Source organism: Cherax quadricarinatus, chromosome 27, assembly GCF_038502225.1.
Source record: "Cherax quadricarinatus isolate ZL_2023a chromosome 27, ASM3850222v1, whole genome shotgun sequence".
NCBI classification, from domain to species: domain Eukaryota; kingdom Metazoa; phylum Arthropoda; class Malacostraca; order Decapoda; family Parastacidae; genus Cherax; species Cherax quadricarinatus.
In genome coordinates, this window is record NC_091318.1 from 17,980,478 (window position 1) to 18,052,566 (window position 72,089).

The 72,089-nt window shown below is 40.4% G+C and overlaps 2 protein-coding genes across 2 annotated transcripts in view; one reads left to right on the top strand and one right to left on the bottom strand.

The window, feature by feature from the left end:
* The window catches only part of LOC128691206 (splicing factor C9orf78 homolog), a 76,160-nt gene extending 74,280 nt beyond the window's left edge, over nt 1-1,880 (top strand). Inside the window, exon 6 of the mRNA XM_053780066.2 lies at nt 1,592-1,880. Within this exon, the coding sequence (XP_053636041.1) occupies nt 1,592-1,770 (179 nt within the window). The 3' untranslated portion in view covers nt 1,771-1,880. The remainder of the gene's footprint in view (nt 1-1,591) is intronic.
* A 21,625-nt stretch (nt 1,881-23,505) lies between these two features.
* Nucleotides 23,506-60,043, bottom strand: p47 (NSFL1 cofactor p47). The gene is made up of 8 exons (XM_070089053.1): nt 59,884-60,043; nt 51,662-51,792; nt 51,153-51,308; nt 48,680-48,786; nt 48,418-48,562; nt 47,364-47,501; nt 35,685-35,850; nt 23,506-24,169 (listed from the first exon to the last, which is right to left on the bottom strand). Exons 1-8 carry the CDS (start codon nt 59,983-59,985, stop codon nt 23,954-23,956), a joined length of 1,161 nt encoding a protein of 386 aa, XP_069945154.1. The 5' UTR covers nt 59,986-60,043; the 3' UTR covers nt 23,506-23,953.
* Nucleotides 60,044-72,089: the final 12,046 nt, after the last annotated feature.

Genomic DNA, 72,089 nt, shown 5'->3' on the forward strand with positions numbered 1-72,089 from the left:
TTTACAACCCAAGCTTCACACCTATATAAGAGTGTTGGTACTACTATACTTTCATACATTCCCTTCTTTGCCTCCATAGAAAACATTTTTTGCCTCCACATATACCTCAATGCACCACTCACCTTTTTTCCTTCATCAATTCTATGATTAACCTCATCCTTCATATATCCATCTGCGGACATGCCAACTCCCAAATATCTGAAAACATTCACTTCTTCCATACTCCTCCTCCCCAATTTGATATCCAATTTTTCTTTATCTAAATCATTTGATACCCTCATCACCTTATAATTTTTCTATGTTCACTTTCAACTTTCTACCTTTACACACACTCCCAAATTCGTCCACTAACCTTTGCAGTTTTTCTTTAGAATCTCCCATAAGCACAGTATCATCAGCAAAAAGTAACTGTCAATTCCCATTTTGTATTTAATTCCCCATAATTTAATCCCACCCCTCTCCTGAACACCCTAGCATTTACTTCTTTTACAACCCCATCTATAAATATATTAACCATGGTGACATTACACATACCTGTCTAAGACCTACTTTTACCGGGAAGTAGTCTCCCTCTCTTCTACACACCCTAACCTGAGCCTCACTATCCTCATAAAAACTCTTTACAGCATTTAGTAACTTACCACTTATTTCATATACTTGGAACATCTGCCACATTGCTCCCCTACCCACTCTATCATATGCCTTTTCTAAATCCATAAATGCAATAAATACTTCCCTACCTTTATCTAAATACTGTTCACATATATGCTTCATTGTAAACACTTGATCTACACATCCCCCACCCACTTTAAAACCTCCTTGCTCATCTGCAATTCTGCATTCTGTCTTACCTCTAATTCTTTCAATAATAACCCTGCTGTACACTTTTCCTGGTATACTCAGTAAAATGAATAATAGTATAGGTTAATAATGTGAGTTATAAATCTAAGGTGAGTGGAAGGTGATATAGAAGGCACCTGTCAAAGGAAAGATTGAAAGGTATTTAGAGGTAAGGCATGAACATTCACCAGACATATGTGAGCTTGTTAGGTCAAATGAATGGTTCATAAGCTTTGATATTTTATTGGACTGTGAGCATGGTAATATCTCTTGAGTTCATTAAAACTGCCCAGCCAATCTTTAGTTTTAAAATGTTAAGAAATACTATGCATGTACATTGATAGCTGGATAGGGAAGTTGAGAGTCAACAATGTACTGTAGTATTAGTGTTCATCTGGAAAGGCAAATACAGAGCAAGTTATGGTGAATGTATTTTCTTCTTTGGATCACCTTGCCTTAGTGATAAATGACATTAAGTTAAAATCTATTGTTCTATATGAAAATAGTGAAGTGGTACCCCGAGTTTTGAACTTATTTCATGCCAGAATGGTGTTCGAGTGCCAATACTGAACGAATTTGTTCCCATAAGGAATAATGTAAATTAGATTAGTCTGTTTCAGACCCCCAAAAATACACTTACAAATGCACTTACACAAATACACTTACATAATTGTTCGAGTTGGGAGCAATTCAAAACTTGGCGTACCACTGTATTTAGTTTTCAGTAATAATGATATTAATTTGTGTCTAGTTAACTTGGAGGAAGCTGGGCCTGCAAAAAAGAAGGAGAAGAAAGTCCAAAAGATTGTGGAGCCTGTGGTGGGAGGTGGTGTTAAAATCTCCACTATTGCCCCCAAGAGACCTCATGGAGAAAAAGCTACAGATGACTTTCATTATGAGAAATTTAAAAAACAATTTAGAAGGCACTAGGTGCAGTTTACACTTTGTTCTATTAGTTATGTTTAATTGTAAAAGTATCTAATAATGTTGAAGTAGGTGCTTTAACGGCACAGCTTTTAAATAAAAGTTTCAGAACAGAAGTTGAATTACTTTTACTTGGCAGACCAATAAAATAGTGTAAACAGAAGTATATCATGTTTGAAGTTATCTTAGAGATGTCACTTAACAGTACATTGTAATATTCATAGGAGGACCACTAAATCCATAGGAATCATACAATGCCTAGAGTAATGAAAGGCATTTGAGCTCAGTTCAGAGCTGAGTACAGGTTCAGTTTCTTAGATCATGAGCCCCTCACCAGCAATTTAACAGTACAGTATTTTGTTAAGACTTTATTTAGAAAATACGTACAGTAGTCTCTAACATATCATACTTCATGTTTTTAATATGTCGCCATTTAAATTGGGAATTGGCCAAGCCTTCTCATTGCAAAGTTTGGGAAAATTTGAAATTGGGCTGCAATCCACATGAGATATTTCCCTTCTGCACCTAAAGCATGGCCATTTTAGGTGAAGTCCTAAGCTTGGCTTTCAGTTGTAAACACCCACCCACATGATCAGTTTGTGGGTGCATCCTGTGACATTCTCTCGTGTTAAACCCTCTGCATTTTCGATCTTTCTATCACCAAAATGGAATACTAGTGATGGCGAAGTAGTTTAATCATGAAACTAGTTTGAAAACCTATTTCAAAAAACTTCAGGTGATAGGTGGTCATGTGTGATAGAGAAAGTGCATGCCTTTGGTGTTAGAGAATCAAAAATTTCTTCAAATAGAAACAGTGACATGAAGATAAGAGCTTATGCAATGAATAATCCAGATTTTAATATGCTGAAAACAGTGTCAAAGAGATCAGATCTCAGTAAGACAAAAAAGAAGAAAAGTGAACCTGGATTCAAAGGAACAAACTATATTGTTTAAGCCTCAAACTGTCAAGACATATTTGTACCTTAATTTTTGTGCCTTCAGATATGTCACCTGCCAATATTTTAGGCTTCAGTTTAACTGTTTAGGGCTCCTACCACCACTTCAAGTCTGAGGAAAAATCTAACACTAGGTGGGTCCACTGCCTCACTAGCATATGTATACAATAAAATCAGGACCTGATGTGCCATCACCAATGTCCCTACCAGTATACACATTGTGGAACTGGCTGAAGATGCCTTATTCATTCCAGTTTTATTAGTTTCATGTGGAACTAGTCAAACAGCCAATGCTTTATGTACATTTAACCTAGGTTAACCCAATAAGGTGAAAAAACGCAACTCATTTTCACATTTTGAAGCGTATTACAGCTTTAAAAAAATTTAACATAAGAATTCTTTGTACATATATTTTTTTTACAAGGGTCTTAAGGGCACACAGGTATTATGGATACAATAAGTACATTAGATTTAACCCAAGATACTCTCTCAGGGAGGCTTCCTGATGCTGGGCAGGGCTCTTAGGCTTAGGAATTGGACCTGCCCTCCCCTTCTTTGGATTAAACCTAATTGCTTCTCATTTCTCAAGACACTGCATGACCCCTATAAATTCAGGTCTTTATCCTAAGTATAAATACAGTATAATAATAAACCCAGGATAACCTAGAAAAGATTATCATCATCATCATTATCCCCTGGGACTTTTCATAGACCTACGAAAAGTATTTGATACAGTTGACCATGACCTATTGCACCTAAAACTTGAACATTACGGGGTCAGAGGACACTCGATTACTTAAAATCTTATCTTAGCAATAGACACCAGTATGTATACACAAATGGTGTTACCTCCACTACACAACCTGTTTTTGCTGGAGTCCCACAGGGTAGTGTCCTTGGCCCACTTCTCTTTCTCATTTACATCAACGACCCCTCAAGGAAGGTTCCTTGATGTTGGTGAGGGGCTCTTGATTTAGGGACTTGGATCTGTGCTCCAGTTCCCCGAATTAAGCCTGAATGCCTTCCACATCCCCTCCCCCAGGTGCTGTATAATCCTCTGGGTTTAGCGTTTCCCCCTTGATTATAATAATAATAATAATAATAATACATCAACGACCTCCCAAATGCATCTAAACTCCTTATGTCATCTGTCACTCCTTATGTCTTCTCTCATCCAAACCCAACTATACTTACAGACGCTGTAAGCGACAAACTACTAAAAATATCTACTTGGATGGCAACCAACAAATTTACTCTCAATATAGACAAAACCTACCTCATGCTGTTTGGAAACAGAGCTTCAAATATTCAGCTAAACATATCGATAAATGGTTTCCCCATTTCAAGGCACACACAGGGCAAATTTCTAGGTCTCCACCTTGACTGCAGTCTCAGATTTCAGACCCACATACAGAGTGTGTAAAGGTATAAAGTTGAAAGTGAACATAGAAAAGAGTAAGGTGATGAGGGTATCAAATGATTTAGATAAAGAAAAATTGGATATCAAATTGGAGAGGAGTAGTATGGAAGAAGTGAATGTTTTGGCTGGCTGGCTGGCTGGCTGGCTGGCTGGCTAGATGGCTGGATGGCTAGATGGCTGGCTAGATGGCTGGCTGGCTAGATGGCTGGCTAGATGGCTGGCTGGCTAGATGGCTGGCTAGATGGCTGGCTGGCTAGATGGCTGTGGCTGGCTGGCTGGCTAGATGGCTGGCTAGATGGCTGTGGCTGGCTGGCTAGATGGCTGTGGCTGGCTGGCTAGATGGCTGTGGCTGGCTGGCTAGATGGCTGGCTGGCTAGATGGCTGGCTAGTTGGCTGGCTGGCTAGATGGCTGGCTAGATGGCTGGCTAGATGGCTGGCTGGCTAGATGGCTGGCTGGCTAGATGGCTGGCTAGATGGCTGGCTGGCTAGATGGCTGGCTGGCTAGATGGCTGGCTGGCTAGATGGCTGGCTGGCTAGATGGCTGGCTGGCTAGATGGCTGGCTAGATGGCTGGCTGGCTAGATGGCTGGCTGGCTAGATGGCTGGCTGGCTAGATGGCTGGCTAGATGGCTGGCTGGCTAGATGGCTGGCTAGATGGCTGGCTGGCTAGATGGCTGGCTGGCTAGATGGCTGGCTGGCTAGATGGCTGGCTGGCTAGATGGCTGGCTAGATGGCTGGCTGGCTAGATGGCTGGCTGGCTAGATGGCTGGCTAGATGGCTGGCTGGCTAGATGGCTGGCTGGCTAGATGGCTGGCTAGATGGCTGGCTGGCTAGATGGCTGGCTGGCTAGATGGCTGGCTGGCTAGATGGCTGGCTGGCTAGATGGCTGGCTAGATGGCTGGCTGGCAGGCAGGCAGGTAGGTAGGTTGGTAGGTAGGGTGGTAGGCAGGCAGGCACTCATCACTAAACTAATGACAGTAGTGACATCTGATGAGCATCTCTTATCACTTCACTAATGACAGTGGTGACATTTGATGAGGGTACACTGCCTTTGCTTTATTTGTTTTCAGCTTATTTATTTATTTATTTATTATTAATTTGGACATGATACATAGATGTACAAAGAAATACAGTGGTTAAGTGTAACATGCCAAAAGCCCCTTGTATGCAGAGCATTATGGGCAGGCTTAAAATTAACTTAAGATTAACTAAGCAATGATATATTCAGTGGTAAAAATTATAGTAAACAAATAACAGTTAAGCACAAATGAGTATATTTCAAAGTCAGGTCATATGGTCATTTGCTGAGTTGCTGTGCATTCAATAGAATGGAGTATTCTATTAGGTAATGTAATTAAAAAAAAAACAAAGTTTGATAGGGTCACAAGTTATACATTTATGAGATACAGTTATTCAGTATTTATTTAGTTGTGGGTGAGTAAGTGATTTTTAAGAAGAGACTTGAATTTATAAACAGAGTGTTTCTTTTATATTCACAGGTAATGAATTCCAGATTTTTGGGCCTTTTATGTGCATTGAGTTTTTACATAGTGTGAGATGGACACGAGGAACATCAGAGTGATCTGTGCCTTGTGTTATGGTCATGTGTTCTGTTGAGGTTGGTAAGGAGACTTTTGAGGGGAGGGTTTATATCCGAGTTAAGTGTTCTATGTATGTAGTAGGTACAATAATAAGTATGGATGTTTTGTATGGTGAGTAGGTTTAGAGTTTTGAATATTGGTGGAGTATGCTGCCTGTAGTGGGAATTTGTTATCATTCTGGCTGCAGCGTTTTGTTGGGTAATTAATGGTCTGAGATGGTTTATTGTTGTTGAGCCCCATACACAAATTCCATATTTGAGATAGGGGTAAATGAGTGAGTGATATAGGGCCAGGAGGGTTGACTGTGGAACATAGTACCGTATCTTCGATAGTATGCCTACGGTCTTGGAAATTTTCTTGGAAATTTGTTGTACATGTGTTTGAAATTTGAGTCTATTATCTAGGTGGATTCCTAAGAATTTTCCCTCTGTGAGCTTTGTGATAGGTGATCCGTTTATCATTATGTCAAGAGGGACATCTGTAGCTCTGTTTCCAAACTGAATGAAGTAGGTTTTGTCAATGTTGAGAGTAAGTTTGTTAGTCATCATCCAGGTAGATATTTTCTGTAATTCGGTATTTACAGTATTGGCTAGCATGACTGGGCTTGGATGAGAGAAGACATATGTAGTGTCATCTGCAAATAGTGTGGGTTTGAGTAGCTGCGATGCATTTGGTAGGTCGTTTTTGTAAACGAGAAAGAGAAGAGGGCCAAGGACACTTCCCTATGGGACACCAACTGTAATTGGCTGTGCGGAAGAGTTTGCTCCATTTGTGTACACATATTGGCTTCTGTTGCTGAGGTATGACTTTAGGTAGTTGAGGGAGTGCCCTCTTATACCATAGTGTGACAGTTTTATATGGAAAAAATCATGGTCAACTGTATCAAAACTTTTACGTAAATCAATGAAGAACCCCGGTGGGACTTCTTTTTTCTCGAGTGCAGTGTATATTTGTTCTAGCATGTGTATAATAGCATCATTCGTATTTTTATTAGGCCTGAACCCAAATTGACAGGGGTTGAATATATTGTGGGAGATGAGGTAGGAATAGATTCGCTTATGAATTAATTTTTCGAAGATTTTAGAGAGGGTGTAAGTTGGATATTGGCCTATAGTTATTCAAGTCTGTTTCGTCTCCTCCTTTATGTATTGGGGTGACCCTCGCTATTTTGAGAACTGTAGGGAAGGTAGAGGATTTGATGGATTTGTTAAAGAGCGTTGCAATGATTGGTGACAGCACTTGCGATGCTTTTTTGTATATAATGGGTGGTAAGGTATTTAAATCTCCTGTCTTGTTTTTTAGTGTGTTGATAATAAGGGAGACTTCTGTTGGGCTAGTCGGAGCTAGGAACAGTGTGTTCAGGTAGTTGCCAGTGAGGCAGTCACTGGGTGGGGTATTTGAGCTTGGGATTTTATTGGCAAGGTTTTTTCCTATGGTGGAGAAGAAATCATTGGGGTTCATCTGGTTTTGTTAGTTCAATTGCGCTTTTTCCTGATATCTTTTTTGTTCCTAGAATTTCTGATAGGGTTTTCCAGGTCTTTTTTATATCACATTTTAAGTTGGATAATCTGTTCTCATAATACAATTTTTTAGCCCTTCTTATCAGGCTGGTTAGGATTGATGAGTAACATTTTGTTTGATCTCTGGTTATGTGACCCATTCTGTGCTGCTAGTAGCAGTAATACAATATGGTAGAACAATTAACTCGCACATGAGTAAAAGGATATAAAAGCTATTACTTGGGTAAAATAAAAATAGGTTAGACAAAGATTTGACTAACCTATTTCTATGTTACCCAAGTAATAGCTTTTATATCCTTTTGCTCATGTGCGAGTTAATTGTTCTACCATATTGTATTACTACTACTACTACAACTTATATCACTTCTACTACTACCACTAGTATTGCACCTCACTCTGAGGACATATATTTGTCTAACCTATTTTTATGTTACCCAAGTAATAGCTTTAACATGTACAGTGGACCCCCGGTTCGCGATATTAATCCGTTCCTGAGAGCTCATCGTAAACCAAAATTATCGGAAAGCGAATCAATTTTCCCCATAAGAAATAATGGAAATCAAATTAATCTGTGCAAGACGCCCAAAAGTATGAAAAAAAACTTTTACCACATGAAATATTAAGTTTAATGCAATAGAATAATTACAATAACAACAATAACAGAATAACAATAGAATAATTGACATTTACCTTTAACCCTTTGAGGGTCGACAGGCCCTCTCCGAAACTCGTTCTCAGGGTCGGCCAAATTTCAAAAAAAAAAAAAATTATTATTTCTTATGAAAACATAGAGTTTTTTTTTCTAAACATTATAGGATAAACAAAAAAAATTTACCATCAATACTTACGGAGATATGGATGCATGAAGTTTGCAGAAAATGAGCCGCGTATGGCAACAGCGGCGACTGCCGCTCACCCGGTAAACTTTAGTTTACTTGTATTTGAAGGTTTGTTGTTTTTTTCACTATTTTATTTTTTCACATAACTTATGTGGCCTACGAGACCAAAGTAAGGTGCAATGTACATATATGCTCTCGTTGTATACAACACAATAAGCACACAAACATAATTATCAATATATTGTTTACAAAACTTGTTTACAAAAACAAACAATACAAAACATTGTTTATTATTATTGTTCTATAATATATATAACAATATACAGTCACTGAATATATTCCTATTAGTTCTGCAGCTTGTGGAACTCTGAAACATGGTGTCATACACAATGGTGTTTTATCTTTCTCCCTCATTCTATCTCTTTCAATCTGTCTCTCTCTTTCTATCTGTCTGTCTATCTCTGTCTCACAGGTACACATAAATACAAGTATACATAGTATAAATTACCTAGGATAACCCAAGAAATCCAGACAAAGTGCTATACTCTGCTTGAAGATGTGAGTAAAAGTGATGACACAGTCTTGTGGCTCTCTGAGACAGAGAGCTAGATGGATAGACAGATAGACAGGGAGCTTGACAGACAGACAAATAGACAGACAGAAATGTTAGTGTACCCGTACCAGTGTACTAGTGTTCCACCCTCCTCCTCCTCTTCTTCCTCTTCCTCCTCTTCCCCCTACTCTTCCTCCTCTTATCCCTACTCTTCCTCATACTCTTCCTCTTCCTCCTACTCTTCCTCTTCCTCCTCCTCCTCCTCCTCCTCTTCCTCTTCTTCCTCTTCCTCCTACTCTTCCTCTTCCTCCTACTCTTCCTCCTCCTCCTCCTCTTCTTCCTCTTCCCCCTAATCTTCCTCCTACTATTCCTCTTCCTCCTCCTCTTCCTCTTATTCCTCTTCCTCCTACTCTTCCTCTTCTTCCTCCTCCTCCTCTTCTTCCTCTTCCCCCTACTCTTCCTCCCTCTCCTTCTCCTCCTCCATAGTGTAAATTACCAGGAGTCGGCAGCTGTCAAAATGACATATTGTCTCATTAGTCACTCCCCCCTCCCGCCTGTCAAAACAATGGGGTCGGATGCTGCTTCCCTTCCTCCATTCTATCTAATTATCTTTCTCCCTCATTCTATCTGTCTTTTTATCTCTGTCTCACAGGTACACATAAATACAAGTATACATAGTATAAATTACCTAGGATAACCCAAGAAACCCAGACAAAGTGCTATACTCTGCTTGAAGATGTGAGTAAAAGTGATGACGCAGTCTTGTGGCTCTCTGAGACAGAGAGCTAGATGGATAGACAGGGAGCTTGACAGACAGGCAAATAGACAGACAGAAATGTTAGTATACCAGCAAAAACAAAGGGAGGGAGATGTTTATCTCATCTTTTGGCATCAGCTCTACCCTCATTTACCCTCATCAAACGTCAGCACTTATCAGATGTTATCTCCCCTTATCTTGTTACTGTCATGGGTGAACATTTATTATTACCTATTATTATTATTATGTATTATTATTATGTATTATTATTATTATGTATTATTATTATTATGTATTATTGTTATCATTACGTATTCTTCTTCTTCCTCCTCCTCCTCTTCTTCTTCCTCCTCCTCCTCCTCCTCCTCCTCTTCCTCCTCCTCTGCCTCCTCCTCCTCCTCCATTCTTGGAACAAGTTTGAAGAGCTTGTAGTTCATAATCACTATCACTATCATCACCAATGCTCACATCTGAGTCTGGGATTTTGGAAAATAGGAGTTTCCTCTTTGATTCTGGTACAACTGAACGTGAACAAGATGGCCCAGCACCAGAGGTGGAAGGCTGTGGGTTGTCTGGGTTTTCCTCACTATTACCCATATTATGGTCATTAGTTTCGGTCAAAACCTCACCAGAACCTTGAAACTCATCTTCACTGTCACTTCCATCTGTATTAGAACTGTCACTGGGGAACAAAAGTGTCCCAATTCGCCGAGGAGTGAGGAACTTCTTACCACAGGGCATGGTGGAAATTGTGTACTATGATGGCATTCCCACAATGCACCACTGGGTCCCAGATTTTTTTCCTACTGCGCACACCCACCACACAGACCCATTCTCTCACATCTAGGCTTATCAGCCTTTTCCTGTGAGATTTGAGGCCGCTAGAATTTATGCGTACTAGTACGACAAAAAACCCTACGCGTAAGACGTACTAGTACGACCAAAACCCTCAAAGGGTTAATGAAGATCTGGTGATGATTGTTGGGATGGGAGGAGGGGAGTGTGTTGAACCTATTGTTTGGAAGGGGAATCCCCCTCCATTAGGACTTGAGGTAGCTTTTCCTCCTGAGTAATGTAGGTCCTGCTTGGCAATTTCTTCCAAAACAGGCCTGTTTTGTCACAATTAAACACTTGTTCAGGTTTCAATCCTTCAGCCTCTATGTACTCCTTGAATTCATGCACATATTTTTCAGCCTCTTTGTTGTCTGAACTGGCAGCCTCACCATGCCTAATCACACTATGTATGCCACTACGATTCTTAAATCTTTCAAACCAACCTTTGCTGGCCTTAAATTCACTCACATCACCACTAGTTGCAGGCAATTTCTTTACCAAATCATCATGCAACTGCCTAGCCTTTTCACAAATGATCGCTTGAGAGATGCTATCTGTTTTCCATTTATCCACACCAATAACAGTCTCTCAACATTTTCTAACACTTGCGGTCGCTGTTTCGTAATCACAGTTGCACCTTTTGCAAGAACAGCTTCCTTGATTGCCGTTTTCCTGCTCATTATAGTAGAGATGGTTGATTGGGGTTTACTATACAACCTGACCAGCTCCGATGCACGCACTCCACTTTCATATTTTGCAATTATCTCTTTCGTCATTTCAATAGTCATTAGCACCCTTGGTCTTGAAGGGTTGGTGCTAGAAGCTTTCTTGGGGCCCATGGTGACTTATTTTGCAGAAACAAGCACCAAAAACAGTGATAATATGGATAATATGGAATGTACCGAATGTATCCTTAGATGCGCGGACACTGGCTGGCTTGTAAACACTGGACACATCTCGTAAGAATCGTATTGCATACCGGGTTTTGTAACGGGAACCGAGGCCAATTTTTGGCGATATAATGCATCGGTTACCGGATTTATCGGATACTGATAGCATCGCAAACCGGGGGTCCACTGTATATCCTTTTACTCATGTGCAAGTTAATTGTTCTACCATATTATATTACTACTACTACTACAACTTACATCACTTTACTACCACTAGTAATGCACCTCACTCTGAGCCTATATATACCCTCTGTGTCCATGTACTGTTTGTAACGGCTTGACAAAGCTCCTGGAGAGCGAAACATTGCCACAATAAAATGTCACTTTAGTTGCACTTGTGTCCTTTTACTTTACAACACATATTGGGGACAACTGGGAGAGCAACACTTGGAGTTCTCCTCGATTGCCCCTAAGGCCACGAATATTCCATTGTAAAAAAGACATTATGTACAGAAATAAAAAATGGCAACAATAAGAAATGATAAAACCTATGGGCTTCTAGGATCAGTAAAATCAGTGTGTGGGGACAATGGCAAGTGGGTAAGCAAGGAAGAATTAGAATATTGTTGTGAGGGTCGTGAAATAGAAGGGGTAGGAGGCACACTGGTCTCCATCAGGTGTGTCATCTCCACAATATAGCTGGAGATAGCATCTAACATCTCAGTTAAGGAAGCTGACAATGCCATGATGTCAGAGACAGGAGAGGCATTGCAAGTAAAAGTTGGAGTAACTATGGAGGCAACCAAAGAGGTCTGAGGGGGGCGGGAAGTTTGAACCTGGATAGATGCGTTGGTTGAGGTAGAAGTGTCCAGCGGTGTAACAGGAGAGGAAGGAGGTTGGGGTAACTATGGAGGAATTTGGGGGGGTAACAGGGGAAGAGGGGACTACACGAAGGGGGGGTGAATGTCCACCTTTGTGTGAGAGCTGGAAAGGGGGTGAGAACTAGGCTCTGAGGTATTAGATTCTGTACAGGTGATGGAAAGAAGTGTAGGTCTGCAAGGTCTTGTAGACTGAGAAGCAAGCGAGCGAGATGAAGTAGAAGTAGGTGGTGGTGCGAAGGTAGGAGTGTCAGAAGATAAAACAGCAAAAGAATTAGAAACTGGGGTGACCCCGGAAGACACAGGCATAGAGGGGAAGAGGGGATTACACGAGGGGGGGGGTGAACTTCCACCTTTGTGTGAGAGCTGGAAAGGGGGGTGAAAACTAGGCTCTGAGGTAATAGATTCTGTACAGGTGATGGAAGGAAGTGTAGGTCTGCGAGGTCTCGTAGACTGAGAAGCAAGTGAGCGAGATGAAGAAGCAGAAGTAGGTGGTGGTGCTGAGGTAGGAGTGTCAGAGGATAAAACAGCAAAAGAATAAGAAACTGTGATGACCCCGGAAGACACGGACGTAGAGGGACTGGAAGGCAGGAGGACCGTCGAGGTTGGAGGTCTTCAAACTACCGGATCATACAGGACTCGAGGAAGCTTTCCTTGAAGGCTGAGCTGAGAAAGGGCCATAGTGTAAGGCCCTCATGGTCCTTAATCTTTTCAGGGTCCGTGCCATAGATCTACGGCTTTACGTTGAGGGTCCAAACCACAGATCTACGCCATGAGCTCAGCTCAATCTGATAAGCTGTGACCGGTAAATTTGGGCCTAGATATGAGAGAATACATCTGTGTGGTATTTGTGCACCACAAAACAAATCCTGCAGCACACAGTGCATAATGAGAGAAAAAACTGAGACCGTAATTTTCAATTAAAACAGCGAGTTTGCAGTGTTTTTCATGTTTTTTATAGTTGTACTTGCGATTTCTTGGTCTCATTTGATAGAATGGAAGATACAGTGGTCCCTCGATAGTCGTAATTTTCAGAAATCGTAACAATATTTTCGTCAAAACATTGGCTCGCTAATCGTAGATTGACTCGCGAATAGTCATTCGTCCGGGACGCGTACTCACGCTCTGAGCCGCCCCGGCCTCCCTTCCCAGCCAGTGTGGTTGTTTACCAGTGAGCGACGGTCCCCTCACTTGCTCATACGAAATATTTCATAATCCATTCATTTTAGTGCTTGCAACTACTAAATAAGCTACCATGGCTCCAAAGAAAGCTCCTAGTGCCAAGCCTTTGGTAAAGGTGAGAAATACGATTGAATTGAAGAAAAACATCATTGAACAATATGAAAGTGGCGTACATATGGCCGAACTGGCCAGGATGTATAACAAACCCCATACAACCATAGCTTCCATTGTTGCCAAGAAAAAGGAAATCAAGGATGCTGTTGTTGCAAAGGGGGTAAATATGCTGACAAAAATGAGATCACCAATACTCGAAGAGGTTGAGAAGTTATTATTTGTGTGGATAAACGAGAAACAATTAGCAGAAGATAGTCTTATGATGTCGATTATTTGTGAAAAAGCTAGGCAGTTGCACGATGATCTGGTAAAGAAATTGCCTGCAACTAGTGGTGATTTTAGTGAATTTAAGGCCAGCAAAGGTTGGTTTGAGAGATTTAAGAACCATAGTGGCATACACAGTGTGGTAAGGCATGGTGAGGCTGCCAGTTCGGACCACAAAGCGGCTGAAAAATATGTGCATGAATTCAAGGAGTACACAGAGGCTGAAGGACTGAAACCTAAACAAGTGTTCAGTTGTGACAAAACAGGCCTCTTTTGGAAGAAAATGCCAGAGAACCTACATTACTTAGGAGGAAAAGGCACTGCCAGGACACAAGCCTATGAAAGGCTGACGCTCATGTTCTGTGCTAATGCTAGTGGGGATTTCAGAGTGAAGCCGTTACTAGTGTACCATTCTGAAAATCCCAGAGTGTTCAGGAAAAACAATGTTATGAAGAGTAAATTGTGTGTGTTTTGGAAATCTAATAGTTAGGCATGGGTCATGAGGGAAATTTTTGTCGAGTGGTTCAATGAAGTGTTTGGCCCTAGTGTGAAGAATTACCTCCTGGAAAAGAAATTGGATCTCAAGTGCCTCCTAGTAATGGACAATGCACCTGCTCATCCTCCAAACTTGGACGACCTAATTTTCGAGGAGTTTGGGTTCATCACAGTAAAGTTCTTGCCCCCGAATACCACTCCTCTCCTCCAGCCCATGGAGCAGCAGGTCATTGCAAACTTTAAAAACCTCTACACCAAAGCAATGTTTCAAAGGTGCTTGAATGTGACCTCAGACACTCACTTGACCCTAAGAGATTTTTGGAGAGAACACTTCAGCATCCTCCATTGCATAAGCCTTATAGGTAAGGCTTGGGAGAGTGACTACCAGGACTTTGAACTCTGCTTGGAGAAAATTGCGGCCATAGTGTGTCCACAAGAGGGATTTTGAAGGGTTTGGGGCTGACCCTGATGACCCTATGTCAGTTGTTAAATCTATTGTGGCACTGGGGAGTTCCATGGAGTTGGATGTGAGTTTGGAGGATGTGGAAGAGTTGGTGGCAGACCACAACAAAGGGCTCACCACTGAGGAGCTGCAAGAGCTTCAGCAGGAAGAGCAACAGTTCACAGCTCAGAATCTTGCTGCAGAGGAGGAGGAGGAGGAAAGAGATGGAAGAAGTTGCCTTCTTCAGAAATTAAGGAGATTTTTGAAATGTGGGGTAAGATGGAAAGATTTATGGAGAAACATCACCCTGACAAGGCTGTTGCAAGCCATGTTGGCAATATGTACAGTGACAAAGTCTTGGCCCATTTTAGGGAAGTGTTAAAGAGATGCCAGAAACAGAGCTCTCTGGACAATTATTTTGCAAGACAGGACTCAAGTGACTCAAGCTGGTCCTAGTGGCATTAAGAAACAGAGAAGAGAAGTAACCCCAGAAAAGCAATTGGTACCTGAGGTGTTGATGGAAAGGGATTCCCCTTCCAAACTGTAAATAATTCAATCTCTCCTCCTCCTCCAGTCTTCCATACACTAAGAAGAATCGCCAATAAAGGCAAGTGTTATGCTGTTAATGTTTCATTCATCATGTGCCACTGTATTGTTTATGTACTACATCTATATTTCATGTAAAATTTTTTTTTGTTTTAGTACTTCTGGGTGTCAGGAACGGATTAATTGTATTTACATTATTTCTTATGGGGAAAATTGATTCGAAAATCGTAAATTTCAATAATAGTAACACTTCCAGGAACGGATTAATTACGATAAACGAGGGGCCACTGTATATTACAGAAATAGAGATGATTTTGATTGGTTTCAGTACTGAAAATGGCTCGAAACCGAGCTCAAAGTAGTGGAAATGTTAAATTTTTGCCGATGTTCAAGAGTAGACAAATGACCTCACACATCTAATACATGCCAGTTGGTGGGTCTAATACATTCACAAATGTGGTGATATTATTTATACAATTACAATATTGCATAACAGTAAATCTTCTATTTTTTGGTTTGAATAAAAATTCATTATGTGAATAAAAAATCAAAATGGAATTCATTTGTAAAGCCTGAAAACATAACTAATGAACAGAGGAAATGTTAGTTTAGTGCCAGGAATGCCTGCATTGTTTATTCTACACTTTGGTCACACTTCACAGACACGCACATGCATATATATATATACATACATCTAGGTTTTTCTCCCTTTTTCTAAATAGCTCTTGTTCTTCTTTATTTCTTCTATTGTCCATGGGGAAGTGGAAAAGAATCTTTCCTCCATAAGCCATGCGTGTCGTATGAGGCGACTAAAATGCCGGGAGCAATGGGCTAGTAACCCCTTCTCCTGTAGACATTTACTAAAAAAGAGAAGAAGAAAAACTTTATAAAACTGGGATGCTTGAATGTGCGTGGATGTAGTGCGGATGCCAAGAAACAGATGATTGCTGATGTTATGAATGAAAAGAAGTTGGATGTCCTGGCCCTAAGCGAAACAAAGCTGAAGGGGGTAGGGGAGTTTCGGTGGGGGGAAATAAATGGAATTAAATCTGGAGTATCTGAGAGAGTTAGAGCAAAGGAAGGGGTAGCAGTGATGTTGAAGGATCAGTTATGGAAGGAGAAAAGAGAATATGAATGTGTAAATTCAAGAATTATGTGGATTAAAGTAAAGGTTGGATGCGAAAAGTGGGTCATAATAAGCGTGTATGCACCTGGAGAAGAGAGGAATGTAGAGGAGAGAGAGAGAGATTTTGGGAGATGTTAAGTGAATGTATAGGAGCCTTTGAACCAAGTGAGAGAGTAATTGTGGTAGGGGACCTGAATGCTCAAGTAGGAGAAACTTTTAGAGAGGGTGTGGTAGGTAAGTTTGGGGTGCCAGGTGTAAATGATAATGGGAGCCCTTTGATTGAACTTTGTATAGAAAGGGGTTTAGTTATAGGTAATACATATTTTAAGAAAAAGAGGATAAGTAAGTATACAAGATATGATGTAGGGTGAAATGACAGTAGTTTGTTGGATTATGTATTGGTAGATAAAAGACTGTTGAGTAGACTTCAGGATGTACATGTTTATAGAGGGGCCACAGATATATCAGATCACTTTTTAGTTGTAGCTACACTGAGAGTAAAAGGTAGATGGGATACAAGGAGAATATTATAATTATTATAATCAAAAAGAAATGCTAAGCCACAAGGGCTATACAGCTACAAGGAGAATAGAAGCATCAGGGAAGAGAGAGGTGAAGGTTTATAAACTAAAAGAGGAGGCAGTTAGGGTAAGATATAAACAGCTATTGGAGGATAGATGGGCTAATGAGAGCATAGGCAATGAGGTCGAAGAGGTATGGGGTAGGTTTAAAAATGTAATATTAGTGTTCAGCAGAAGTTTGTGGTTACAGGAAAGTGGGTGCGGGAGGGAAGAGGAGCGATTGGTGGAATGATGATGTAAAGAGAGTAGTAAGGGAGAAAAAGTTAGCATATGAGAAGTTTTTACAAAGTAGAAGTGATGCAAGGAGGGAAGAGTATATGGAGAAAAAGAGAGAGGTTAGAGAGTGGTGAAGCAATGTAAAAAGAGAGCAAATGAGAGAGTGGGTGAGATGTTATCAACAAATTTTGTTGAAAATAAGAAAAAGTTTTGGAGTGAGATTAACAAGTTAAGGAAGCCTAGAGAACAAATGTATTTGTCAGTTAAAAATAGGAGAGGAGAGTTATTAAATAGAGAGTTAGAGGTATTGGGAAGATGGAGGGAATATTTTGAGGAATTGTTAAATGTTGATGAAGATAGGGAAGCTGTGATTTCGTGTATAGGGCAAGGAGGAATAACATCTTGCAGGAGTGAGGAAGAGCCAGTTGTGAGTGTGGGGGAAGTTCGTGAGGCAGTAGGTAAAATGAAAGGGGGTAAGGCAGCCGGGATTGATGGGATAAACATAGAAATGTTAAAAGCAGGTGGGGATATAGTTTTGGAGTGGTTGGTGCAATTATTTAATAAATGTATGGAAGAGGGTAAGGTACCTAGGGATTGGCAGAGAGCATGCATAGTTCCTTTGTATAAAGGCAAAGGGGATAAAAGAGAGTGCAGAAATTATAGGGGGATAAGTCTGCTGAGTATACCTGGTAAAGTGTATGGTAGAGTTATTATTGAAAGAATTAAGAGTAAGACGGAGAATAGGAAAGCAGATGAACAAGGAGGCTTTAGGAAAGGTAGGGGGTGTGTGGACCAGGTGTTTACAGTGAAACATATAAGTGAACAGTATTTAGATAAGGCTAAAGAGGTCTTTGTGGCATTTATGGATTTGGAAAAGGCATATGACAGGGTGGATAGGGGGGGCAATGTGGCAGATGTTGCAGGTGTATGGTATAGGAGGTAGGTTACTGAAAGCAGTGGAGAGTTTTTATGAGGATAGTGAGGCTCAAGTTAGAGTATGTAGGAAAGAGGGAAATTATTTCCCAGTAAAAGTAGGCCTTGGACAAGGATGTGTGATGTCACCGTGGTTGTTTAATATATTTATAGATGGGGTTGTAAGAGAAGTAAATGCGAGGGTCTTGGCAAGAGGCGTGGAGTTAAAAGATAAAGAATCACACATGAAGTGGGAGTTGTCACAGTTGCTCTTTGCTGATGACACTGTGCTCTTGGGAGATTCTGAAGAGAAGTTGCAGAGATTGGTGGATGAATTTGGTAGGGTATGCAAAAGAGGAAAATTAAAAGTGAATACAGGAAAGAGTAAGGTTATGAGGATAACAAAAAGATTGGTGATGAAAGATTGTCTATCAGATTGGAAGGAGAGAGTATGGAGGAGGTGAATTTATTCAGATATTTAGGAGTGGACGTGTCAGCGGATGGGTCTATGAAAGATGAGGTGAATCATAGAATTGATGAGGGGAAAAGGGTGAGTGGTGCACTTAGGAGTCTGTGGAGACAAAGAACTTCGTCCTTGGAGGCAAAGAGGGGAATGTATGAGAGTATAGTTTTACCAACTCTTATATGGGTGTGAAGCATGGGTGATGAATGTTGCAGCGAAGAGAAGGCTGGAGGCAGTGGAGATGTCATGTCTGAGGGCAATGTGTGGTGTGAATATAATGCAGAGAATTCGTAGTTTGGAAGTTAGGAGGAGGTGCGGGATTACCAAAACTGTTGTCCAGAGGGCTGAGGAAGGGTTGTTGAGGTGGTTCGAACATGTAGAGAGAATGGAGCGAAACAGAATGACTTCAAGAGTGTATCAGTCTGTAGTGGAAGGAAGGCGGGGTAGGGGTCGGCCTAGGAAAGGTTGGAGGGAGGGGGTAAAGGAGGTTTTGTGTGCGAGGGGCTTGGACTTCCAGCAGGCATGCGTGAGCGTGTTTGATAGGAGTGAATGGAGACAAATGGTTTTTAATACTTGACATGCTGTTGGAGTGTGAGCAAAGTAACATTTATGAAGGGGTTCAGGGAAACCGGCAGGCCGGACTTGAGTCCTGGAGATGGGAAGTACAGTGTCTGCACTCTGAAGGAGGGGTGTTAATGTTGCAGTTTAAAAACTCTAGTGTAAAGCACCCTTCTGGCAAGATAGTGATGGAGTGAATGAGGTGAAAGTTTTTCTTTTTCGGGCCACCCTGCCTTGGTGGGAATCGGCCAGTGTGATAATAATAATAAAATAAAAATTTTGAAATTGGAATATTTTGAACTTTGCATTAAATTGGCCAAATTACCAATTTCCGATCACTTTTTGTAGTTGAAACAGTTGACTTGGCGATTTCTTGTGCTCAATCAATAGAACAGAAGTAATACTAGTGAAATAGCTAAAAATTTGGTCGACTGAAGTAATGTAATTGGCCTAAAATGGAAGTCAAAGTTGGCAAAATCGCCGATGCATAAATATTGCCGACATCAAAATTCGCGAGAGCATAATTTTGTCAATTTTCCATCAAATTTTTTACTTTTTGTTTTATTACATTCAGATTCTCTACCATTTCATAAGATAAAATAAAATTATTTTTTGAAAATTCTTGGACCCTGGTGCATACTTTGAAATTTGGCCTCTGGACCCCTGAAAGGGTTAAGGTAACAGATCTCTCGTTCATTACGGTAGACCTGGCAATGGCGTGAAAAGGAACGATGCAGTTCCTTACAATTGAGACAAGAGGGGGGAAGACTGCAAGATGTATTGGAATGATCCGCTGCACCGCAGACTGGGCATTCCGCCACAGATCTGCAATGTTTAGCAGGGTGCTCAAAATGCTAGCAATTACGACACTATTTAGGAGTGGGAACTACTTGACGGACCTCTAAGTGATGGCCTACAATAGTATAGACAGAGGACAGAAGTTCACGGTAGTTGAAGGTTAAACAAGTGATGTTACTAGGAAAGTGCTTCCGCCCATGAGTGGGCAGGATGTATGCATCTACCTTAAGAACAGAGAGGTTCTGAAAGGCTAATTGGTCTAAAATATCCTCACCACAAGACAAAAAAATCACTCTGTACAATAGTAAGACCACAGTACCACTGCAAGAATTAATAGTAGTGTTCTTACAAACAAGTGACTGCTATGTTATCTATGGAAGTGATGCAGGAGAGAGCATGAGCTTGCTCTGAATTCTCTACTTTTACAACATGCGCACCACTTTGAAGAGCGTGGAAGGATATATTTTGGCTAGCGTGCTGTAAGTGTGTTTTACCAATTCCATGATCAGAAAGATAATTGGTTTGAGACGTCGTCTGTAAAGAAAAGAATTTTGTCCATTGCGTACTCATTAGCCCGGAACGCAAAGGTAGTGAGCGTTGCTTAGGTTGTTTTTGAGAGATTATCGACGAACTGTCTGTCTTGGACATTTAGTAGTAGTACTGTGGGCGGTCTGAATCGAGGGAGGTGGGTGATCCAAAAACTGTTGCACCGTATTCGGGGAAGTCGGACGCAGTGTGAAAGGCATGCTAGAAGCAGCAGCATGAATAGAAATGGGTGACGCTGCAGCACCTGCTGTGGCATCACCCTTCTGCGGCGGTGTCACCTGCAGAAGGTACAGGGGTATGAGGAGAGTCGAGAGAATGAACCGATAATGAAGCCAGGTCAGAACAGGGTGTGGGATCAGAAAAGGGTCTGGGAGGGGGAAGGGTTTCAATGGGCAAAGACTCCAAAATAAAGGTGATTCTTCTGTGATATTCCTTGCTATTTTAAGAAAAAAAAGAGGGAAAGAAAAGAAAAGAGGGACAGCGGAGGGACAGTCGCTAGGAGGAGCCAAAAGCTCCCCCCCCCCCATCCAAGAGGGCCTCAAGCCCACCAGTGTTGAAGATGCAGTGTGGAACCCGTGCCATACCCTACCCTTCATGCCAGTAAACCAGCGTTCCGGGATAGCAGCCTCACATCTACAGAGCTACCTTGGCGGACAAAACAAAGGATAGTCGGAAACCTGCCACAAAACACCCCCTTCAGCTGCCACCTCCCAGAACCAACAGGCAGCTTCTGGAGATACACCCATTACCCAAAGGGCACCCTGCCCACTTCCCAGAAATCCAGGAAGAGAGCAGGGCACCAAGGGACCTCACGGAGTGGGACGAACCCCAGCATGCCACCCCTACCTAGAAACTGTAACGCCAGAGGGGAGGACCCCCGAGGCAACAAATGGAATGGGAAACAAGGGGAGGGAGGGGAGGAAAGGGAGAAAAAAAAAAAAAGGGAAGATGGGATAGGATAAGGAAGTGAGGATTGGGGGGTATTTATACTCAGTCTAAGGAAGGAGATCAAAGGATTTGATTCCTGAGACCAAGAGCCTTTTTGCCACGTCAAGGAGCCCCCCTTGAAGAGGTAGGGAATGGAAGGTAATCATGCTTAGTTAAAGGGGAAGGCAGCTTCAATTCCTTTTATCAAAAGCCCTTCACCCTGAAATGTGAAATATCATGCATTGCAAGAGGAAAATCTTGACAGCCAAAGAGCAGATTGCAATATTTTAGTACAGTATTAAAAAGTTTTCACAAAAGTGCTGAACTCATGCGAGTTATACCAGAAGAATAACTGTGCATTTTATTGTTTGCATATTTTCATTGGTTTTCACACCCTTGCTGGCAGGTACAAGACAGTAGCTGCTTAAGCTTGCAGGATAAGCTCTCTTAGACCTGCCTCTTATCTTTCAACTGATTGACCCCTTTAGTCTTTATAACAGTACATACCAGACTCAAATATACACTTAACATAAGTAATTTACAATATTCAAGGAACATTTGTAGACTTTACATTTTCAGTTACTTGTCTATAAATTTTCTAATCATCACTTGTGCCACAATACATAAAGAAGTCTTATGAAATCATGTCTATAAAAGCTTTTAGGTTCACAAATATTAAGTTGTAACATGAACAGAGTTTAGTACCATGTTCAGTTACTAGTTTCTTACCCAGTTAGGATAAAAACCTTTACTGTTTATTTGAGATTATTAATTATGCACATATACATGAAGAATGTACAAGAGCACATGAACAATATGGAATTTACATATAACAATTTAAAATTACAATGCAGTGAGAAAAGTCTGTTCCTTCCCCATACTGTATAGACAGTCGCCTTTTAAGTAAGTACCATTTATCAAAAATTCCTGTTAATACATTAGGACATTTCATTTAGGATATTAATCATTTGGTCAACAAACTTCAACAAGGTTTAGATGTATGCTGACTGGCTAATTTAATGAGGTTAAGCATGAGTGCCCAGGGACATCATCTTGAGACTATTTTGAACTCTGTCATGAGTTACATAGATCATTCATCCTTACTTCTGCTCATGATGTTTGTTTACACACTACCCTATCCAAGAGTGCTAAAAAGGCCAATAAATTATAAGGCATTCAGTGGATGCTACCCAGCATATTTCAGGGTGGCAAAAGCATGGATGGCTTCACTAAAGCACTTTAGAGATTTTCTCATTTACTTACCAAGCTTCCCCTTTTTCAATTAGTGTATATACTGCTCAAATCTACCTAATAAATTTCAGAAAAGATAAATATAGTTTTTTTTTTTTCCAAAAGACATCATATTACTCAAATTTCATTTTTAAATTTCATGGGAAGGTAAGTGTAATTTATTACAGTACACCAAATTTTATCATGGTATGGTCAGTGGCCTGCATTACATTCTTGATACCTTGGCCAAGGCACTTTATTAAGTACATGTATAATTTTTTTTTTTAGCTATTTTGCATTTACTCCTAGGCTTCATATTCAATTATAAAATAAAATTTGAAGAAATCTACTTTATTGCACAATAATCATTTGTATTAAACTTGTGCTTGATTAACAACACAGCCCTATGTTTACAACAGGTTTTAGAGTCCTTAACTTTTTTTTTTTCTCCATGAAAAAATTTAGAGAAGAGGTTTGATGAAATGAACATTCATGTAACAATTTTTGAGGAATGCAATCTCTTTGCTAAATGGGGACGTCCTGTATTTGCATATTTAACTAACTCCATCTGTAACTTGTGTTCAGTTATAGCTTATTTTTCAGACGACATGATTAAACATCAATGTAGTGGAAACTGGTAATAAAATGTGGTTGAGGGTTATGGGAGGCAAAGCAGAACTGTGCTCTTAGTATGCTGAAAATATTTGTATAGCACAACTGATTATTCAATTTGACTATACACAACTTTTTTTTTTAGTTTAAAAATGACTGAGTAGACCCGTCCACGTGCGGCAACTATACTAAAGATGCAAAAATAAATCCTTGAAGTTATGTCAAACCCATTTTTTTTTTTTTGAATAACAATAAAATTCATTTAACCAATTTTTTATTGCAACACATTCCATTGTTTACTGTTAAGCATGGAAGCCATCAAAACTATTCTTACAAATATGGAAAAAAACAAAATACACTAAAGAATGAGACTACAAATGTTTAGAAATTAAATACAACTATGTGAAGTCAAAAACCAATTGTTTAATAATACTATATATACAGTGGACCCCCGCATAACGATTACCTCCGAATGCGACCAATTATGTAAGTGTATTTATGTAAATGCGTTTGTACGTGTATGTTTGGGGGTCTGAAATGGACTAATCTACTTCACAATATTCCTTATGGGAACAAATTCGGTCAGTACTGGCACCTGAACATACTTCTGGAGTGAAAAAATATCGTTAACCGGGGGTCCACTGTATACAGTATTTCATTACACAAGAATTGTCAAGCATTTTTGTATGTATAAACTCACTCAAGTAATAACCATAAAATTTATAGCAAAGACTTATAAAAAATTAAAGTATGTACGTGCAGCATTCTTCCTTTTGAGTGGTTATGTAATGTCACAAAACAGTAACTTCTTTGTTATTCTTTTCAGAGTTCTTACTGAATAGGAATATTTCTCATACATTTTAAGATATAGTATTCTATTTTTACTTAAAAAGTGCAAATTTTCAGTCTATCTATATAACCATGTGAGATTTATTTAGTTTTCACAACAATTGCAGAATTTAGAAGTTTTCCTTCTGCTACAGTCAGAGAGGGATCTGTTAATTCAGCATATGGAAAAGTGGTCATAAGAGCAAAATCTGTCGTTTCAAGAGCCGGTCGAGCTGTCTGTATGAATTGTCGTATATTCCCTACAGTATGCGTGTGATTTAATTTTATCACGAGACGAGAGCCATCCGGTAAACGAACCTGAAAAACAAAAAAGGACCAAGGTGAAAAACAAAGCATTTATAATGCTAAGCTTAAATTTAGTCATGTACAGGTAGGCCTCACTTATACAGCAGGTTAGGTTCTGGGCTACTGCTGTGAAATGAAACGTAGCCTTTTTTTACACTCAAATGCATATACATATATATGCCTGATAACATATTTACACTATCATATATTAAAAGAGCAAGAGAGTTAGGCATAAAAAATGCATATTATACAGAACATTTACTTTTTTTTTTTTTTTTTTTTTAAACAAGTCGGCCGTCTCCCACCGAGGCAGGGTGACCCAAAAAGAAAGAAAATCCCCAAAAAGAAAATACTTTCATCATCATTCAACACTTTCACCTCACTCACACAATCACTGTTTTTGCAGAGATGCTCAGAATACAACAGTTTAGAAGCATATACATATAAAGATACAAAACATATCCCTCCAAACTGCCAATATCCCAAACCCCTCCTTTAAAGTGCAGGCATTGTACTTCCCATTTCCAGGACGCAAGACCGGCTATATAAAAATAACCGTTTTCCCTGAATCCCTTCACTAAATATTGCCCTGCTACCTGGAGTTTACCTGGAGAGAGTTCCGGAGGTCAACGCCCCCGCAGCCCAGTCTGTGACCAGGCCTCCTGGTGGATCAGAGCCTGATCAACCAGGCTGTTACTGTTGGCTGCACGCAAACCAACGTACGAGCCACAGCCTGGCTGGTCAGGAACCGACTTTAGGTGCTTGTCCAGTGCCAGCTTGAAGACTGCCAGGGGTCTGTTGGTAATCCCCCTTATGTATGCTGGGAGGCAGTTGAACAGTCTCGGGCCCCTGACACTTATTGTATGGTCTCTTAACGTGCTAGTGACACCCCTGCTTTTCATTGGGGGGATGTTGCATCGTCTGCCAAGTCTTTTGCTTTCGTAGTGAGTGATTTTCGTGTGCAAGTTCGGTACTAGTCCCTCTAGGATTTTCCAGGTGTATATAATCATGTATCTCTCCTGCCTGCATTCCAGGGAATACAGGTTCAGGAACCTCAAGCGCTCCCAGTAATTGAGGTGTTTTATCTCCGTTATGCGCGCCGTGAAGGTTCTCTGTACATTTTCTAGGTCAGCAATTTCACCTGCCTTGAAAGGTGCTGTTAGTGTGCAGCAATATTCCAGCCTAGATAGAACAAGTGACCTGAAGAGTGTCATCATGGGCTTGGCATCCCTAGTTTTGAAGGTTCTCATTATCCATCCTGTCATTTTTCTAGCAGATGCAATTGATACAATGTTATGGTCCTTGAAGGTGAGATCCTCTGACATGATCACTCCCAGGTCTTTGACGTTGGTGTTTCGCTCTATTTTGTGGCCAGAATTTGTTTTGTACTCTGATGACGATTTAATTTCCTCGTGTTTGCCATATCTGAGTAATTGAAATTTCTCATCGTTAAACTTCATATTGTTTTCTGCAGCCCACTGAAAGATTTGGTTGATGTCCGCCTGGAGCCTTGCAGTGTCTGCAATGGAAGACACTGTCATGCAGATTCGGGTGTCATCTGCAAAGGAAGACACGGTGCTGTGGCTGACATCCTTGTCTATGTCAGATATGAGGATGAGGAACAAGATGGGAGCAAGTACTGTGCCTTGTGGAACAGAGCTTTTCACCGTAGCTGCCTCGGACTTTACTCTGTTGACTACTACTCTCTGTGTTCTGTTAGTGAGGAAATTATAGATCCATCGACCGACTTTTCCCGTTATTCCTTTAGCACGCATTTTGTGCGCTATTACGCCATGGTCACACTTGTCGAAGGCTTTTGCAAAGTCTGTATATATTACATCTGCATTCTTTTTGTCTTCTAGTGCATCTAGGACCTTGTCGTAGTGATCCAATAGTTGAGACAGACAGGAGCGACCTGTTCTAAACCCATGTTGCCCTGGGTTGTGTAATTGATGGGTTTCTAGATGGGTGGTGATCTTGCTTCTTAGGACCCTTTCAAAGATTTTTATGATATGGGATGTTAGTGCTATCGGTCTGTAGTTCTTTGCTGTTGCTTTACTGCCCCCTTTGTGGAGTGGGGCTATGTCTGTTGTTTTTAGTAACTGTGGGACGACCCCCGTGTCCATGCTCCCTCTCCATAGGATGGTAAAAGCTCGTGATAGGGGCTTCTTGCAGTTCTTGATGAACACGGAGTTCCATGAGTCTGGCCCTGGGGCAGAGTGCATGGGCATGTCATTTATCGCCTGTTCGAAGTCATTTGGCGTCAGGATAACATCAGATAGGCTTGTGTTAACCAAATTCTGTGGCTCTCTCATAAAAAATTCATTTTGATCTTCGACTCTCAGTCTGGTTAGCGGCTTGCTAAAAACTGAGTCATATTGGGACTTGAGTAGCTCACTCATTTCCTTGCTGTCATCTGTGTAGGACCCATCTTGTTTAAGTAGGGGCCCAATACTGGACGTTGTTCTCGACTTTGATTTGGCATAGGAGAAGAAATACTTTGGGTTTCTTTCGATTTCATTTATGGCTTTTAGTTCTTCCCGCGATTCCTGACTCCTATAAGATTCCTTTAGCTTAAGTTCGATGCTTGCTATTTCTCTGACCAGTGTCTCCCTACGCCTTTCAGATATATTGACCTCTTTTAGCCGCTCTGTTATTCTTTTCCGTCGCCTGTAAAGGGAGCGCCTGTCCCTTTCTATTTTACATCTACTCCTCCTTTTTCTTAGAGGAATAAGCCTTGTGCATACATCGAGCGCCACCGAGTTAATCTGTTCTAGGCATAAGTTGGGGTCTGTGTTGCTTAGTATATCTTCCCAGCTTATATCAGTTAGGATTTGGTTTACTTGGTCCCACTTTATGTTTTTGTTATTGAAGTTGAATTTGGTGAATGCTCCCTCGTGACTAATCTCATTATGTCGGTCTGGGGCTCCGCGCATACATGTCTGAACCTCAATTATGTTGTGATCTGAGTATATTGTTTTTGATATGGTGACATTTCGTATCAGATCATCATTGTTAGTGAAGATGAGGTCTAGTGTATTCTCCAGTCTAGTAGGCTCTATTATTTGCTGGTTTAAATTGAATTTTGTGCAGAGATTTAAAAGCTCGTGTGAGTGTGAGTTTTCATCAGAGCTGCCTCCTGGTGTTATTACTGCAACAATATTATTTGCTATATTCCTCCATTTTAGGTGCCTTAAGTTGAAATCCCCCAGGAGCAAGATGTTGGGTGCAGGAGCTGGCAGATTTTCCAGACAGTGGTCAATTTTTAACAGCTGTTCCTGGAATTGCTGGGATGTTGCATCCGGAGGTTTGTAGACTACCACAATGACTAGGTTTTGGTTCTCGATCTTTACTGCTAAAACTTCCACTACATCATTTGAGGCATTCAGCAGTTCTGTGCACACAAGTGACTCTGCAATGTACAGGCCAACCCCCCCCCCTTTTGCCTGTTCACTCTGTCGCATCTGTATAGGTTGTAACCTGGGATCCATATTTCGTTGTCCAAGTGATCCTTTATGTGGGTCTCAGTGAAAGCCGCGAACATTGCCTTTGCCTCTGCAAGCAGTCCACGGATGAAAGGTATTTTGTTGTTTGTTGCTGGCTTTAGACCCTGTATATTTGCAAAGAAGAATGTCATCGGACTGGTGGTATTGTTGGTACTGGGGGGGGGGGGTTCCGGCATTAGTATCTGTATCTGTTGGTTTGGAGTGGAGGCCATCGACTGTGGTTCCACTCCAGGAATGACTGGATTTGGTGTACGATTTCTGCCATTTCCTGCCAGTTTTTTTTTCTTCCTGGCACTAAAAAACCTCTCCCTCTTGAGTGGCTGTGGCTACCCAGGTTTTCCCATGGCCTGGATGTTTTGTATCTTTTTGTCCCCTTTAGATGGTGTGCCTGGCAATTTAAGTTATAGCACAGTCTTTCCTGTACTGAAGAGGGACACATTTCAGGGTGAAAAAGCTTACAGGAAGGGAGTTTGCATTTTCCTGTTGTCATATGGGCACGGCATTTTCTAGGGTGGTCATAGTTGCACGTCCCATCTGTTTTTCCAGATTTCCCATGCCTGCAGATACCAAGTGCATAGTATGTGCACAGGCTTGGTTTCTGTTTGCCTTGGGTTTCTGTGACTGTATTCCCTGTTGGTGCATTTTTGCCTTGGGTTTCTGTGACTGTATTCCCTGTTGGTGCATGTTTACCTATCTTATTCCTATCCTCCCTAGCACCAACAAAGGAGCTCCCACCAGTTGTTTTTGGTAATATATCCTCACTATTGCTAGTGGAGTCCTCTTGTTTGCTATTTCCTGTGGTATTTCTAGTTTGCAATATTGGTTTTATCTTATCTTTGACTACACTTGATTCCCCACTACGGCTCCTGTCTCCCATGAGGTCATTTATATGCATTCCATCCTGCGTACAATTCCCGACTACCTGGACAAAATCTCCAGCTTCACCATTACTGTCTCCCAGGACAGCACCTCCAGCTTCACCATTACTGTCTACCAGGACAGCACTATCAGCCCCACATTTACTGACAACCAGGACATCACCTCCAGCCTTACAGTTTCTGTCTACATGACCAGCATCAAGGGCAGTACCATCCAGCCCAGACTTTTTATGTTCCCATCTGTTGTAGAAAGCTTCCAGGTTGTCTATGAAAGCAGCTTTGATGTTATCCTCTTTTAATACCAATGTGATATTAGTCCACAGATTTATCTCATTTGGACATACCCAAAAACACTTCCCTGTTTTAATACTTCTTGTAGCTAGTTCTTGGATATCTGCACAAGGGGCGTGACACCAATTTCCACAAAAATGACAATTTATCCATGTGGAAGCCCGTTTGTTCGATTGATTGCAGACTACACAGGGCTTCATAATGATTTGAAAGGTTGAATTACTGTAATTCTACTAGCAACCTCTTGAATACTCTATTATTAACCTCCTTAAAGTGAAGCTCTAGCTATTTGTATTTCTATTTCTAACTGTACTTGTATGTTAGGACAGCTTACCGAAGTACGCTCCTGTTTTTTATTTATTGTTTGTGTTTATAAGGGCGCCTACAAGCCCATCCGTTTACAGTCTGCTTTATTGTCCAACGAAACCGTTTGAAATCGGTCGAGGGTTCGGACCAGTCGAGGGTTCGGAACCAGTCTGATTTGATCAGTGGGTCACTTATTTAAAACATACTGGTCGGTGATTTGGGCTAACACATGAAGGATCTACTGGAAGTTATCTACCCGAGTAATATGTGATTTGATTAATACAAAAAGTATAACTTGCGTGTTGAAGAACCGGTGATTGCTGGCAGCTCCTACAATGACGAATGGTCGACCTCAACCCTTGTTTATCAATCACTGTATCTAGCTTTTCTAGTTTTTTTCCGTCTCCACCACAACAATTGCTATATTATCACTATAGTTGACTGGTGGAAATTTTGGCAGAAGGACGCTTTTTCTGTAGTAATATTTGCTTCTCGTTATGTATATTGCGACCGCTGGTAACTACAGGTTATATGAGGTTCACAGTATACGTCTGGTATTTCAAGAAAATAGAAACTAATGAAAGTCACTCCACTCCACTAAGTACTATTACAATACTGGTTAGTTGCTACTACAACACTTTATTCTGCTAATCACTGGTATCCCTAGATTATATGCGAGTACACTAGCAGGCCAGGAAGATTTAAAACAGCTGACCAGTGTGGTAAGTTTCTGGCGACTTCTGGCACCTGCCTCTATAGGCTTATCACTTCCTTTACAAATTCACCTGTTTTCAAATGACACTTTAGCCTTTATTATCTATATACTATTATCTATACTAGGGAGCCACTGTAGTATACACTATACACTATGTATACACAATATTATCAGGGAGACTTTCTTTCCTCTGACAAAGAAAAGTTCTATTATTATTATTTTGCACACGGCACACTAGGCCTATTCCCCTCTGGCAGTAAACTCTGCTAGGTAGTGCACACTAATTCTCCTTTTTTGACTCAGTATATAATGTCTTCCGCCCAAGATTGGTTCCAGGCGCTAGAGGGATGTATCGTGTAAGATTGATGGCACAAATTAAAGTTCTAGCACGTAAGAGCGACCGTGAAAACACGAGAAAACACGGAGCACTTGCTGGAAGTCCAAGCCCTTCGCCCACAAAACCTCCTGTACCCCCTCCCTCCAACCTTTTTGAGGACAACCCCTACCCTGCCTTCCTTCCCTTACAGTTTTATATGCTCTCCATGTCATTCTACTTTGATCCATTCTCTCTAAATGACCAAACTACCTCAACAACCCCTCTTCAGCCCTCTGACTAATACTTTTATTAACTCCACACCTTCTCCTAATTTCCACACTCCGAATTTTCTGCACAATATTTACACCACACACACTGCCCTTACACGCGACATCTCCACTGCCTCCAACCGCCTCCTCACTGCAGCATTTACAACCCAAGTTTCACACCCATATGAGAGTGTTGGTACTACTAGACTTTCATACATTCCCTTCTTTGCCTCCATAGATAATGTTTTTTGTCTCCACATAAACCTCAATGCACCACTCACCTTTTTTCCTTCATCAATTCTATGATTAACCACATCCTTCATAAATCTATCCGCTGACATGTCAACTCCCAAATATCTGAAAACATTCACTTCTTCCATACTCCTCCTCCCCAATTTGATATCCAATTTTTCTTTACTTAAATCATTCGATACCCTCATCACCTTACTCTTTTCTATGTTCACTTTCAACTTTCTACCTTTACACACACTCCTAAACTCATCCACTAACCTTTGCAATTTTTCTTTAGAATCTCCCATAAGCACAGTATCATCAGCAAAAAGTAGCTGTGTCAATTCCCATTTTGTATTTGATTCCCCATAATTTAATCCCACCCCTCTCCCGAACACCCTAGCATTTACTTCTTTTACAATCCCATCTATAAATATATTAAACAACCATGGTGACATTACACATCCCTGTCTAAGACCTACTTTTACTGGGAAGTAGTCTCCCTCTCTTCTCACACACCCTAACCTGAGTCTCACTATCCTCATAAAAACTCTTTACAGCATTTAGTAACTTACCACCTATTCCTTATACTTGCAACATCTGCCACATTGCTCCCCTATCCACTCTATCATATGCCTTTTCTAAATCCATAAATGCAATAAAAACTTCCCTACCTTTATCTAAATACTATTCACATATATGCTTCAATGTAAACACTTGATCTACACATCCCCAATCTGCAATCCTACATTCTGTCTTACCTCTAATTCTTTCAATAATAACCCTACCATACACTTTTTCTGGTATACTCAGTAAACTTATTCCTCTATAATTTTTACAATCTCTTTTGTCCCCCTTCCCTTTATATAAAGGGACTATACATGCTCTCTGCCAATCCCTAGGTACCATCCCCTCTTTCATACATTTATTAAACAAAAATACCAACCACTCCAACACTATATCCCCCCTGCTTTTAAAATTTCTGTCATGATCCCGTCAGTTCAAGCTGCTTTACCCCCTTTCATTCTACATAATGCCTCACGCACCTCCCCCACACTCGCATCCTGCCCTTCTTCACTCCTAAAAGATGGTATACCTCCCTGGCCAGTGCATGAAATTACCGCCTCCCTTTCTTCATCGACATTTAAAAGTTCCTCAAAATATTCTCGCCATCTACCCAATACCTCCATCTCCCCATCTACTAACTCTCCTACTCTGTTTTTAACTGACAAATCCATTCATTCCCTAAGCTTTCTTAACTTGATTAACTCACTCCAAAATTTTTTCTTATTTTCATTAAAATTTCTTGACAGTGCCTCTCCCACTCTATCATCTGCTCTCCTTTTGCACTCTCTCACCACTCTCTTCACCTTTCTTTTACTCTCCATATACGCTACTCTTCTTATAACACTTCTGCTTTGTAAAAACCTCTCATAAGCTACCTTTCTCTCTTTTATCATACCCTTTACTTCATCATTCCACTCTTCTTTCCTCCTGCAACCACCCTCCTATAACCACAAACTTCTGCCCCACATTCTAATACTGCATTTTTAAAACTATTCCAACCCTCTTCAACCATCCCCCCCCACTACTCATACTTGCACCAGCCCACCTTTCTGCCAATAGTTGTTTATATCTCACCCGAACTTCCTCCTCCCTTAGTTTATACACTTTCACCTCTCTCCTACTTGTTGCCATTTTCCTCTTGTCCCATCTACCTCTTACTCTAACTGTAGCTACAACTAAATAATGATCTGATATATCAGTTGCCCCTCTATAAACGTGTACATCCTGAAGCCTACCCATCAACCTTTTATCCACCAATACATAATCTAACAAACTACTTTCATTGTGTGCTATATCATACCTTGTATATTTATTTATCCTCTTTTTCATAATATATGTATTACTTATTACCCAACTTCTTTCTACACATAGCTCAATTAAAGGCTCCCCATTTTCATTTGCCCCTGGCACCCCAAATTTACCTGTTACTCCCTCCACATTTTTACCCACTTTAGCATTGAAATCCCCAACCACAAGTACTCTCACACTTGGTTCAAAACTCCCCATGCATTCACTCAACATTTCCCAAAATCTCTCTCTCTCCTCTACACTTCTCTCTTCTCCAGGTGCATATATGCTTACTATAACCAAAACCCACTTTTCACATCCAACCTTTATTTTACTCCACATAATCCTTTAATTAATACATTTATAGTCCCTCTTTTCCTGCCATAGCTTATCCTTCAACATTATTGCTACTACTCCTTTAGCTCTAACTATTTGAAACCCCTGACCTAATCCCATTTATTCCTCTCCACTGAAACTCTCCCACCCCCTTCAGCTTTGTTTCACTTAAAGCCAGAACATCAAGCTTCTTCTCATTTGTAACATCCACAATCATCTCTTTCTTATCATTCGCATAACATCCATGCACATTCAGGCTTCCCACTTTGGCAATTTTCTTCTTATTCTTTTTAGTAATTATTACAGGAAAAGGGGTTACTAGCCCATTGTTCCTGGCATTTTAGTTGACTTTTACAACATGCATGGCTTAGAAAGGAAAGATTCTTATCCCACTTCCCCATGAATATAAAAGGAAAAATAATAAGAACAAGAACTATTAAGATAAAATCAAAGAAAACTCAGATGAGCGTGTATAAATAAACGTGTACATGTATGTGTAGTGTGACCTTAAAATATTTTCATCCTTAGCTTTTAGTGAGTGGTGCATATATTTACTGTAGGAAGTCTGAATAAATGAAGAATGGGTATAACTGAAAACCAATGCATCAGCAAAACACTGTAAAGTAGGGCCCACCTGTATAACATCACTAAAATATGTATAAAGGGAAGGAGAGAAAGTGACTGAAAGTATCATGTATTAATATAACTTAGAAAGCCAAGACTTATCAATGCAAGAGACTAGTGAATTTAACATTATGAGTTCAAGGCTTGTCTATTCCTTTAAAATATTATGATGATGATAATGATATAAACTAAGCACTAAACCAGTCTGATAAAATGATCACAGAAATGCACCTTTTTTAAAGATTTACTGTTTTCTAACTTTGTAAGTATTGTTTTCCTAAACAAACAATAGGAATAACAGAATCACACTAAGCACTAAACTCAATTTTTTTTTTCCTAAAAGAAGTTTGCCTATAATAATAGCATTTCAAGACAACCTGGTGTGACAGCTTCTCCTGTCAAGTAACAGTTTGTAGCATGAAAACAAAAACCACCTCTCATATTTGGTTATATAAGACCATGAGTATGCTCAGTTACCCAAACCAACAAATTTGCCTGTATGGTGTGTACCTGTGCTGTAGAATTTACAGAGAATTAAAACTGTCAGGTTATTCGATGCTTTAAAAAAAAAATGCTAACAAACTGACTATTACCAATTTTTAGCTAGTTAAAAAATACTTTACTCTCAATACCAATTTGTTGCTATTATGACTAAATTTACTGTCATATTACAAGAGTCATAATCACAATATTGTTTACTGTTAATACAATTCCAAGTTCATTAGTCTTAGTTAAAGGTATGTGAACACTGCATTCCAGTTCAGACCGAGTCACAGCAAATTATGTAAAAAGGGGCCCCATGTAAAAGGCCAATGCCTCTAGTTCATAAGAACATAAGAAAGAAGGAACACTGTATTTGTGTATACCTGAATAAACTTACTTACTAACCCATGCAAAGCAGGTCCATCACCCTTCAGCTTAGTCCAATGACCCACCTAGTCAGGTCACTTCCACTTATGGCATGAGCACGGCATCAGACCTAGTAGCACAAGCTAATCAGGTCCAACTCACCCACCCACACCCACTCGTGTATTTATCTAACCTATCTTTAAAACTACACAACGTTTTAGCCTCTATAACTGTACTCGGGAGTTTGTTCCACTCGTCCACAATTCTGTTACCAAACCAGTGCTTTCCAATATCCTTCCTGAATCTGAATTTTTCCAACTTGAAACCACTGCTGCAAGTCCTATCTTGGTTGGAAATTTTCAGCATGCTATTTACATCCCCTTTATTTATTCCTGTTTTCCATTTATACACCTCGATCATATCCCCCTAATTCTACGCCTTTCGAGAGAGTGCAGATTCAGGGCCCTCAGTCTATCCTCAGGGAAGATTTATGATACATGGGATCAACTTTGTCATCCTCCTCTGTACATTTTCCACTGCACTTATATCCATTCTGTAATACTGTGACCAGAACTGTGCAGCATAATCTAAATGAGGCCTAACCAAGGATATATATAGTTGAAGAACAACCTGAGGACTATTATTTATACTTCTAGATATGAAGACAAGGATTCTGTTAGCTTTACTGAGAACACTAATGCACTGTTGTCTTGGTTTTAAATTACTGCTCACCAGAACTCCTAAATCCTTTTCACAATCAGTAGTATTATGATCTACATTTAGTTTATATGTAGCATGGTTATTTTCCTGTCCAACATTTAGAACTTTGCATTTGTCTATATTAAACTGCAATTATCATGTTCACCTTTACCTTCACACTTGAATTATCTGGTACAATTCCTGTTTGCTAAATCCCCCACTCCTAAGCATTTTCTCTTGCAAGTTTCCAATGTCTATCCAAGCACGAAATTGGGAACATAAAAAAGGGCATTGTTTCTTTTAGGCTATACTATACCAAACTGCCAATAATTTCAACTATCACTTTTTTAAGTATTCCTTCCCTCCTACCCTTTGTTCTTGTCTTTTCTTTCCACTTTTATTGTATGCTTCTAATTTTAAATGTTTAATCATAATCCTCAAACCTCTCTACTTTGTTTTTTTTTTTTATTAAAAAACAATTGACATACATTTCACTCATGGGAGTGTTGACCAACAGGTAGTTTTTCAACACATATTTGGAATACACCTTGAGAAATGCAGTAAAGAACAGAGTTGAAACTCTAACCAGGCCACCTTCTATAAGAAGGATAGATCACAGAGGGAACATCACATGAAAGAGTGATATACCATACCTGAATATTTGTGGTAGGTTGTCCAGTAACAACCTTGAGATTTTCTTGAGCAGTCTTCTCTAACACATTAGAATCTGAGGAGGCTCCTACAATAGCAGTTGCCTTGATTGCTCCCCCCACTGCTCCTGCAGGTTGTGCTTCTTGGCCTATTACTGTTGGTGCTGGACTGCAATGAAAATAACATTTTTAAATTTTAAGAATTTAAGTACAGGTCCACATACTTTTATGCAAAATTCCGTAGTTCGAAAAGTTCCGAAAACCAAAGTTTTTTCGTGGAGTGTGGAGCATCAGCCATCTGTACATAACACCAACGCCACCACGCGGTGGCATGACCCAGCACTGATAGCTAGAGTGGCAGGCATCAGTCGTGTCTCAGCACTCGTAGCATTCACACTTGCGTCTGCTGTTCGCTGATATTTTGTTTTTGCTTTTTATTTTACGACTGTTTAATTTCACTGTGAAAATGTCAAAAAGAGCTGCAGATACCCCTATGGGTAACAGTGAGAAAAAGAAAAGGAAGCATCAGACGTTATCAATAACACAAAGTAGAGTTACTGCAGAAGCTTGATCGTGGTGTATCTGTTTACCTGGAGTTTACCTGGAGAGAGTTTCGGGGGTCAACGCCCCCGCGGCCCGGTCTGTGACCAGGCCTCCTGGTGGATCAGCGCCTGATCAACCAGGCTGTTGCTGCTGGCTGCATGCAAACCAACGTACGAGCCACAGCCCGGCTGATCAGGAACTGACTTTAGGTGCTTGTCCAGTGCCAGCTTGAAGACTGCCAGGGGTCTGTTGGTAATCCCCCTTATGTGTGCTGGGAGGCAGTTGAACAGTCTCGGCGTCTTACTGAAGAATATGGTGTTGGAACTACCACTGTTTATGATTTACAGAAACTAAGTCCCCATAGACGATATGGTGAAAATGTGAGATCAGTTAATTGCTGGCCTTGAACAACTTGCATTTACAGTAGGGCCCTGCTTAACAGCATTTCGCTTTACGGCATTCCGCTAATACGGTCATTTCAAATTATGACCAAAACTCTCTATACGGCTTCCCCCACCTGACTTTCTAATACGGTCATCGTGCTCCACCCAGTTTGTTTACATTTTCCGTGAGCTCTGTAAGCACTGCATCTCTTCATTGTGTCTGGAAACTCCAAAATTTCAAGTGTTTTTAAAAATTATTTCATATATACTCTGATAATTAAAGTAAAGGGTGTGATAAAAGAGAAAAAGGTAGCTTATGAGAGGTTTTTACAAAGCAGAAGTGTTATAAGAAGAGCAGAGTATATGGAGAGTAAAAGAAAGGTGAAGAGAGTGGTGAGAGAGTGCAAAATGAGAGCAGATGATAGAGTGGGAGAGGCACTGTCAAAAAATTTTAATGAAAATAAGAATAAATTTTGGAGTGAGTTAAACAAGTTAAGAAAGCCTAGGGAAAGTATGGATTTGTCAGTTAAAAAAAAAAGTAGGGGAATTAGTAGATGGGGAGATGGAGGTATTAGGTAAATGGCGAGAATATTTTGAGGAACTTTTAAATGTTAAGGAAGAAAGAGAGGCAGTAATTTCATGCAATGGTCAGGGAGGTATACCATCTTTTAGGAGTGAAGAAGAGCAGAATGTAAGTGTGGGGGAGGTACACGAGGCATTACGTAGAATGAAAGGGGGTAAAGCAGCTGGAACTGATGGGATCATGACAGAAATGTTAAAAGCAGGGGGGGATATAGTGTTGGAATGGTTGGTACTTTTGTTTAATAAATGTATGAAAAAGGGGGAAGGTACCTAGGGATTGGCAGAGAGCATGTATAGTCCCTTTATATAAAGGGAAAGGGGACAAAAGAGACTGTAAAAATTATAGAGGAATAAGTTCACTGAGTATACCAGGAAAAGTGTACGGTAGGGTTATAATTGAAAGAATTAGAGGTAAGACAGAATGTAAGATTGCGGATGAGCAAGGAGGTTTCAGAGTGGGTAGGGGATGTGTAGATCAAGTGTTTACATTGAAGCATATATGTGAACAGTATTTAGATAAAGGTAGGGAAGTTTTTATTGCATTTATGGATTTAGAAAAGGCATATGATAGAGTGGATAGAGGAGCAATGTGGCAGATGTTGCAAGTATATGGAATAGGTGGTAAGTTATTAAATGCTGTAAAGAGTTTTTATGAGGATAGTGAGACTCAGGTTAGGGTGTGTAGAAGAGAGGGAGACTACTTCCCGGTAAAAGTAGGTCTTAGACAGGGATGTGTAATGTCACCATGGTTGTTTAATATATTTATAGATGGGGTTGTAAAGGAAGTAAATGCTAGGGTGTTCGGGAGAGGGGTGGGATTAAATTTTGGGGAATCAAATTCAAAATGGGAATTGACACAGTTACTTTTTGCTGATGATACTGTGCTTATGGGAGATTCTAAAGAAAAATTGCAAAGGTTAGTGGATGAGTTTGGGAATGTGTGTAAAGGTAGAAAGTTGAAAGTGAACATAGAAAAGAGTAAGGTGATGAGAGTGTCAAATGATTTAGATAAAGAAAAATTGGATATCAAATTGGGGAGGAGGAGTATGGAAGAAGTGAATGTTTTCAGATACTTGGGAGTTGACGTGTCGGCGGATGGATTTACGAAGGATGAGGTTAATCATAGAATTGATGAGGGAAAAAAGGTGAGTGGTGCGTTGAGGTATATGTGGAGTCAAAAAACGTTATCTATGGAGGCAAAGAAGGGAATGTATGAAAGTATAGTAGTACCAACACTCTTATATGGGTGTGAAGCTTGGGTGGTAAATGCAGCAGCGAGGAGACGGTTGGAGGCAGAGGAGATGTCCTGTTTAAGGGCAATGTGCGGTGTAAATATTATGCAGAAAATTCGGAGTGTGGAAATTAGGAAAAGGTGTGGAGTTAATAAAAGTATTAGTCAGAGGGCAGAAGAGGGGTTGTTGAGGTGGTTTGGTCATTTAGAGAGAATGGATCAAAGTAGAATGACATGGAAAGCATATAAATCTATAGGGGTAGGAAGGCGGGGTAGGGGTCGTCCTCGAAAGGGTTGGAGAGAGGGGGTAAAGGAGGTTTTGTGGGCAAGGGGCTTGGACTTCCAGCAAGCGTGCATGAGCGTGTTAGATAGGAGTGAATGGAGACGAATGGTACTTGGGACCTGACGATCTGTTGGAGTGTGAGTAGGGTAATATTTAGTGAAGGGATTCAGGGAAACTGGTTATTTTCATATAGTAGGACTTGAGTTCTGGAAATGGGAAGTACAATGCCTGCACTTTAACCCCTTCAGGGTCCAAGGCCAAAATCTGAAGTGGTGCCCCAGTCTCCAAGAATTTTCCAAAAAAAAATTTGTTATTTTTTCTTATGAAATGGTAGAGAATCTTTTTGTGAAGGTAATAAAACAAAAAGTACGAAATTTGATGGAAAATTGACGAAATTATGCTCTCGTGAATTTTGATGTGTCAGCGATATTTACGAATCGGCGATTTTGCCGATTTCGACTCCCATTTAAGGCCAATTACATTATTCCAGTCGACCAAATTCTTAGCGATGTCACTAGTATTACTTCTATTCTATCGATTGAGCACAAGAAATTGCCAGGTCAACTGTTTCAACTACAAAATAAAGTGATCGGAAATTGGTAATTTGGCTAATTTAACACAAAGTTCAAAATATTCCAATTTCAAAATAGGGTCCAGAATAAACAATGTAGATATTCCTGGCACTAAACTAACATTTCCTCTGTTCATTAGTTATGTTTTGAGGCTTTACAAATAAATTCCATTTTGATTTTTTATTCACATAATGAATTTTTATTCACACCAAAAAATAGAAGATTTACTGTTACGCAATATTGTAATAATTGTATAAATATCATCACCACATTTGTGAATGTATATTAGACCCACCAGCTGGTGTGTATTAGACGTGTGAGGTCGTTTGTTTACTCTCGAACATCTGCAAAAATTTAACATTTCCGCTACTTTGAGCTCAGTTTCAAGCCATTTCCTGTGCTAAAACCAATCAAAATCATCTCTATTTTTGTAATATGTCTTCCATTCTATCAAATGAGACCAAGAAATCGCAAATACAACTATAAAAAACACATGAAAAAACACTGCAAAGTTGCTGTTTTAATCGAAAATCATTGTCTCAGTTTTTTCTCTCTCATTATACACAGTGTGCTGCAGGATTTGTTTTATGTGGTGCACACATACCACATAGATGTATTCTCTCATATCTAGGCCCAAATGTACCACACAGTTTATCAGAGTGAGCCGAGCTCATGGCGTAGATCTACGGTTTGGACCCTGAACGTAAAGCCGTAGATCTACGGGACAGACCCTGAAAGGGTTAAAGGAGGGGTTTGGGATATTGGCAGTTTGGAGGGATATGTTGTGTATCTTTATATGTGTATGCTTCTAAACTGTTGTATTCTGAGCACCTCTGCAAAAACAGTGATAATGTGTGAGTGTGGTGAAAGTGTTGAATGATGATGAAAGTATTTTCTTTTTGGGGATTTTCTTTCTTTTTTTGGGTCACCCTGCCTCGGTGGGAGACTGCCGTATATACCTGTACTTATGTATATACTTATGTATACCTGTACCTAAATAAACTTACACACTGTGCTGGCGTGCAGGTACACATTAAAATCAGTAAGTGTGTTATGTTTCGAGACGCCATATTAGTAATGATAACAATAATACAGTGGACCCCCGTATAACGATTACCTCCGAATGTGACCAATTATGTAAGTGTATTTATGTAAGTGCATTTGTACGTGTATGTTTGGGGGTCTGAAATGGACTAATCTACTTCACATTTCTTATGGGAACAAATTCGGTCAGTACTGGCACCTGAACATACTTCTGGAGTGAAAAAATATCGTTAACCGGGGGTCCACTGTACTCAATAATAATCACCAAGTCTTATTAAATATATTTACAGAGCCTTCCCTAGAGGAAAGTACCTAGGAATTCATAGACATAGTTCCTTTTGTACAAGGAAGGGGACAAAAGACTAAGAAATATGGGGGAATAAGCCTATTGGGTCTAGGTAGTAGGTTGGTAAACAGCAACCACCCAGGGAGGTACTACCGTCCTGCCAAGTGAGTGTACAACGAAAGCCTGTATGTAATTGTTTTACATGATGGTAGGATTGCTGGTGTCTTTTGTCTGTCTCATAAACATGCAAGATTTCAGGTATGTCTTGCTACTTCTACTTGCATTTACGTCACACTACACATACATGTTTTTTTTTTTTTTTTTTTTTTTTTTTTTTTTTTTTTTCAACAAGTCGGCCGTCTCCCACCGAGGCAGGGTGACCCAAAAAAAAAAAGAAAGAAAATCCCCAAAAAGAAAATACTTTCATCATCATTCAACACTTTCACCACACTCACACATTATCACTGCTTTTGCAGAGGTGCTCAGAATACAACAGTTTAGAAGCATATACGTATAGAGATACACAACATATCCCTCCAAACTGCCAATATCCCAAACCCCTCCTTTAAAGTGCAGGCATTGTACTTCCCATTTCCAGGACTCAAGTCCGACTATATGAAAATAACCGGTTTCCCTGAATCCCTTCACTAAATATTACCCTGCTCACACTCCAACAGATCGTCAGGTCCCAAGTATCATTCGTCTCCATTCACTCCTATCTAACACGCTCATGCACGCTTGCTGGAAGTCCAAGCCCCTCACCCACAAAACCTCCTTTACCCCCTCTTTCCAACCCTTTCGAGGACGACCCCTACCCCTCTTTCCTTCCCCTATAGATTTATATGCTTTCCATGTCATTCTACTTTGATCCATTCTCTCTAAATGACCAAACCACCTCAACAACCCCTCTTCTGCCCTCTGACTAATGCTTTTATTAACTCCACACCTTCTCCTAATTTCCACACTCCGAATTTTCTGCATAATATTTACACCACACATTGCCCTTAGACAGGACATCTCCACTGCCTCCAACCGTCTCCTCGCTGCTGCATTTACCACCCAAGCTTCACATCCATATAAGAGTGTTGGTACTACTATACTTTCATACATTCCCTTCTTTGCCTCATACATGTACAAGCATATATATACACACACACACCCCTCTGGGTTTTCTTCTATTTTCTTTCTAGTTCTTGTTCTTGTTTATTTCCTCTTACCTCCATGAGGAAGTGGAACAGAATTCTTCCTCCGTAAGCCATGCGTGTTGTAAGAGGCGACTAAAATGCCGGGAGCAAGGGGCTAGTAACCCCTTCTCCTGTATATATTACTAAATTTAAAAAGAGAAACTTTAGTTTTTTCTTTTGGGCCACCCCGCCTCGGTGGGATACGGCTGGTATGTTGAAAGAAAGAAGCCTATTGGGTATACCAGGTCAAGTGTCTGGGAGAGTTATTACTGAAAGAATTACAGTTAAGACATTAGGACTGCAGAGGAACAAGTACGTTTAAAGAAAAGTAGGGGATGTAAAAACCAAGTGTTTACAGTGAAACATATAAATGAACAATACTTAAATGTAAGGAACTTTTCATTGCCTATGTATTTAGAAAAGGCATATGATAAGGTGGATAGGGAAGCAATGTGGCACATGTTGCAAATGTATGGAATATGTCATAGGTTACTTAAAGTAGTAAAGAGCTGTTATGTGGATACTGAGGTACAAGTAGTATGTAGGAGAGAGGAAGATTATTTTCCAATTGAAATAGGCCTTAAACAGGGATGTATGATGTTACCATGGTTGTTTAACATATTCATGGATAGGTCTGTAAAAGAAGTGAATGCCTGTGTTGGGAAGAGGTGCAGGACTGAAAGATAGTGAAAATGGTACGGAGTGGGAGTTGTCACAGTTGCTCTTTACTGATGATATGGTTCTTTAGGGAGATTATGAATAGAAAATGCAAAGGTTGGTAAACAAATTTAGGAGGGTATGTAAAAGAAGGTAGGTAGTAGGTTGGTAGACAGCAGCCAACCAGGGAGGTACTACCGTCCTGCCAAGTGAGTGCAAAACGGAAGCCTGTAATTGTTTTACATGATGGTAGGATTGCTGGTGTCTTTTTTCTGTCTCATAAACATGCAAGATTTCAGGTACATCTTGATACTTCTACTTACACTTAGGTCACACTACACATACATATACAAGCATATATATACATACCCCTCTGGGTTTTCTTCTATTTTTTTTCTAGTTCTTGTTCTTGTTTATTTCCTCTTATCTCCATGGGGAAGCGGAACAGAATTCTTCCTCCGTAAGCCATGCGTGTCGTAAGAGGAGATTAAAATGCCTGGAGCAAGGGGCTAGTAACCCCCTTCTCCTGTATATATTACTAAATTTGAAAGGAGAAACTTTCGTTTTTCCTTTTGGGCCACCCCACCTCGGTGGGATACGGCTGGTACATTGAAAGAAAGAAGATGTAAAAGAAGAAATTAAAAGTGAACATAGGAAAGGACAAGGTGATGAGAGTAACAAAAAATATAGGCAATGAGAGACTGGATATCTGTTTGGAGGGAGGGAGCATGCAGGAAGTAAATGTGTTCAGATATGTAAGAGTAGATGTGTCAGAAGTTGGTTCTATTAGAGATTACGTGAACCACAGAACCGAGAAATGGAAAATTGTGAATAATGTACTAAGGCATCTGTGGAAGCAAAGCACTAAGTATGGAGGCAAAAAGGGTTATATACCAGAGGATAGTGGTACCAACACTGTTGTATGGATGTGAACTTTGTTGTGCTTGAAGTCCCTATAACTATACTCCTTAGAATGTGAGTGAGAAAGATGTATCACAATCTACACTTGGAAGATACTGGAGGGATTGGTCCCAAACCAGCACACCAAAATTACTACAAATGAACACAAAATTCTTGGCAGTTGGTGTAGGATACTTCCAATGAAAAGTGGGCGAGTGATAAGTACACACAGAGAACTCGGAAGGAGCAAAGGGACCATGACTCCCAATACCCTCCCAACACACAGACCCCTGGTTGTCTTCAAGAGGGAACGCAACAGATTCCTCGAAATAATTCCTGATCAGTTGGGCTGTGATGCATATATTGGAATGCGAGCAGTGGGCATTAACAGCTTGATCAGCATGATCGATCAAGCTGTTGGTACCTGTTTTTCACAGTCCAGCTTATGCACCACTACAAGTACAGTACAATATCCTAAGAAACACAAAATAAAATTGATCCTATAACAGAATGCTATGCTGTCTCACTTTTTATTCCATAGACATATTGTGAAACAAACTGCCACATTAAGCTATTAACTTTCCCAACTCCCATGCAATCTGTCATCAGTGACTTTAGGCTGTCTAGGGCATAACTATTTTATGAGGACTCTTACATACATTGATTTTTCTCTAATGAACAAATCACAAATTCCCCAACACCTTTGACCTCTAATCACTCATAAAACATCTGTAGAGATTGAACAAATGCTGACAACCATTGGACTTTTTTTTTTCCAAAAAATATTAACCCTTTGACTGTCACAACCCCCAATCCTGAGGTGTCTCCTGGTGTCACAATTTGAAAAAAAAAAAAAAAAAAATTATTTTTTCCTTATGAAATGATAGAGAATCTTTTCCCGATGGTAATGACACCAAAAGTATGAAATTTGATGGAAAACTTACAGAATTATGCTCTCACGAAGTTAGCGACCTCGGCGATATTTACGAATTGGCAATTTTGCCCACTTTGAACCCTATTTTCGGCTAATTCCATTGTTCCAGTCGACCAAACTCAGCTATTTCTTTAGAACTCCATTTGTTTTATCGATTGAGTACAAGAAACTCCCCATTTACCGATTTCAACTACCCAATAAAGTGGTCAGAAATTGGCAATTTGGCCAATTTCACGCAAATTTCAAAATAGGGTCCAGAATGAACAATGCAGACATTCCTGGCTCTAAAATAACATTTTCTTTGTTCATCAGTCACGTCTCCGGGCCCCTCTGATATTACTCTTGCTTTCTATTTTGAATTTTTATTCAAACAAAAAATAGAAGATTTACTGTTATGCAGACTACTGCAATATTGTAATAATTGTATAAATAATGTCAACCCATTCATGACTGCATATTAGAATGGCTAGTTGGACATTTATTGGACAATGATGTCATTTGTTTACTCTTGAACATCTGCAAAAATCAAACATTTCCCCTACTTTGAGCTCCATTTCAAGGTCTTTTTCATAGTAAAACCAATCAAAATCATCTCTATTTCTGTAATATGTTTTCCATTCTATCAAATGAGACCAAGAAAATGAGAATACAACCATAAATACTATACGAAAATACACCGCAAACACATGTGGGCCTACCAGCTTTCTCCCGCTTAATTTGAAGCCGCTAGAATTTTTGAGTATATATATGTCAAACACATTGGCACGCAAGACGTATATATACGGCTGAAACAGTCAAAGGGTTAATTAGCAATCTGACTAAAGAATAATAAATTATTTTATATAAAATAATGTATTAAGATTTTCCCAAGACATTCCAAATATTGTACCTTCAAACATTCTACATTTCTCAAAGCAACACCTGAAACATTTGTCAAGAAGTTCTACATCTGGATTTGGCTAATGTACATACAAAGTTGCCATGTGCTTGCATTAGTGAACAAGAATGTGTTGAAAGAATGATTGCCTATAGCAAGGACATAAAAGTGAGGAAAAGGGGAATAAATATGAAGTTTTATAAAACTACTATACTACAAGGGAAAAAATAAGGAGACAGTAATGTAGTATATGGAAAACAAAAGAATGAAAATGAAAATTGTTATTTCCTTGCAAAGCTTACAATGTGTGGTTTACATATTATAAGATATTAATTACAAAGAAAGCTACTAGCATGCTTAGGCATTTCAGGCAGACTAATCCTAATTCTTATTGACTATTCTATATTGATGGGTTATGGAGCAGTACATTTTAATATTCATTATTGCATATTAGTATAAAAGTTAATTAAAAAGTTTATCATTAATAAGAATGATAACAGTGAAGTAGTACAAAACATAACAGTATTACAATCAGTATAATTCAGTAATGGGAATGCTTTTATCTCGGTATGATACGCTGTTCCTATAATTGAAAGCTCTTATATTGGCAGAGTATTTCAGGCAAACTTAGGACTAACTTAAGATTAGGAATTTTATGTTTACAGTCATTTGGGCGAGTGTAAGTATAAAACTGGGAGAATTACCAATAATGAGAGCAAGTCTATTTTGTTCTGAATGTGTTCATCATACTGAAAATAGCATATGTGGTTATATATGCTGTGCACCTAGACCTATGAGGTTATTCAGCACTGATGTCAACAAAAACGTAGATGCACTAAAGCTAAAGCCCTCAAAAATAAATCCCTATTATGTTAATAGTCACATCGGAAAAGCAAATACTATTACACAAATTAAAATAATCCACATTAAAAACTTACTAGATGGTTACCAAAACATATTCCTAAAATTTCACCTAGGTCCCTATAAGTGTAGCGAAATACACTAGATCATTAAGTGCCAATGAAGTGCGAGTGTAGCCAAAGAAACGAGTCATAGTGAAAGAAAGTGCTAAACCACTCTTTAGTTCCCCACCCCCACTGCAGTGTTTCCATGAGTAACCCATTACAATTGATTATCTACACCCTACTAAGAAACAGACTCCACACAAACAAGACACCAGTGACACCTCCCTTCCCTACACCTGAGGCCTACACTCACTCTCAAATATATTTTAAAGATCTGTAAACATTTTAAACTGCTCTTATTAGCTTACCAATTAAGCAAATACAGTTGACCCTTGAACAACATGGGTTTGAGCTGCGCGAGTCCACTTATATGCGGATTTTTTCAATAAATATCCAGTACATGAAAATTTTTTGGAGATTTGTGACCATAAGAAATTAAGAAAGGTATGTCAAAAATGCATAAAATATATGTAGATACTAGTCTATTTTATCATTTATTACCATAAATATACGCAAATCTATTATAAAAAGTTGAAGTTTATCAAAACTTACGCCCACAAACAATTACAGATCGTACATGTTCCGTTCACAATCGAAAGAAATGTAAACATATGTATCTAGGCGCCTCTGCAAAGACAGTGATTATGTATGAGTGATGGTGAAAGGGTTGACTGATAATGAAAGTTTTTTCTTTCTTTTTAGGTCACCCTGCCTTGGTAGGAAATGGCCATGTTAAAAAAAAAAAATATAACGATGTAATACTAAATCAAATATGAATTTGTTTTTCACATTATCTTTTCATTTTTGATATCTAGTGTTTGTAATATGTATAACATTTACAATCTTTTGTATCATGTAAGACAATACTGATTCAAGTACTGACAGACAATTCATCTTGTAAACCGATGATGTAAACGTATGGTATCAATAAATACAGTACAGTACTGTAAATGTATTTTCTCTTTCTTATGATTTTCTTAAAAAGTTTTCTCTAGCTTACTTTACTGTAAGACTACAGTATATAATACATATACAAAATATGTGTTATTAGACTTGTTTGTTATTGGTAAGGCTTCCAGTCAATAGTAGGATATTAGTAAAGTTCTGAGGAGTCAAAAGTTTTAAGCGGATTTTCAAGTACACAGGGGATTGGTACCCCTAATCCCCAAGTTGTTCAAGGATCAACTATACAACTTTCCACAACTCTACCCTCTTAATTCTAAATTAGTACATTTTCTTACCTCCCTAACGTGTGTCCGGAGCCAGTAAATGCTTTCAAAACTGATTTAGATGTAGCATAATCTTCATGGCGGTGATCAGCCATATTGATAAACACTTCCCCACCTCTTGCCTCCCGGATTAGCTCTAGAGGCACTTCACTGTAATGATAAATTAAGTTATTTGAAACCATTTTGCTGAGGGTTATAGCAGCAAGTCACCCAAGTCCACTAAACTAAAGCTTTCCAAAAGATGCACAAGTACAGTTGCTGTAACACAACAGCAAACATACATAGGCTCTTCAATATGCAGTAGTTGTTCCTGAAAAAAAAATGCCTATGTACAGGGGATCTTGTCCATAAAAGCTTCTGAAAATGTATTCAACCGTTTATTATAAGACTGTAAATGTAACGTACAAATACAATATAATTACTAGTACACTATGATCCTGCTTTCAGCAATTCTTATCAAAACAGGTGAAGAACAAGCTGCTTAAAGTAATTCATTATACTGTAATCTAGCAAATACGATTTTTGCTCAAATACTACCACTTCATCGCAGTTAACTCTGATACTGAAAGTAACAAAATATTAAATGTCAAACTGAAGATAAAAAGTTAAAAGATCTAAGATATAAATACTGTACATATACAGTGGTACCTCGTGAAACGAACAGCTCGAAACTCGAACAATTATGTAAGTGTATTTATGTAAGTGCTTTTGTAAGTGTATTTTTGGGGGTCTGAAATGTATTAATCTAATTTACATTATTCCTTATGAGAACAAATTCATTTGGTATCGGCACTCGAACAACCTTCTGAAACGAATTAAGTTCATATCCCTAGGTATCACTGTACGTATCCAAGTCTTGCAACAGATCTACAGAAACCCTACAGACAAACACAAGATCATCTGAACAGATCTACAGACAAACACATGATCATCTGAACCATAATGTCAATACATTTATGGCAAGACAGTGATTGAATGTACAATGGTGAATACATTTCCTCATTCTTGAGTCACTATCTTGTTGGGAGATGGTTACTATTAAAAAAAATACGGTACAGGGTTTCACCTTCGCCTAATAGAATTCAGAAATTCGGCATTTGCTGGGTCCTCATATGCTCGAAGTGGTCCATCATCTACAGTAAAGCCGGTTCGCCACATTTTTAGTGTAACGTCACGTGGTCGATTTTCTTTCTTGGAAGTGTCTGGTATTACTGAAAAAAAAAGAAGAAGAAATCTTTGTTTTTAAATCCTTCATATTTTAATTCATCCTATTCTGCAAGAATTGTTCATTAACCATTACAATGTTCATGACTGTCTCTAATTCTTACCCTCAGTGTCATCAGTAGTCTCGCCCAAACGATATCCTGTACCACCGAAGCTAATTTTCTTTTGTTTTTTTCCTTCCCGCACACTCTCCAGAACTTCTGCTCCATGTCTAAAACAAAATTATTAATAAAGTAACTGTTATTACTACAGTGACTGTTTCTAGGGATTATCTCTTCCCCACAGCTTGGCTTTAGAACAAGCTTCCTAGGATGAAAAGTAAATATTATAGGATTAAGAGTCATTAACCTTAGAAAATTGTGTATTGAAAGTTATGATCATAGGTGCCATATTAACCCCTGTCCATTTTCTCTGGAAGGAATACAGTACAGAGTAAACCATCTCAATAACCAGGTTATTGAGGTTAGGTGGTGGGGATTGTGCTGGGATGCAGTGATAGGTAACTGGGGGTGGGTCAGGGAGAGAGGAGGAGGAGGAGAAGGAAAAAAAAATAAGCGTTAAAAATCCTGCCTCACATAGGAAAGTTGTAACAAAGGGTAACAAAGGGAAAGAGCACTTTGGGGCTTCACCTCCAAGAATCTGCTTTGCTTTATAAACTTTGATCCAGAATGAACTCAAGTGATTCTTTTTTGCATTTTGAAATCAAAATGAAGCATTTCATCATTCTGAATCTTGATAAGCTGTGCCTGCAGTTTGCTAACATTTGAAATATAATCAGGTAGGTCCTCAGGTTCAATGTTGAAGAAGTTTCTCACCCTGGTGTATTTCTTCACATTCTTGGGAAAAGTGGTCAAACTTTGTGATCAGCTTGAGAATATGTTCACAATTATGCTTTGGGCCTGGATGATTAGAAATGTTTCATCCTCCAGAAATACACTCAAGGATGGAAATGATGGTCTATCCAGCTTAAATTTTACTCTTCCACAACTTCCATTTCCCTTTGAAAGCTGTTAGTTTCTTTGATTACGACCATGCATCAACATGTTCAAAGTACTGATCTCGGCAAAAATATTGCAAGATTAGCCACTTTCAATATCCATTTTGAATCTGGGAATTTTGGGGCCAATGATTCTTTGCATCCAAAAATGTCTGTTTAGCTCTGCATTTCAAGCAATTGTTGGAGCACCTTTCCTCATGAAAGCCCCCTAACCTCAGTGATGCAATAGATGCTCATGTTCCAAACCAAAATCAGAACACATTTGAGGGGAGATCCTGGAGTGAAAGAGCCCTAGCTTTAATGAAATTAATGACCTGAATGACCTCCTGCATAATGTTTGCAAATCACGTGACAATTCATGAAGCAAAATTTTCATGGTGAAGGACAGTGAACAACCAGCACATGCAAATTTTCCTTTTTCATTTTAGCAGTGAAACCCTGACATGTGCCTAACAATGTTGGCACACCATCACAACAAACTAAAACACTGCTTCCACTCAAGCCCCTGTTCCTTGAAAAATGAGTCCAAAATCTTCAAAATATCTTTTCCAGTTGAGGTGTGCAATGGTCAGCAGAGTAAAAATTCCTCTTTCTATATCTTCTGAACCTTAATACCACACGTAAACCACGAGCATCATCACTGGTATGCACAGTCATCCAGCTGGAGACTAAACTGTCCACACCTTTTTATGTTGGCAGTTACCTGGTCTATTATATCACATGACATGTTCTTAATTCATTGACTGTGTCATCTGACAGAGGTATCTGTTCAATAGTCTTTGCAGCTTCACTTCCACAAACTATCTGCACCATCTCAAGCATTGCTGGTTTTACCAATTCCTCACTAATGGCATGTGGCTTCTTTACCCTTGCTTGCCACACAGAGTAAACAGCTGTGTTTGCAGGAGCATCCGGTCTTGCCATTTCAGCTCCTCCTTCCTTTTCAAAGAAACTCTGCACTCTGTTCACAAATGCACTGTGCTTTCCTTTTAAGTTCTTTCTAAGCTTGTTCTGCTTAAATGACTCATTGATCAAGACTTCCCCACAAATAACACTGGTTTAAATCTGCCACACTGAGTGATGTGCCTGAAGCCAAGATTAAGATATTTCTCTTTGTACTGGCTTTTAGCCATAATTTCTAAGAAGTAACCAACCTGAAAAGAATTAAGAAACAACTATTTTATACCAGTTACAAAACAAGAAAATGAAGAAAGCGAAGTCTGCGATGTAGTAGTAGTAGTAAAGTAAATGTAAAGAAGTAAAGTAGAAGTCAATAAGTAGAAACAGAAGCAATAATAATAATAAATATTAATCCCTTGGCAACCCAATTCATAATAATAATAATGGGAGCAAGGGGGCTAGTGACCCCTTCTCCCATATAAATTACTAAATTTAAAAAGAATTTTTGTTTTTCTTTTTAGGTCACCTTGCCTCGGTGGGATACGGCTGGTTCACTGAAAAAAAAATAATCATCTTAGTCCTATGGTGACCGAATTCATATGGCTCACTATGCAATTTACGATTGTGACCCAGGGGTTAAAAACCATTTCTGAAGCGTGTTTTACAAACATACAACTTACTCTTTGGCCGACTTAAATAACTTGGCTACAACGTCTGTTTTTTTCTTGGGTGGACCCAAAACCTGCTGGCCGGAGTGCTCTGATCCACCAGCATAGAAAGCTTGGCCATCTTCCTCACCACTGCTGTCACTGTCATGATCCATGTTGATGATGGCTCTATAGTTTGTCAAAAAAAAAAAAAAAAAAAAAAAAAAAAAAAAAAAAAAAAAAAAAAAAAAAAAAAAAAAAAAAAAAAAAAAAAAGGAAAGATTTTTAATACATATTTCACAAATCCTGAAGATCCAACAAGCATGTGTCCAATACAAGACTATGACTGTAAATATTTTGTTAGTGCACTACATATGTAACAGTTTTAAATGTAATCCAAATATTAGTACAACACAGTAATTAAAACAAAAATAAAGATGGGAAAGTTTGTTCAATTTTTACAAACACACCCACTTTAATAACAGTTTTCCATCTACAATTGGCAAGTAAGAATGTATTCTGATCGGTGGTAAGACTAATACCTCTGCTGGGGTGTAGGTTGAGAGGACGGCCTCTGGGGTGTACTGGGCGCTCCCTCAACCTCTGGACGGTCACCTAAGGGTTCACTGGCTGTCTCCTCATCTCCTTCTTCATAGAAACTGCTCAGTGCAGACTGATGGAAAAAAAAAAACAGAAATTATGAATTAATCTTAACATTAAAACATGACAAAGGAATTGTATTATCATTCCTGATAATTTCAATCATTTAGGACACTTCTTTCTCTTAACTACTGCAAAATGTGTATTTGTAATAAGTTTTTTTGAGAGCAACCCTGAGATGGAACAAAGAAATTTGACAACAGATGAAACAAGGAACAAGGCTGAGAGTAAAACTGGTGTGGCTGCAAGAATTAAAGAAATTTAAAACTAAATACTGAATTCATGCCATTTCACTGCATTATTCACCAGTAGATCTTGTGCAGCAAGATTCTCCAGTTTGAAAATTTATCGAATGCTCTTTTGTCAAGCATGAATTTGATCAAGCATTATGGCCTTGAACACTGCGAGTTTCAGAGCTTCTTATCTGAGAGAGATGCAGACTGTACAGGTGTTGTACCATGCTAATGTCCAATGGACAAGCATTGTTTTTTTTTTTTTTTTTTAACACCAGTAGTCTCCCACTCATACTACTGTGCCTACTATATATATATTGGACAATCAATTCCAAAATAAACCCTTCTCTGAAACTCTTCCTTGATAGCTGCAACAAAACTCACAGGCATAACACAAGACACAAACACCTCTGACATCCCTTGCATTCGACTCAACCTGTGTAAAAATTCAAATGTCCATAAAAGGCCCTAAAATTTGGAACTCCCTGCCTGAAGTCTCTAAAGGTCCCCTATTTGTCAATCGATCCACAGCTATTGTTAACCCTTTGAGGGTCGACAGGCCCTCTCCGAAACTCGTTCTCAGGGTCGGCCAAATTTCAAAAAAAAAAAAAAATTTATTTTTTCTTATGAAAAAATAGAGTATTTTTTCTAAACATTATAGGCTAAACAAAAAAATTTTAACGTCAATACTTACCGAGATATGGAGGTGTGAAATTTGCCAAAATTGAACAACATATGGTAACATCGCCGACTGCCGTCACCCGGTATTTTTCTATTTACTTTTTTATGTACTATTTTCAATTATTTTTCAATTTTTCTTTTTCTGAGTAACTTTTATGGCCTCTGAGGCCAACATGATCAGTATTTTGTAAGTTATTTCTTTTTCAATACTACACAATAAGGGCGTAAACACTGTTGTCATTATTTTGTTTACAGAAAATATTTACACAAACAAACGATATGAAATGTTGTTTATTACTATTTTTCTATATTTTATATACACATATACAGTCACAGGGAATGTTTCTAGAAGTTCTGCAGCCTGTGGAACTCTTTGAAACATGGTGTCATGCACAGTGGTGTTTTGCACTCCTCACACATAAAACGAGTGTCTCTGCGTTGTTGTGGGCATTTTTTTGTATGTGAACAGACGTAACACCTCTTCTGAGCCTTTTTCTTCAAAGCAGTAGCAGGCAGTTTTACCAGGAAGTGATCACCATGCTTCAGACGAGCAGGTAGTTGTTGATAATTTGGTGGGCGGTCAATTGCAGGTGCATTTCCTTGGTACTTGAATACTATTTGTCTGATGACAGACAAACAGAATTCGCTGTACTGTGGTTTGTTTCTGGTGCTCATCTTATACATATTATAAGCATTGAACATGGAAATGTCCAGAAGATGGAAAAACAGTTTGATGTACCACTTATAACTCTTGCGAACACAATCAGCAAACCCAATCTGCATGTCACATTTGTCCACTGAACGCATGTTGAAGGTGTAATCAATCACAGCTGCAGGTTTTAGAATGGGTTCATTTCTCTCTCTATGCTGCCTGCCACTGTCTGCCATTTCATTAGGGTGAATTGATGACAACAGTGTGACATCTCGTTTGTCATGCCACCGAAATGCCATGATGTCATTGGCAGCAAACGCCTGCACCTCACCTCTGCGAGTTCCAGCGTCAAACCTGGGCATATGTTTTCGATTTGCACGCACTGTGCCACACACATCTGTCATGTTCACTCGCAAAAAATCACTGAGTGAGGGGCTTGTGTACCAGTTATCTGTATATAATATATGCCCCTTACCAAGGTATGGTTCTATCATTGTTCGAACCACATCACCTGAGATGCCCAATAACTTCCTGGTATTTTGCAATGTATAACTTCCAGTGTACACAATAATATCCAATACCAGACCACTGTAACAATCACAAAGCACAAACAACTTTATACCAAAGCGTTTCCTCTTGCTTGGTATGTACTGCTTGAAAGAGAGTCTTCCTTTGAACAGAATCAAAGACTCGTCAATTACAAGCTTCCTGAAGGGATAAAAATGAGTACTGAATTTCTGTTTCAGATACACAAACACATTCCTAATCTTATATAACCTGTCAGTTCTGTCAGGCCTGGTTTTATCTGAGAAGTGAAGCATACGTAACAGCACAAATCGATTCACTGGCATTATATCACTGAAACCTGGTGTTGCAATCAGGGGGTCTGTTGACCAGTATGATTTCACTTTGTGCTTATACACATGTGGCATAAGCATTATTGTGGCAAAGAAAAGATACATCTCAGCCACAGTTGCCTCCTTCCATTGGTGTAGACGTGATTTTGGTGAAAGTAATGTGTTTGCCATGGTGTACTCGTAGTATGTGTTGCTTTCCATGACAATACTTTTCATCAGTGGTTCGTCAAAGAATAACTCGAAACATTCCAGTTCAGTGGCATTGTTCCCAAGTGCACAAGATGGCCGTATTCCACTTTGGCTGCCATCAAACTGGTGGGGATTTGGAACAAAATTGACAGCTTCCTGCCAATCCCAGGTGCGGTCTGCTGGTGGGTACTGGACAATGACAGGTGGTTGTGGTTGTGGAGGTTGTGGTTGTGGAGGTTGTGGTTGTGGAGGTTGTGGTTGTGGAGGCTGGTGTGGTGGGGGAGTGGGGGATGGTGGCCTTTGTTCTAGATCAGCTGAGGCAGCGGCGTGGGTGGCAGCATGGCCCACTGCTGGTGCCTCACCGCCGGCACCACTACCACCACGCACATTTTCCATCCCAATTGCAACAGTATCTTCGTCATTTTCACTGTCTGTTCCTGTTGTACAGCCACGGGATGTACTCCGAGATACACTCCTTCCCCTTGGAATAGCATATGGCACACTTCCAGAGCGCATATATCGTCGTATATACTGACGCTTCACTGGGGAATATTGCACTTCACTATCACTACTGGAACTAGTTTGAAGAGCTTGTAGTTCATATTCACTATCACTATCATCACCCATGCTCTCATCCGAGTCTGGGATTTGGGAAAATAGAAGTTTCCTCTTGGGTTCTGGAACAACTGAACGTGAACACGAGGGCCCAGCACCAGAGGTGGAAGGCTGAGGGTCGTCTGGGTTTTCTTCACTATTACCGATATTATGGTCATTAGTTTCGGTCAAAACCTCACTAAAACCACGAAACTCATCTTCACTGGCACTTCCATCACTATTAGAACTGTCACTGGGGAACAAAAGTGTCCCAATTCGCCGAGGAGTGAGGAGCTTCTTACCGCGAGGCATGGTGGACATTGTTTACTAAGAGGGCATTCCCACAATGCACCACTGGGTCCCAGATTTTTTTTCTACCGCGCACACCAACCACGCAGACCCATTCTCTCACACCTAGGCCTACCAGCCTTTTCGCGCGAGATTTGAGGCCGCTAGAATTTATGCGTACTAGTACGTCAAAAAACCCTACGCGTAAGACGTACTAGTACGACGAAAACCCTCAAAGGGTTAAAAGGCACCTCATTTCTTTAGCGAAATCCAGATAGCAATACACTATGTCAAATAAAACCTGCTTTCATTCAATTTGGTTCATTCTTCTTCCAGCCTATCTTCAACTCCCATATGTATCTGCTAACAAATATTGTCCCATTATATTTGTATTCTAAATTAAGTAACTTACTGTATTTTCACCACCTCTATTCAATGTAAATACTATAATGATCCACAGCTGCGCAATCTAACACATGCAGCTAGGAGGATTGGTAAAGCATACCATGAATGTAGAACCCCAGACCTGCTCAGAACGTTCCAAGCTGCACTAACAAATGCAAGGAATAGAAAGGAAGAACTTAGGCAACAGGAATGGGAACAGTTTGTTAGTGGATTAAATAGGTCCACCCCTTTGAGTTTGGCTTGGAAAGGTATAAATAAAATAACCAGGAAAAAGACTGGCAATGTTGCTCATCCCTTTCCTCTTGAAAAAGCAAATGACCTCATAAATGACTGGTCCAAAACATCCAGGCATGAAAGCCTTCCATCTCATATTAGAAAAAATTTAGAGAGTACTTCTGAAATGTTGAAACTGATTAATTTTATGAGCCAAAATATTGATGAGAGTGATTGCCTCTTTACCGAGTATGAATTAGATAATGCATTAACCAAAGGTCGATCAACTGCTCCTGGAGAGGATGGTATAACCTATGATATTCTCAGAACTCTAAGGCACGTGCCTGATAACCCTTTGTTGGCACTGTATAATCTCAGTTACATTGAGGGCGTTCTTCCTACTTCCTGGACCAATAGTCTCATTGTGCCTATCCCTAAGCCCCAACAGCCTGATACATTTAGGCCAATCTCCTTAACTAGTTGTCTTTGCAAAACTTTTGAAAGAATGATGCTTAACAGATTGTACTACAAAATCAGACATCAACTTTCCCCCTACCTCTATGGGTTCATGAAAGGTAAAAGTGTGCAGAACTGTATTTCCACCTTTCTCACTGCACACACCTCTACTAGTTTTACCACTTTTCTTGATCTAAAATCTGCATTTGATATTGCGAACAGAACCGTTATACTACATGAACTAGCCAAAATTAATATTGGTGGTAGCTTACTCTGCTGGATAATAGGATACCTGTCAAATAGAGTATCCTCTGTCCTTTACCAAGGCTTCAGAAGTGATTCTAAAGAAATGTCTTTAGGTACACCGCAGGGAGGAGTTCTTAGTCCCATGCTATTTAATATTCTGATTAATGCTCTCCTAAATGCTCTACCTGCCTCACCTAAACATATAGCTATAAGCTACGCTGATGATATCATGATCCATACAACAGGGCATAAGAAGATGAATACCATTCTTAATGAAGTTCAAGCAATTTGTAATCGACTAGGCCTCATAATATCTTCCTCTAAAACAAAGATATTAACAAGCAAACGACATCCCCCACCCATCTATTTGCAGGGTGAAATCATTAGCTACGTTAAAACTTACAGATATCTTGGTGTAGATGTACCCTTTAACAAATCCACTATACCACAACTAAACAAGAAATGTAAAGCTAGGCTAAATGCTCTCAAAGTTGTTGCTGGCTACAATCCCAACTAGGGTGCTAATGTGAGAATCGTGAGAATGATGTACATAGCCTATGTTAGGTCCTTAATTGATTATGCTGCTCCCATGTTGATATTAGCTAGAGAAAGTTCCCTCCGACCCTTGGAGTTAATGCAAAATGAAGCTCTCAGGACTATTCTTGGCTGTCCCAGATCTACAAAAGTTCTTAACATGAGGAAGGAGCTTGGTATTTCTAGTATCAGTGATAGGATTGTTGAAATTAACACTGTACTCGGTATTAGAATGTTGAGAAACGAACCAGACACTGTCACAGTGAATCTTACCAAGTGTCTAGAGGTAAATACACACAGATCTAAATGGATTGTGAAAACGTGCAATTGCATTAAGTTTTATAACCTGCATGAACTGTATCACTGTAGGCAACAAGAGCATTTCACCCCTCCATGGAAGATGTGTTCATTTAATATCACATACCTACAAGTCCCTCCCAAGAAGCTCATTGCTAGTAATCCCTTCCTTAAATCTCTTGTTAGAGCAACTGCTCAAGAAGAAATTTTTCGCCTAGCTGGTAGTAACAAGTTATCACAAGTTATATACACTGATGGATCTAAACAGGAGTCTTCTGGCAGGGCTGCATCTGCTCTTGTTGCCACCCCCCTAGTTAAGAACGATAATAAATTTGTTGAGTTAGGCATAAGAATTAACAACTGGGCGTCTACACTGCAAACTGAATTGTTTGCAATCCTAATGGCGCTAAAGCTAACCTATGACACTGAGCTTGACTCTATCATCATTACTGATTCTATGTCATCATTGAAGGCTCTTGGCTCATATAATGACTCCAACAACATGCTCATTGGGGAAGCCAGGTATAGATACTCAAAAATTAGGGACAAAGGAATTAATGTACAGTTGCTATGGATCCCATCACACATTGGATTACTCCTTCATGATAAAGTTGATATGTTAGCCAAGAAGAGTACCCAGAAGGAGAATGTAGAATATAACTTTGGTATAACTGTGTCTAGCATTAGGAATAATATTAGGAGAGAAGTAAATAATGAAGATGATTGTTATAGGAATGCAGTTAGAAGCCTGAGTAGATCTATAACCCACTATGATAACATGAACGTAGATAAGTATGTTTATGGAGCAACTTGCAATGTGAACAGACTGACTGATGTTGTAGTGGCCAGGCTTAGGCTTGGTTACAAGTACTTCTGGCAGTTTGGGAGACACACAGATGATGATCAAACTAAATGTAAATTATGTGATCAGGCATATGGTCACTCTCTTGAACACTATGTGCTTAATTGTCCACTTATTGAGGAATACAGAGACAGACTGTATAATAACCTATGTGACATGTCAAGATATCTTATTAATGAAAATAAGATACCAGATATACTAAGCAAATTTCCTAAATTTGCTTGTAACAGATAAGTGAACTATAGATATGTAGATATAAATCCATATGTATTCCTGTTAACCCTTTGGGGCCTAGTTCCTAGGCCTTTTGTGTATCCATATGCTCTCGCGCTACCGTCCACAGGATGGATATGGGGTGCACAATAAACTAGCCACTTCGGTGGCAAAATCTAAAAAATCTCTATTCAGTCACTCTATAAAACTGAAGATCACTGAACCAGTTTAAATATGTAATTTTTTTGTAACTGACCATTTGTCATTAGCTCCCTCTCTTATTATACCTATGCTTGTAGTTTACTACACAAGCATAGGTATATGCTTGTATATTGCCTTGTGAAGCAAGAGCTTTAGCCTGGCGGCTAAAACTCTCGCTTCACAAGGCGAGTCCAGGTTCGATTCCCAGAAAGGGTAAAAAACACTGGGCATGTTTCTTTACACGAAGGTGGCCCGGTTTCCTGGTGGCTAAAGCTCCCGCTTCACACACGGAGGGCCCGGGTTCGATTCCCGGCGGGTGGAAACATTTCGACACGTTTCCTTACACCTGTTGTCCTGTTCACCTAGCAGCAAATAGGTACCTGGGTGTTAGTCGACTGGTGTGGGTCGCATCCTGGGGGACAAGATTAAGGATCCCAATGGAAATAAGTTAGACAGTCCTCGATGATGCACTGACTTTCTTGGGTTATCCTGGGTGGCTAACCCTCCGGGGTTAAAAATCCGAATGAAATCCTATCCTAAATCCTACCAGTTGTTCACCCATCAGTAAAATGGGTACCTGGGTGATAGTCAACTGGTGTGGGTCGCATCCTGGGACAAAACTGACCTAATTTGCCTGAAATGTTCAGCATAACAAGGGTCTTTCTATATAGTAGTGTCATTGATGTCAACTAGGACTGTATACCTTGTACATGTACTGCTAGTAAATAAAGATATTATTATTATTATTAATTTAATCAAGGATAACCCTGATAAACTGAAGCTGTGACTTTATTTTTAAGATCAAAATATTGAATAACAGAAAGTTCTCTAAACTGACAAACATACACTGAAGGAAAGATTAATAAACTGATTTAGGAATAAAATGACAGATCCAGGATTGCAAAGTTAACTTTATATGTAATAACGTCTGGTGGATAAGAAGTTGGAAATATTTAATGTTTAACAATGAAATTAACAGCGGTCGTATTAAGCTGGGCTGAATATTCCTGGTGGTTTTAATTTAACCATTAACAACAATTGCATCCCCAAAACCTCTGATGTCATGACAATATAAATACACATAATTTGTAAACTGTCCTGCATGACAAAGTGAGCTCTTGTAACTCCGTTCATTACAACAATAAATACTAATGTCATTTTACCGATTCGTATTCTTGCTCACCTCTAAATTCCATGCAGCTGATTCTAGGAAAAACCTGGCTCGCTCAGCATCCACACCAGAAACAGCAGTAAACTGAGAGACAAGACCGTCACGGTCTGCCATGATGATACTGTGATTGTGGCGCCTCACTACAAGTCAGTATCAACCACTCTACTCCACATACAACTCCTCACAGTGTACAAGCTAACCTAAACAATTATTGTGTAACATCCAGAAATAAAAGAATAATAAATCCTATTCATTTGCACAAATCAATCCACAATGAGATAGTAAAATTATATGAAATGTCAGGAATGAGTAGAGATAGAATTTGCAGGACTCATCTTATTTTTAACTTAATCGTCTTTATATGGATTCATTTGTGCAATTTTATAATAATAGAAGAAACTGATCGCAAGCTTCACCAAAAACTAGAAAAAAATTAAAAGTTTTAATGTTTCAGACAACGTATCCATAATTGATGCCGTTATGAACTTCTGACAGATTGGTCTCCCCTCGGCCCCCCTGGACACGCACCTCTGTAAAAACAGTGATTATGTGTGAGTGAGATGAAAGTGTTGAATGATGATGAAAGAATTTTCTTTTTGGGGATTTTCTTTCTCTTTGAGTCACCCTGCCTCGGTGGGAGACGGCCGACTTGTTGAAAAAAAAAATTATATATATATATATATATATATATATATATATATATATATATATATATATATATATATATATATATATATATATATATATATGTGTGTGTGTGTGTGTGTGTGTGTGTGTGTGTGTGTCCATTTTGTCCTAGGCACATGTCGATTAGACACTAGGCCTGTTGTATATACGTGTGCGTGTGTGTGTGTACTCACCTATTTGTACTCACCTATTTGTGGTTGCAGGGGTCGAGTCCTAGCTCCTGGCCCCGCCTCTTCACCGGTTGCTACTAGGCCCTCTCTCTCCCCACTCCATGAGCTTTATCAAACCTCGTCTTAAAACTGTGTATGGTTCCTGCCTCCACTACGTCATTTTCTAGGCTATTCCACTGCCTTACAACTCTATGACTGAAGAAATACTTCCTACTATCTCTCTGACTCATTTGTGTCTTCAACTTCCAATTGTGGCCTCTTGTTTCTGTGTCCCCTCCCTGGAACATCCTGTCTTTGTCCACCTTGTCTATTCCACGCAGTATTTTATATGTCGTTATCATGTCTCCCCTGACCCTCCTGTCCTCCAGTGTCGTCAGGCCGATTTCCCTTAATCTTTCTTCATAGGACATTCCCCTTAGCTCTGGAACTAACCTTGTCGCAAACCTTTGTACTTTCTCTAGTTTCTTGACGTGCTTTATCAAGTGCGGGTTCCAAACAGGTGCTGCATACTCCAGTATGGGCCTGACATACACGGTGTACAGTGTCTTGAATGATTCCTTACTAAGGTATCGGAATGCTGTTCTCAGGTTTGCCAGGCGCCCATATGCTGCAGCAGTTATCTGATTGATGTGTGTGTGTGTGTGTGTGTGTGTGTGTGTGTGTGTGTGTGTGTGTGTGTGTGTGTGTGTGTGTGTGTGTGTGTGTGTGTGTGTGTGAGTGTGTGTGTGTGTGTGTGTACTCACCTATTTGTGGTTGCAGGGGTCGATTCTTAGCTCCTGGCCCCGCCTCTTCACCGGTTGCTACTGGGCCCTCTCTCTCCCCGCTCCATGAGCTTTATCAAACCTCGTCTTAAAACTGTGTATGGTTCCTGCCTCCACTACGTCATTTTCTAGGCTATTCCACTGCCTTACAACTCTATGACTGAAGAAATACTTCCTAATATGTGTGTGTGTGTGTGTGTGTGTGTGTGTGTGTGTGTGTGTGTGTGTGTGTGTGTGTGTGTGTGTGTGTGTGTGTGTGTGTGTGTGTGTGTATACTCACCTAATTGTAGCTGCAGGGGACGAGACTCAGCTCCTGGCCCCGCCTCTTCACTGACCGCTACTAGGTCCTCCCTCTCCCTGCTACATGAGCTTTATCATACCTCGTCTTAAAACTATGTATAGTTCCTGCCTCCACTACATCGCTTGCCAGACTATTCCACTTCCTAACTACTCTATGGCTGAAGAAATACATCCTAACATCCCTTTGACTCATCTGGGTCTTCAGCTTCCAATTGTGACCCCCTGTTTCTGTGTCCCATCTCTGGAACATCCTGTCTGTCCACCTTGTCTATTCCACGCAGTATTTTGTATGTCGTTATCATGTCTCCCCTGACCCTCCTGTCCTCCAGTGTCGTCAGACCGATTTCCCTTAACCTTTCTTCATAGGACATTCCCCTTAGCTCTGGAACTAGCCTTGTTGCAAACCTTTGCACTTTCTCTAATTTCTTGACGTGTTTGACCAGGTGTGGGTTCCAAACTGGTGCTGCGTACTCCAGTATGGGTCTGACATACACAGTGTATAAAGTCTTGAACGATTCGTTACAGAGGTACCGGAACGCTATTCTCAGGTTTGCCAAGCGCCCATGTGCCGCAGTAGTTATTTGGTTAATGTGTGCTTCTGGCGATGTACTCGATATTATACTCACTCCTAGGTCTTTCTCCTTGAGTGAGGTTTGCAGTCTTTGACCGCCTATCCTATACTTTGTCTGCGGTCTTCTTTGCCCTCCTCCGATCTTCATAACTTTGCATTTGGCAGGGTTAAATTCTAGGAGCCAGTTTCTGGACCACGCATCAAGCCTGTTCAGGTCTCTTTGTAGAACTGTCTGGTCCGCGTCTGATTTAATTCTCCTCATTTACTTCACATCATCTGCAAACGGGGGCACTTCTGAGTCTATCCCTTGCGTCATGTCGTTCACATATTTTTTGAGTGAGGGCAGGTGTTGGTTTTCTTGGTAGCTCAGTTGAGGGGGTTGTTAGGGCTTTAAACTAGGATTAGTTAGAGGTATGGGTTTAGAAATGATAAATAATGAGTATGGATATATTGAATTATGCTCTTATGTTAAGAATCTTAATAGTAACTGTCATGGAGTAACTCTGGGTAATGATAATTTCAGAAATTGTGTAAAAATAAAGATGAATAGGAAAAATGTGCAGAAGAAAAAACATATGATGGTATTTTATGCTAACAGTCGAAGTGCAAGAAATAGATTAATAAACTACGTTTGGTAGCATGTGCTGGGAACTTTGATGTCATTGCATTAACTGAAACGTCGTATGATTTAAAGAGTCGGGATATGATTGCTGAGTGTAATATTCAAGGGTTTAAGTTGTTCCACGTGGATAGATGTAATGGGAAGGGGGAAGAAGTTGCATTATATGTTCGAGATAATGTTAATTGTTGCATAAAATCAGGCATAAAAATAGATGGAACAGTAACAGAATCTGTTTGGGTAGAGTTTGTAGAACGTCAAGAAAAACTAATTCTAGGTGGAGTATACCGACCTCCAGGCTTGGATCACGATAGAGGGAGACTTCTTTGGGACGAAATTGTTAGGGATTCTAGACACAATAACATAGTGATAGTAGGGGATTTTAACTTTAATCAAACTGACTGGACTTCTTTGACCGGTAATCTGGAGTCCAGTGATTTTATGGAAACAGTTCAGGACTTTTCTGAAGCAGTGTGTAACAGAGCCTATCAGGGGTAATAATTTGCTCGATCTAGTCTTTGTCAAATAAGGAAACACTCGTAAATAATCTGGAGATCACTGAAGAGCTTGGCGCCAGTGATCACAAATCCATCACTTTTAGCATTAACTGGGAATACAAGAATAATGATAATATGGTAAAAAATCCCTGATTTTCGTTTTGCCGATTACAATGGACTTAGGGAACACCTGTCTAATCTCGATTGGGGTTATCTAGCTAATGATTTTATTGACGATGATCATACTTATGATTATGAAGGGATCTCCATTTATGATTTTTTTTCTTAATAATGTACACCGTGCTCAGAGTATATACATTCCCCAGAGACAAATTAGGTCTAATAATAACGATCCCAAATGGGTTAACAGGAGGCTGAAGCATCTATTAGGGGAGAAAAGGGGAATTTATAGGCGCATCAGAAGAGGAGAGGCTAACCTTACTGACCACTATGTTCAGCTAAAAAGAGAAGTGAAAAAGGAGATTAGAAAGGCTAAACGTGATTATGAAATTAGAGTTGCTAATGAATCAAAGACTAATCCAAAGGGGTTCTTTCAAGTGTATAGGAAGAAGGTGAAGGAAAAGTAGGACCTCTGAAAATTGGGAATGGAAATGTGTTCCTTATTTAATGACTATTTTTGTCAGTTTTTACACAGGAAGACATAAATGAGATTCCAGGAATTAACAATTATTCAGTTCCTAACGAATTCAAATTGACTAATATTACTGTCACGAGGGACATGGTTATCAAACAGATAGACAAACTGAAGTCCCCGGGGCCCGATGAGTTGTTTTCCAGGGTACTTAAGGAATGCAAGATGGAATTTAGTCAGCCATTAACGAATGTGTTTAATGCATCCATCCTTACTGGTGTTGTGCCAGAGTTGTGGAAGCTGGCTAATGTGGTTCCTATATTCAAATCAGGGGATAAGTCCGTTCCTTCAAATTACCGTCCAATAAGCCTGACATCTATAGTGAGGGACTGATTACCTCATTCTCCTCCTGCTCTTCACGATTCTCCTTTGTATGGACTGATGAAGCCACTGTGTGGCGAAACTTTTCGTCAATAAAGATACCCAAGAGTTGCACATGTGTCTAATTTATCAACATGTCGGTTCTCTGAACCATTCATCTACATTCCTGTCAGACACTGCAACTTCTTGGGATCTTAATACTTGGGAATTCTTCGCTTGCCTAACTCTTGGGCACGACCTACTTCCATATGGACAAATGTGACACCACCTACGACTGCTGTACCTCTCCTGCCTACGGTATATAAGCCACTTCTCCGCTCATATGCTGTATTCTATTCAAGATTGATGGACTGACCACATCGACTCAAGGCTGAGGGACTGATTACCTCATTCTCCCGCTCTTCACGATTCTCCTTTGTATGGACTGATGAAGCCACTGTGTGGCGAAACGTTTTCTCAATAAAGATACCCAAGAGTTGCACATGTATCTAATTTATCAACATGTCGGTTCTCTGAACCATTCATCTACAGAATCAGTTATAGTTGACATTGTGATGAATGGTTTGAAAAACCGACAAGTTGAAGATTGACACACTTATGCAGCATATGGGAATCTTTATTCAGGAAACGTTTCGCCACACAGTGGCTTCATCAGTCCAATACAAAGAGGAAGGCGTAAGGAAAGGAGGAGTATGAGGTAATCAGTCCCTCAGCCTGGAGTCGATGTGTTCAGTCCATCAATCTTGTAGAATGTACAGCATAGGGCCGTAGACGTGGCTTATATACTGTAGTGAGGTGACTTGAAGCAGACGGAGGCGGGATCATAGTGGTATCATCCACTAATCGAAGTAGGTCTTTGTCCAAAGGTTGAACAAGCGTTGAAGAATTCTTTGTAAGAAGATCCCATGATGCTGCAGTGTCTGACAGTTGTGATGAATGGTTTGAAAAACCGACAAGTTGAAGATTGACACACTTATGCAGCATATGGGAATCTTTATTCAGGAAACGTTTCGCCACACAGTGGCTTCATCAGTCCAATACAAAGAGGAAGGCGTAAGGAAAGGAGGAGTATGAGGTAATCAGTCCCTCAGCCTGGAGTCGATGTGTTCAGTCCATCAATCTTGTAGAATGTACAGCATAGGGCCGTAGACGTGGCTTATATACTGTAGTGAGGTGACTTGAAGCAGACGGAGGCGGGATCATAGTGGTATCATCCACTAATCGAAGTAGGTCTTTGTCCAAAGGTTGAACAAGCGTTGAAGAATTCTTTGTAAGAAGATCCCATGATGCTGCAGTGTCTGACAGTTGTGATGAATGGTTTGAAAAACCGACAAGTTGAAGATTGACACACTTATGCCTTCCTTACGCCTTCCTCTTTGTATTGGACTGATGAAGCCACTGTGTGGCGAAACGTTTCCTGAATAAAGATTCCCATATGCTGCATAAGTGTGTCAATCTTCAACTTGTCGGTTTTTCAAACCATTCATCACAACTGTCAGACACTGCAGCATCATGGGATCTTCTTACAAAGAATTCTTCAACGCTTGTTCAACCTTTGGACAAAGACCTACTTCGATTAGTGGATGATACCACTATGATCCCGCCTCCGTCTGCTTCAAGTCACCTCACTACAGTATATAAGCCACGTCTACGGCCCTATGCTGTACATTCTACAAGATTGATGGACTGAACACATCGACTCCAGGCTGAGGGACTGATTACCTCATACTCCTCCTTTCCTTACGCCTTCCTCTTTGTATTGGACTGATGAAGCCACTGTGTGGCGAAACGTTTCCTGAATAAAGATTCCCATATGCTGCATAAGTGTGTCAATCTTCAACTTGTCGGTTTTTCAAACCATTCATCACAACTGTCAGACACTGCAGCATCATGGGATCTTCTTACAAAGAATTCTTCAACGCTTGTTCAACCTTTGGACAAAGACCTACTTCGATTAGTGGATGATACCACTATGATCCCGCCTCCGTCTGCTTCAAGTCACCTCACTACAGTATATAAGCCACGTCTACGGCCCTATGCTGTACATTCTACAAGATTGATGGACTGAACACATCGACTCCAGGCTGAGGGACTGATTACCTCATACTCCTCCTTTCCTTACGCCTTCCTCTTTGTATTGGACTGATGAAGCCACTGTGTGGCGAAACGTTTCCTGAATAAAGATTCCCATATGCTGCATAAGTGTGTCAATCTTCAACTTGTCGGTTTTTCAAACCATTCATCACAACTGTCAGACACTGCAGCATCATGGGATCTTCTTACAAAGAATTCTTCAACGCTTGTTCAACCTTTGGACAAAGACCTACTTCGATTAGTGGATGATACCACTATGATCCCGCCTCCGTCTGCTTCAAGTCACCTCACTACAGTATACAAGCCACGTCTACGGCCCTATGCTGTACATTCTACAAGATTGATGGACTGAACACATCGACTCCAGGCTGAGGGACTGATTACCTCATACTCCTCCTTTCCTTACGCCTTCCTCTTTGTATTGGACTGATGAAGCCACTGTGTGGCGAAACGTTTCCTGAATAAAGATTCCCATATGCTGCATAAGTGTGTCAATCTTCAACTTGTCGGTTTTTCAAACCATTCATCACAACTGTCAGACACTGCAGCATCATGGGATCTTCTTACAAAGAATTCTTCAACGCTTGTTCAACCTTTGGACAAAGACCTACTTCGATTAGTGGATGATACCACTATGATTCCGCCTCCGTCTGCTTCAAGTCACCTCACTACAGTATATAAGCCACGTCTACGGCCCTATGCTGTACATTCTACAAGATTGATGGACTGAACACATCGACTCCAGGCTGAGGGACTGATTACCTCATACTCCTCCTTTCCTTACGCCTTCCTCTTTGTATTGGACTGATGAAGCCACTGTGTGGCGAAACGTTTCCTGAATAAAGATTCCCATGAAAGTTAAGACACATGTGCAACATCTGGATATCTTTATTGTAGTAGACGTTTCGCCATTCAGTGGCTTTATCAATACAGATTCTAGGACATAATAGGAAGACAGTAGAACTATATACAAAAGATGAGGTAATCAGTCCCTCGGCCTTGGAGTTAGTGTTCACAGCATCGTGGTGGAGGAGAGTCTGGAGCAAAGGCAAGAAGACTGGCGCTTTTTATAGGCGTCAGTGAATGGGACGGGCAGCAGACGAGGGCGGTCACTGGTAGGCGGGATTCCCCAGTGGAAGTAGGTCCTTCCCAAAGAGATGGGTTAGTTGCAGCAGCCGTGAAGAAGGTCTTGTAGATGTCCTCTGAACCAAGATTCCATGATGTTGCAGTGTCTGACAAGTTGTGCAAGAAAGGTATAAAATACCGACAATATGAAAGTTAAGACACATGTGCAACATCTGGATATCTTTATTGTAGTAGACGTTTCGCCATTCAGTGGCTTTATCAATACAGATTCTAGGACATAATAGGAAGACAGTAGAACTATATACAAAAGATGAGGTAATCAGTCCCTCGGCCTTGGAGTTAGTGTTCACAGCATCGTGGTGGAGGAGAGTCTGGAGCAAAGGCAAGAAGACTGGCGCTTTTTATAGGCGTCAGTGAATGGGACGGGCAGCAGACGAGGGCGGTCACTGGTAGGCGGGATTCCCCAGTGGAAGTAGGTCCTTCCCAAAGAGATGGGTTAGTTGCAGCAGCCGTGAAGAAGGTCTTGTAGATGTCCTCTGAACCAAGATTCCATGATGTTGCAGTGTCTGACAAGTTGTGCAAGAAAGGTATAAAATACCGACAATATGAAAGTTAAGACACATGTGCAACATCTGGATATCTTTATTGTAGTAGACGTTTCGCCATTCAGTGGCTTTATCAATACAGATTCTAGGACATAATAGGAAGACAGTAGAACTATATACAAAAGATGAGGTAATCAGTCCCTCGGCCTTGGAGTTAGTGTTCACAGCATCGTGGTGGAGGAGAGTCTGGAGCAAAGGCAAGAAGACTGGCGCTTTTTATAGGCGTCAGTGAATGGGACGGGCAGCAGACGAGGGCGGTCACTGGTAGGCGGGATTCCCCAGTGGAAGTAGGTCCTTCCCAAAGAGATGGGTTAGTTGCAGCAGCCGTGAAGAAGGTCTTGTAGATGTCCTCTGAACCAAGATTCCATGATGTTGCAGTGTCTGACAAGTTGTGCAAGAAAGGTATAAAATACCGACAATATGAAAGTTAAGACACATGTGCAACATCTGGATATCTTTATTGTAGTAGACGTTTCGCCATTCAGTGGCTTTATCAATACAGATTCTAGGACATAATAGGAAGACAGTAGAACTATATACAAAAGATGAGGTAATCAGTCCCTCGGCCTTGGAGTTAGTGTTCACAGCATCGTGGTGGAGGAGAGTCTGGAGCAAAGGCAAGAAGACTGGCGCTTTTTATAGGCGTCAGTGAATGGGACGGGCAGCAGACGAGGGCGGTCACTGGTAGGCGGGATTCCCCAGTGGAAGTAGGTCCTTCCCAAAGAGATGGGTTAGTTGCAGCAGCCGTGAAGAAGGTCTTGTAGATGTCCTCTGAACCAAGATTCCATGATGTATTGATAAAGCCACTGAATGGCGAAACGTCTACTACAATAAAGATATCCAGATGTTGCACATGTGTCTTAACTTTCATATTGTCGGTATTTTATACCTTTCTTGCACAACTTGTCAGACACTGCAACATCATGGAATCTTGGTTCAGAGGACATCTACAAGACCTTCTTCACGGCTGCTGCAACTAACCCATCTCTTTGGGAAGGACCTACTTCCACTGGGGAATCCCGCCTACCAGTGACCACCCTCGTCTGCTGCCCGTCCCATTCACTGACGCCTATAAAAAGCGCCAGTCTTCTTGCCTTTGCTCTCGAGAAGCGATCAAGCGACTTAGCTCGAGTGGTGACGTGTGCTTACCTAACACATCGACGATCTCGCCTCTCTCGAAATTACCCCGTGTTGAGTATTGCTTTGAGTAGTGCTTGCTGGACCTTCGTCTTCCTCTCCACCATCAGGATTGGTGCGTCGGTGGTTGCCGACCGAAGGGCAAGAAGCCTCTTGCTGCCTGAATTCTCTTCGCCTGTTGACTGCACGCCATACAGCCAGTCTCGCCACCACTCAAGATATACAGTGCTCCATCAAGCTACAGTTCACCTCCTCAGTGTCCTGCGCCAGGCAAGTACGTGTGTCTACTTACACGTACTTGCCTAGCTGAGTACTCTCACTTTTTGGCCGATTGTCACCTCCAATTACATCTTTTCGTAATTAGACGATGCCTTCGTTGCCTTCCACCTCCCACCCCCCTTCCACTCTCCCCCAACCTCCCACACCTGCCTCTGCTTCTACTAAATCCAATTCCTTCACGCTAAACCTCAAATTTTCTAATCCTGATGCCACTATCTCTCCGGAAAATTTATTATATCAGATCACTGGTGCACCTCAACTTAAAGTCTTCAAAACCAACTCAGGCTTCAAACTCCTTCTTGACAAACATTCCTACGAAACGTACACCTCAAGCGATACCAGACAAAAACTTCTCAACGCAGGCTTCACCATTATTTGGACTCCTGAGCACCGTGCCAAAAGCACAGTCATTGCTAAACACGTAGACTACTCTCTCCTGACAGCCTATGACACAGACAAAGAAGACTTAATAAAAGATATCAGTACTAAGAACAAAGTCTCTGTTGACGATATTTACAGACCAGAAAACTCTACCATTCTCAAAATACGCTGTTCTACTCCTGCTGACGCCTCTACACTCTTCAGTCAAGGAATCTTTGCCAAGACCATCCGCATTCCTCCAAACGCTCTCTTCACTCCGAACTTCCACCCAATCACACAATGTCTTAAATGCTACAAATTCGGCCACGACAAAAACACATGCACATCTACACAAATCTGCTCCAGATGTTCAGCAACTGGCCACTTCTGGAATACTTGCAACCTCCCCCTTAAATGTTCTAACTGCGGCGGGTCACACACTGCAGTTGCAAATTCCTGCCCTTCTAGAAAGCACATTCTCTCCTCCCTCAGAGCAAACCAACCTCCCTCCCTACCCAACCCCTTCCCTGCTCCTCCCTCCCCTTCCTTACCTCCCTCCCCTTCCACACCTCCCTCCCCTACCCCCAATGCCTGGGCCTCCCCACGCACTTGGTCTACCTCTTCTACTCTACACACATCAAACACCAACACACAGACTACAAGCACTTCTCCTTCTACACCCACACTAGACTACAAAACTAACTGTCAACTTGCCACTGCTGCCCACTCTGCGATGGTAATCTCACAAGCTTACCAATCAGACTACTCACATGTCCTTAACCTAATCTTGTCTGCTAACAATCTTCCCTCTTTAATTATCCCTCCTTCCTGCTTCTCTTCCAAGCCTCCTACAACCTCTCCCTCCTTCCTCTCTCCCACCCCCCCACTTCCTACTCCCACCAGCTCTCCTCCTCCACTACCTCTCTTCACTACTTCTACACCTCCCACCAACACCCCTACTGCTACTGCTACGACCACCCCTCCCCCCACTTCCTTACCCACTTCATCCCCTTCCAAAGCTTCCACTTCCTCACAGCTTACCAAAACTTCCACTTCCTCTGCATCCACCTTCGCCCACTCCACCACAACCAAAACCTCATCCAGGTCCAACTCCACCTCCTCCAGACAAAATCCACTCAAACCTAAACCTACCCCAACTTCTAACGGACAGACCAAAGAACATAAAAACAGATCCATCTCTTCCTCCCCCTCCAGGAAACGGGTCCGTAGCACCTACAAACACACATCCACTGATGGCACCACTATCATGGGCTTTAATCCAAACTCCTCCCCCGACATTAACTTTGCTAAGACGAAACCATTAAATCACGTTTAAGGCGATTCAGTTCAACGTACGTTCTTATTTTACAATTAGACACCTACTGGCCGAGCTCCTTGAAGCAGAGAGGCCAGATATTGTTTTGCTAAACAGTACCTGCCTCAAAGCCCCTCAATGTATCCGCCATTATGGTTATACTGCACTACAGTCCCCCTATGATCCCCACGATGGGGTTGCCATCCTTGTCAATTCCAACATAAAACATGAATTTCTCCCAATCCCTTTTATTCACCAACACTGTCTTGCGGTCAGAATACACACCCACCTTGGCCCCTTTATCTTTTTCACCACCTATGCTCGCCCAAACACTACTCTCAACATACACGACCTCTCCTTAGTCTTCAACTACACCAACACACCAACTTACCTACTAGCTGACATGAATGCCAAACACACTGCCTTTCATCACACCAGTAACAACCAACTTAGTCACCAATTACTCAACTTCACAAACCATAAACACCTAATTCATCTTGGCCCAGACTTCAATACCTTCTTCAACCACACGGGCCAAGGCAAACCAGACATCATTCTGGCAAACCGAGCCAGCTCTCTATTTCAACATTACATCTCACCTGGCCCTATTACAGGCTCTGATCACATCCCAGTCATCTTACACATCTCCTCCAACCCTATCCTCATTCCAACCACACCTTCATTCTCCTACAAGAACGCTGACTGGGATGCTTTCAAACAACACATAGACAATATTAACCTCACCTATGACTACAACAACAAAC

What these genes read in the sequence shown, in the direction of transcription:
- p47 (XM_070089053.1), bottom strand. Translation starts at nt 59,985, where the DNA reads ATGGCAGACCGTGACGGTCTTGTCTCTCAGTTTACTGCTGTTTCTGGT. An exon ending in CAGCTGCATGGAATTTAGAG is followed by an intron (nt 51,793 to 59,883) that starts GTGAGCAAGAAT and finishes TTTTTCCATCAG; the next exon opens with TCTGCACTGAGCAGTTTCTA. An exon ending in GACTACTGATGACACTGAGG is followed by an intron (nt 48,563 to 48,679) that starts GTAAGAATTAGA and finishes TTTTTTTTTCAG; the next exon opens with TAATACCAGACACTTCCAAG.